At 40.6% G+C, this 72,089-nt stretch overlaps 3 protein-coding genes across 3 annotated transcripts in view; all 3 read left to right on the top strand.

The window, feature by feature from the left end:
• Positions 1-18,158: 18,158 nt before the first annotated feature.
• Serpinb2 (serpin family B member 2) lies at positions 18,159-27,135 on the top strand. Its single transcript, XM_026407492.2, has 7 exons — positions 18,159-18,326; positions 21,395-21,514; positions 23,052-23,180; positions 23,684-23,801; positions 25,243-25,385; positions 26,247-26,411; positions 26,725-27,135. Exons 1-7 carry the CDS (start codon positions 18,159-18,161, stop codon positions 27,133-27,135), a joined length of 1,254 nt encoding a protein of 417 aa, XP_026263277.2.
• A 5,820-nt stretch (positions 27,136-32,955) lies between these two features.
• On the top strand, positions 32,956-50,407 carry Serpinb10 (serpin family B member 10). Its single transcript, XM_026407486.2, has 8 exons — positions 32,956-32,989; positions 35,209-35,385; positions 39,065-39,130; positions 39,572-39,709; positions 41,299-41,416; positions 45,016-45,158; positions 48,309-48,464; positions 50,003-50,407. Exons 2-8 carry the CDS (start codon positions 35,218-35,220, stop codon positions 50,405-50,407), a joined length of 1,194 nt encoding a protein of 397 aa, XP_026263271.2. The 5' UTR covers positions 32,956-32,989; positions 35,209-35,217.
• Positions 50,408-71,578: 21,171 nt separating this feature from the next.
• The window catches only part of Serpinb8 (serpin family B member 8), a 17,325-nt gene continuing 16,814 nt past the window's right edge, over positions 71,579-72,089 (top strand). The window contains exon 1 of the mRNA XM_026407479.2: positions 71,579-71,755. The gene's annotated coding sequence lies outside the window, so the exon portion shown is untranslated. The remainder of the gene's footprint in view (positions 71,756-72,089) is intronic.

Here is a 72,089-nt window from a genome sequence, read left to right as displayed (position 1 = left end):
CACAGAGCATTACATAGCTTCAGCTGTCAATAAAGCAAAAGTCAATATTGTTTCTATTGGGAAATCCAGGTTTATTCAAAGTTTTATTATTTGAAGGACCGTAACTAGATATGATGACCATGTTATTAATTATATCAGCATGCAAAATTTCCCCCTGTATGTAAAATGCTTAACCATATGAGAAGTAAAGATAAGTGTTAGCTTTCATTTCTACACATAGGAAGTTTCATAATCTGTGATAAAAGCATGAAGTAATAAACAGAAATGTGCTGGAGTGGGCCAATGCTATGGCAAGCTAGGAAACAAGAGAAAACTGTGTGAAGAATCACCAGAGGCAAACAGCAACACAGAACATCAAAAGACCCCCTTGCCACTCAAGTACATAGGAAAGAGTTTCAGGAAAATGTCCTTTGTCATCAATTTCACTCTTTGAAAGACAAAATAAGATGCATCAAGGCTTCCTCAGATAGAAATTGTTGCTTGAGCAAAAATTTTGTTTCACTTTTTATATCTTATATTTGTGTATTTTTGATATCAGTTGCATCTATAATTCTATCATTTTGCACTGTGTCCATAGGGACTATAATGCATATCTGTTTTCTCTTTCATTTCTTGATATGGAATAATCTGAAGGAAACAAAACCACAAAAAATATGACGCTGTGAATGTTTTCTTCATAATGCTCCATATGAACGAATTGCCCTTCCAATGATGAAACTTCACACCACGTTCATTTGTGCTGGGTCTGCAATTCCAAAAAATGGTGCAAGAATATGTGCTGGATTGGGTTGCCACATGACATGGCAGGAGCGTGATCTGCTGCCATGACAAATAGGCAGGAAGTGGAGTATGCGTGTGGAGTGGTCTTCCTGTCTTTCCTCATAATTGGAAAAATATCATGTTAGGGAGGAGTGTTGGGTCAGCAGTTCTGAACTGATGTGGCAATGACTAGATGTCCTGCTGTTCCTTCCTGGAAGCAGGAGTGGAGGCAGGTCACAGGGAAGGTGCTGGGTGCCTACAGCTTATGTCTGGAGCACAGATCTTATGGGTAAAAAAAGTGGGACCCAGGAACATTAAGCCTGAACCTTCTGGACCACCTGGAAATCCCAAAATAATATTGGGGTGATTGAGTGGTGAAGAAGCAAATGGGTCAGCTCTGCTTAGCCTGGTGTTTGATGAGGGCCCAGGTCTTGCCATAGAAATCAGATCAGGGTTTAAGTCAATTCTATCAAGAAATTGGATTCCACTACCCAACCCGTCATTAGGCTAAAATTGATGAATCCCTTACTCTGTGTTAGGCACTAGACTGGGAGCTGGGAGGCAGCAGTAAACAGCTTCTGAATGTGGCATTTGTCTTCTATTCTCCCTCTCTTCCTACATTCCTCTAAACTCAAGAATCACTTTGGCCACATGCTTTAGGTTCAGTTCTCTCAAAAGCAGACCCTATGCCAAGGATTCATGTGACTCATTAAAAAGTGCCCCCAGGAGAAACCAGGAAGGGCATAAGGAGAATAGAAGATTGAACAGGAGGCAGAATGTGATGGAGAAGAAGCTAAAGAAGTGTGTAATTTCAGGTGAAGTTCAGACATGGATCCTCCAGCTCTGAAGGGTAATATACTTCTGAGTTGGCACCAAACCAGAACAAAGGAAATGGGCTTTTGTACCTTCACACCATCAACCATTGTCTATGAGCTCACAGTGGCAGATGGACTATTCACAGGCACCTCTAGCTTCTGTTACTGGAGGCTTTACTCAAGCACCCAGTGGAAAGTGTGTGAGTGCTATGGATTCAAGCCATCAGCTGCAAAGCAGACAGAAGCTGGGGGATGAGCATGTCGGCAAGGCACCAAGAGGGTCCACTACCAGCTTCCAGTGTGGGAGGTTGTGTGGCAGGATAAAAAGAAGAGTGGCATACCCAGAACCAACTACTCGACATGTGCTCCTCAGACTGGCAGCAGCTGGTTGATAGTGACCCATCGTGTAGGAGTTTGCTAGAAACACACAATCTCAGACCTCACCAAAGACCTTGTTTTTCAGAATCTGCCTATTACGATTTCCTGGAGGTTTGCATGCACATTAATTTTTAAGAAGTTAGCCCATGAGATGTTTGATAGGAAAAAAAAAGATTTGTTGACCTGCTACACTGGCAGGAAGAATGAACATGCAAACAAGAGGTACAGCTGGATGGACTTGGGAGGTGTCAGTGCAGACCCCTTGGCCCAGCGGGTGGAACTAAAGAAAGAACACATTACCTCCTGAAAGCAAGGTGCGCCCACTTCCCTTCACAGGGCTATCAGCCTGGGTTTACAGATCTCATATTCCAAGATTCTGCAGTGTCCATTAGTTCACGGGGCACTGAAGTCTTTTGGGGTAGAGAGTGGTGGGTGAGGGGTCTGGAGAGAGAGAGAGAGACTGTGGAGGAAGGTACCGGGCATAGGCATAGAAGAAGAAAATATCATTAAGGCAAGATTCAGAGTTGACCCTACAATTTGAGCTTGAGAAACATCATGAAAAGTCACAGGTAAATCATTTGATTCAGATATGCATCATAAGAAGTCATGACACAACTCATATATGAACGGAAACCTCTGGGGTAAGATACATTGGTTACCAAGAGGTCCCCAACTGTACAAAAATGTCTTCTACAATGTTGAAAATTCCAGACATTAGTCACGACATGGCCAGTCAGTGAGCAGGAATATCATTATCTTGTGAGGACTGCTGTGAGGAATTTTTATAACCATCTGATTAAAGATGACAGATTGAACACACTCATCAAACTCTGGGTTCCTCCTAAAATTACACAAGAGCATAATGAAATTTTCTTATTCTTATCACTCTATTTTACAACATTATCTCAGGAAGAGAAAGGGAATTGAAGAGAGTATAACACTTAACTTTCCGGATGCTGAAAATTAGATCCATTATGATGAGAGGTGATGGACTTATCGGAACTAAGAAGGTTGAAGCTTAGAAAGTGAGCTATGGCAAAGACGAGATTCAACCTAATTTCCTTATAGAACGTCTCTAAAGTTGAAGAATCTGGACTTGGCAGTTTAGGAATGGAGGATGGAGAACAAGTAGAAATTAGAAAGGTTGGTGGTCTGTTGGGGAAGCAGCTGGACTCTCAGGTTCCCTCCAATGCTGCACACCAGTCAGCATCCTTCCCCCACCCCACCAAGAAGGCAGGTGACTAAAGGATGATTCCTTGGAAAGAGTAAGACAGAGTAAACCAGGGATGCCACAATGAAAAAGCAGGGGGAAGTAGAAGTTTAAGTTCTGATTTTATAAACCCTGTAGGGCCCTAGAAATTTAACAGCTATTATCATTCAGGGAAAAGATCATAAGCCTCTTTGCAGGTGTTTCAGAGGTTTTAGCCAGAGGTTGGATTGCAGTCACCTCCAAGAACCAGCCCAGCTAGGTCATTCTTCATTCAGCACTTTTCACCCCTCCTCCTTGGCTCTCTTCCAAAAAGAACTTGCAAATGGCTTTCTGGTGTTCTGTTCTAAAATGTGGGTCCACTGACAAGTGTCCACAGACACTGACAGCACACATCTAAGATGCAAGAAGGACATGGAAATAGTTTTCCAGTAAGAGATGCTCCTACCAGCAGCTACACAAAGGGGCTGGGAAATGAAAGGCAGAAGGAAGCGTGGAAAGATTAGTTACTGCAGAATAAACCTGGACACGTGAGACATAGGACATTAGAATAAACCCGTAGGCGGATTCCTTTTTGTTTCTGAAGAACTGTTTCAGGGTCTCTATTTCTCTACAGCTTCTCAGAAATAAACTGTGTGAATGAGTATTCACATATCCTAATAAACATTTCACGGAAAAGGAAATCCTCATCACTATACAGTGTGGAAGGATGTTAGATCTTTTCAGTAGTCAGGGAAAGACAAATTATGAGAAATCATTTTATATGTACTAGATTCTTAAAAACTAAGAAATTTGACAGTATCAAGTGCTGACAAGGTATATATTAGGGATGTCTTTCTATATTGTTGGTGGGAATATATATTTGAAAAACCACATCTGAAAATGAAAGTTAGAAACAACCTAAGTAGGGCTGGGGATGTGGCTCAAGCGGTAGCGCGCTCGCCTGGCATGCGTGCGGCCCGGGTTCGATCCTCAGCACCACATACAAACAAAGATGTTGTGTCTGCCAAGTACTAGAAAATAAATATTAAAATTCTCTCTTTCTCTCTCTCCCTCTCTCTTTAAAGGAAAAAAAAGAAACAACCTAAGTATACATAGACAGGAGCATGGGCAAATGCATTGTGATACTTTAGTTCATCCAATAGAATATCAGTGAAGATATGAACTATGGGCTGGGGTAGTGGCTCAGCAGTAGAGCACATGCATAGCACATGGGAGGCGCTGGGTTGGATCCTCAGCACCACATAAAATAAATAAATAAAATAAAGGTATTGTGTCCAATTAAAACTAAAAAAATGGATATTAACTATACCTATAAGAAATAACTCAGCTGAATCTTAGTAGAAACATTAGAAAATGCAATGATCAAGATCCAGAACACTACATAACTGTAATACACAGTTTACACAGGATTGGGATGTAGTTCAGCGGTAGAGTGCTTGCCTGGCATGCCTGGTCCTGGGTTCAATCAAAATAATGAACAAACAAAAATTGGTTGTTTCGTGTATAGCCTGGAGAAAATTCTGCATTTTTTTGTGCATATGTTAATTTTCCCTGAAGGAGGAGCCAGCAAACTACAGCATGTAATCCCTCTCCTGTTTTTTGTAAAATTGTATTGGACTTAGCCACACTGACTTTTTGATATCTGCCTGCCAACCTACTACAGGGCAGAGTAGAGGAAGGGTGACAGAGACCTTATGGCTGCAAAGGCTAAGAGCATTTCATAATCTTGTCCAAGCACAGTTAAAAGCAAGTTCACTGGCCTTCCCACGTATACCCAACACCTGTTCTGTCTCTCAGAAATGATTGACTGCTACGTCTTTTCCACTTACAACTCTGTCTTAATTGTAGTCTTTTCTCTTTGTAGATGAGGTATTTTGAGAAACCAGTTAAAGAGTTACCCCTCCTTTCTGGCAGTTCCCTCATCAAGAGGAAGCTCTTCCATAGTGGTGATGGGATGTTGAACAATGATTTGGCTGAGGCAGCAAATTCAGGGGAAGATTCAGCTTAGCACATGTTTGGAGGCCTGCCACTTGTTAATTCCATTGCTAGGATCTGGGAAAATCAGGAGTATGGTTCTTTCTGTTCTTGAGGTTCTAACCATTCCTTGAGCAACGACAGAAACAGAAGCATCCCTTTCTAAACTGGAAAGAGCATCAGAGGTATTGTCAGTGAAAACAGTGTTGGCCTCAAGCAGGTGGATTTAATTTGATCCTTCACCATTCATTACTAATGAGCCAAATCCTTTGACTATCTGTTTTCTCAGCTGTAAAACATTCATTTATCTTACTCAAATAATTGTTGGGAAGATTAAATAAGATAATGCACATTGGAGTCTTTAATAAATTATAGGGGTCCATTACAATGGAAAGAATGGAAATTCAAAGAATTGAAGTGACCTCCCTGAGACTGCATATGGTTATTACCAGATGTCAGGGTAACACTCTAGTGGAAGTAACTACCAGAAATATGTTTATAATTTTAACAAGTAATAATAGCAAGTGCTTACTATGATTAAATATTCTAATTAACACTGCACCTACATTGTTTAATTTATAACAATAATGCTTCAGTTTTACATATGTAGGGTAAGACTCTTTTCAAATCTGTCCGACTCTATTATTTTATCCAGAGCTTCTGGAACTCATGATCATTGTTATATTTTAAAAATCTATATCAAAATTTTGGAAATCCAGTATGCATGCTTATCTTTCTGTTATCAATATGATAAGAAGAAAGAGGATCTTACTTCAGTATTATGATGCCATCTTAGAAATTGGGCAATGCTATTTCAATTTAAGTCACAGGCACAGGGGAAGGGACCATGACATTTCATTACAAAAATGTGATGACCAGAGGTTCTTCATTGATGCTGAAGTCTTCTGGGAAAAAAAAATTATTTAAATGGGTTTTATTGCACTTACATCAAGGACAATAGGAATTCATTTTGGGGTCAGTGTGGTAAGGCATCCATGACTCAAAGAGATGGTCACAAAGAGATGGTCACAAAGAATGTACAGACGTGAGCACTGGGGAAATCTACATCCGATCTGAAGTTAATTTTTGATTACTCCCCATTTCCCCCCTCATTTGGGGGTTCTTAACACTGCTTGAAGATAGGTGGGACTAATAAATATGTAGTAATTTCTGATGAGTCAAAGAGACATTGAACACAAAGTCACTGCTGCAAAAATGTTGAACTATCATATCAGTAAAGTGCCTTGCCTGCTTGTGAAAAGAGGGAGCAGCACTTTCACAAGGCAATAGGCATATGGGTGTGGATAGTGAAATCACCCAGAAATAGGGTGGAAACAGGGTTCCAAGATGCTGAGAGCAAATATCCCCGAGAAATAATTCACATTGGGGATATTCATTCCTTTGATTCAGACTTCAAGTAAACAAGAGCTTTGAAGGGAGAGATTAAGTATCCAGAACCAGCTAAAAAGAAAAAAAGAAAAAGTTGTCACAAGTCCTGACCTGATTGGAATCCGAGATGTTCTGATCTTGGCACGGTCTCATTAGCTAGTCACTTCAATGCCAAGCCAATAAATCATCTGCACTATTTCTTTCTTTGAGGCGAATGATCTTACAAATCCTATGTAATCTATTACCTGGAACCTGATGTTTAGCAGCATTTTAAACTTGCTTTTCCCATAAAATATTTATTTGCTTCCGTTTGTAGCCACATGTTCAATACAGAACTTAGAAAATTAAGGCACATGGAAGAGCCTTCCTCCCTGTGACAGCTCCTAGGAGCCTTTGACCCTTGCCGTCAACATCTCTGCCTCCTTCCTCAGGACTTGCTCTCTGCTTAGACTGCTTGGAGTCCCCGGCTGCGGCCTGAGGCCCTCATGCCCATTGCAGCAAGCCACAGTTAAGACTTTTGTTCCTTTGAGGAGGAAGTCCTACCCCAGAACCAGCCCCTGATGCTCCCCAAGCCTTCCGGACTCAAGATCTCAACATTCCTCTCACAGCTAGTTTATGGGATCCATCCTTAATTGCTTCATGTCCTGAGAAGAGATTCCTCTATCCTCATAGCAAAGGGGATGAGCAGGAAGGCCATGCTGTGAGACTCTCTCAGTAGTGTGAGGGAGCATCAAAACTGGGATACAAAAATTTGTTTTCAGTTTAGTTCAAAATAAATTAAGCAGGTGTGCCCAGTGAGCATGTGGTGTGTTTAAGTATTTGGGCATAAAACATGAAATATGGGGACTGGGATTGTAGCTCAGTGGCAGAGCGCTTGCCTCACACGTATGAGACACTGGGTTCCATCCTCAGCACCACATAAAAATAAATAAAATAAAGATTAAAAAAACATGAAATATACAGCTCCTTATAGAAGAAACGAAGAAATAAACAGGTAAAAGTAAAACTTAAGGGCTGGGTCTGTAGCTCAATGGCAGAGCGCTTACCTAGTATGTGTGAGGTACTGGTTTGATCCTCAGCACCACATAAAAAAATAAATTAATAAATAAATATATTTTAAAAACTTGGATACATTTTTCTAAGTATATTAATATAAGTAAAAATAATAGTGATCATTAAGGCTAACAATTTTTGAGTGTCTCCTATGTACCAGATATTATGATATAAACTTTAGATTATCTGGAATATTTAATGAAATTGGAGAAAGGCCAGCTCACAGCTTGCCTTGGACTCAAATGAACCCAATTTAGCCTTCATCTTGTATTTAATGATGACATATTAAAGGATACTAATATGTCAGAGCTGTGTTAGATTTGCACTGTGAATAAATCGAATTTACGCACTAAGGGCCAACACTCTAGAGATCTGTAGACTATGCCAAAGATGATGAAGACTAGGGCCAGGGAAATAATGTTAGACACAAAATAGGAGTACACTGACTCAAAACATATTTGAAATAAAAAGCAGTGGGACTTGATAAATAAAGAGTAGATATAAAAATGGATTAAAAATTGTGAAGGTTGTTGCTTCAATTTTAGTTCATCATTTCATTTCATTTTTCAGTACTGGGTTGAACCCAGGAAATGCTTTACACTAAACTATAGCCTCAGCCTCCACCTTTTTTATTTTGATTTTTGAGGCCCAGGCTGTCTTTGAACTTGTGTTCCTCCTGTCTCCACCTATCAAGTAAGTCACTTTGATTTTAGCCTAGGTGACTCATTGATGGATGGGAAGCACATAAGGAGAAATAGGCCTGGGAAAAGGCTGGGACATAATGTATCCAGCCTGGGACAGTGGGAACTAATAAGTCAGAGCTGGGATAGTAAGTGGAGACTCCTTGGAGGAGTTTCAAGATGGCGGGCGAGGTCAAGACCGGGGGTAGAGCAGCAGAGTGTCTGCAGAGCCTTTCCTTTCTTCCTCCATCACACTCATCTTCCTGCCTGTGTACTTAGTGCACGGTGACTAATCAATAGGGGAAGAGCTGAGTAATCATTTATTCTCCCTCCGCCTTTTTACTCAAGACTAAATAAGGCTGTAGTGAGTGCAAGGAGATGCAAATTCTCTGGTCCAACCCTAAGATAAAATGCATGACTGCCTCACAATTCATTAAAATTTCTCTTTGACATTTCCTTCCTAGAAATCAAGGGATTCCCCCAGTGAGTCTATAGAGGACCAAAACCAAAATCTGTGTGAGTGTCATGTTTGTATTTCAGAAGCAAATATTGAATAGTCAGGTCTTTTATCTACCCCCTTAATAAAAAGAGAGGAAGAAAGCCACAAAGGGTCAAAAAAAAAATAATTGACATCTGTATTTGGACTGTATCCTGGCCTTATTTGATTATGTATTTATCTTCTGAGTATGTTTTAGGAAAGTCAACATCAAAAGTGCTGCTTTTAACATGAAATGTGCTACTTTTTCTAAGCATGATGGAAGGAACTAGAACCATGCTAGATGGAACAGAGATTAAATTAGGACTTGTTAATTAACTGATATAAATTATTCGCTTATCCATAAACAATCCACAAAGACAATGGAGTGAGGCATGCCGTTAGGACAATCTGAGTCTCACACCATATCGTCAGACCCTTAAGGAAACACGTGGTGGTAAGCACCCAGTTCCACGTGGTGTAGTGAATGAGTGATCCATACGGTGTGCTAAGGCTGCTCTGGAAATGGCGGTCTCTCTTGGCATGTTTTGGATCTGACAAGTCAGGAACTTTATTGGCTTTCTTCAAATAGCTGAGTCATATGAATACTGGATCTTTGTTCCCACAGCTTACCACAGCTTCTGTGTTGGAGTTATCACTTGGTAACAGGATAAATAACTCCCTAATGAAGCTTGTTTCTCACACTCATGGGTGACCTAGGGCTATGTCTATCTTAAAACCGATGAGACGTGCTTTCTGATTTTGGGATGTTCCCTCTCTGTGGCCTGGGCTCACCGGCATTCAAAGCCTTGTCATTCTTTTTCTTATCCTCTTCACACGCCCCGAAACTCCTTTCCTGACCATTTCTCCCCCACCCAAGCCCTCACTGGAGGAATTTAGATTCACGAAACATTTCTCCCAGAGCCATGAGCATGCTAAGTTTCACTGGTAATGTAAAAGTAGATGTTTCTGCTCTGATCAAGATATTTTAAGGAGAGGATGTTTTAGCCAAGACAATCCCAAATTCACAGCATAGATGCAACTGCTTAGCCTATTCCAGCTTCCAGCAAGAGCTTCTTAAATTTCCAGAACGAACCATGCTATAGAAATACTAAAGCTAATTAGTATTGATGATCTCTGTTCTAAATTAACAGCATTTCTATATATTTAACTGAAAGTCATCAATAAAATAAGGTTATTGTATGGAATTTATATACTTCTTTTTTTGTGGTACTGGGGATTGAACCCAGCAGTGCTTTACCACCGAGATACATCCCCAACCTTTTTTATTTTGAGAAAGGGTCTTGATAAATTGCCCAGGCTGGCCTTGAACTTGGGATCCTCCTACTTCAAGTGTCCTGAGTCACTGGGATCACAGGCATGTGCTACCACACCTGGTTTATGCACTTCCTTTTTGACTGGTAAATGTATCCTATTTGGATTTCAAAACATGACACTTTGATAATATATTATCAAAATATACCTTGATAATGCATTTCTGATTTTAAAAAGTAATGCATATCCATTAGGGAATGTGTGGGGACACTCCCCCCCCCTTAGTACTGGGGATTGAATCAAGGGGCACTCTACCTCTCAGCTATGTCCTCAGTTCTTTTTATTTATTTTTAAAATTTTAACACAAGTTCTCAGTAATTTGTCCAGCCTGCCCTTAAATTTGCATCCTCCTGCCTCAGCTTCCCAAGCTGTAGGATTCAGGTGTACGCCTCTGTGGCCAGCGCAATGTCTATAAAATCACCACCCAGAGATAAACACTGCTTACATTTTGATGTATTTCTCTCACGTCATATTTATGCTTCTGTTTTATTTACATAGCTGAGGTCATACTGCAAATATAATTTTATACCCTTTCATCTCTTAACATTATCTCATTCACTTTTTCCTAGGAAACGGGAAATAAAGACAAGGGACTGTGTTGCTGAGGTCATGCTGCAAAAGTAATGTTATACCCTTTCTTCTCTTATCATTATCTCAGCAGTTTTTTTCCTAGTTAATTAATTGGAAAGTAAAGACAAGAGACTTCCTGTGTCACTAGTCTCAGTTTCCCTAAAAGTGATCTGACCTACAATGTGGCAGGTAGTCCACATTACTTGGGGAAACTTAATCTTATTTATTTATAATGGTACATAAAATTTCATGCAACAGCCCTTTTGGCTGACTCTGCTCCTTCTCCTAGTGACCTACTAGCTAGCTGGGTCGCTCCTCTGATCTCCTAGTAAGTCTCCCGCCCTTGGAATTCTTCCTCTTCCAGATAGTTTTGAAAATGCCGCTTTGTACCAGGCACTTCCCTTCTCCATCATGTCCAGTGGTCTGTCTTTAGATTAGATCTCAACACAGCTGGAGTCAGAGGCTCCTCTGTAAGATCTGACTCTTTTTCTCTCTATCCCTCCCCTACTTCACACTTAGCTCCAGATAGACCTCAAGAAGTTATTCAATCATTTATGGTTCCCATTTGAGTCATTTCCGTACCTTTTCCTTTCTTTTTTTCTTCATATATCTCCATCGTTCCCTGCAGTCCCTAAAAACATTTTTAATCCTTCCTTCCCTCTCTCCTAAGGTAACAGTCAATTTGGCTCTGAATTCTATATTGTCTTTTACAACTTCCTCTAGTTGTTTAATGTGTGAAATTCTTGCCGTCTTATTCTAAGCTTGTGAAATTGCTCCAATTTAGGCAGGAAGACAACTCCCAAACATGATCACCAAGAGCCATTCGGTTATCTGGCTAACAAATGGTGCACTTACCATAGAAAGGACAGTGCTGAATGATACCATACGGGTTCCTTACAAAGCCCTGTGTCATTGAGGAATGACCTGTCTGCAAATGACAGAGGACCCAGAGTGCCTGACAATGCTTAACCAATAGAGACGTATTATTTATCATCTCACATAACAGGAAGAACAGAAACTGGTGGGTAATTTCCGGCATTGGCTTAGGAGCTCTCTGATGGCAGGGCTCTGGTTGCACATCTCTGAAAATTTCTTGGCCTTCCTCCATGATTGTAACATGGCTGTAGTATCTTCTGGGGTCACATTTTCACACAACCATGCTCGAAATCACGTAGGAGGGGATGGTGTAGGATGTGGAAGTTATTGCATGCTCCCTTCTTATCAGGAGGAAAAACTTCCCCTGATTTCCCCAGCAAAAGTCTCCCGTAACTTATTGCCCAGAACTGGGTTTATCAGTCTGTCCTGTAGGATCAAGTCTTCTCTGAATAATGCCAGAACAGAACCAGATAGATGGATTGAGAATGAGATTGCTTTTGTGTAGACCATCAACCCGTACCTTCTCTATAGAAGTGATTAGGAAATTAAAGTTTAGAGAGGCTGATAAATACGTGTGAGATTATCTGACTAGTAAGTGGCAAAACAGGATTTAAACCAGACATTTTGAGCCTCTCAGAATCCCAGTCCTTACTCACCACATGGAACAGCCTCTCCAGAGGGTCTTAGCATCTTACTCAATTCACTAAAACACATTTAGGAAGAACCCAGTGGATGCTTACTTCACATTGTTCTTGCTACTGAAGGGGAGCCAAGGGTATTACCTAGTTAGGGATAGAGGCCTAACGCAGATGAAGCAGCTGGGGACTAATGACTGGTGCCATACTTCAAGGGGAACGAGCTCACTGAGGGTGTGAGAGTCAGCGGAGACTTCCCGGGAGCCCTGGGGTACAGAGAACCGCACAGATTTGGATGAGTGGGGAGAAGGAAGGCACTTCCTTTGAGAATAGCTTGAGGGAGAGGAAAAAGAGGGGAAGCGGCACCACTGAAGAGTGATTGGAGCAAAGGGTTGCTAAGTGCTGGCAGCTTCCAGCACCTGGTTAAAGAGCAGTTGAACACCTTGTCACACAGACATGAGGACAGGTTGAGAAGGGAAGCAGACCACCAAGCAGTCGCATCTGTCCAGCTCTCTGCAGGAGAGAACTGAGTACGGAGGGATGATAAATCTTGCAAAAGGGTCAGTAGCTTCCTAAAAGTTTCCTTTGGCCTAACGGAGCAATGTAAGAACTGGAAAGATCTTCCAGAAATTACAAAAACAAATGAGACACATGGGCTGTCACACACCTGGATCCTGGCTACTCCGGCACTGAGGTGACAGGATTGTGAGTTCAAGGCCAGCCCTGAATACCTAGGGGTCTCAAAATGAAAAAGTAGCTGGGAATACAGTTCAGTGGTAGAGCACCCCTGGGTTTCATCCCTAGTGCTGAAAAGCAAAAAACAAAACACCCACAAATAATTTGGTTCTTGGCTGCCAGGGAGATTTTGAAGAACATGCCTATCCTCTCCTGCTGTTCTTCCAATAATAGAAAGGGTTTGAATTAAGTCATCCCACTCCTGTGTGATCAGAGACTTACTTAAGTGTAATTTCCGGTGCTGTGGACCAAAGCCAAGCTGAGATGCTCACGCAGGTCTCAAACCCAGTCTTGGCCTCAGGGACACCCCAGTGTCATACGGCTCTCCAGCACAGGCAGGAGCTTGCCATGCCAGCTGAGGAGCTCAGTGACAATACTGCCCTTCTACCCTGTCCACCAAAGCAAAGCCCAGGGAAGACAGGCTTTCTTACGAGGGGTTGCTGACTCTAGCAAGATGAACATTTTCAGATTCACAATTATATTTACTTATATGTCGTTTTCTAAATCTATTTTTATTCCAAAATTCCTTTTGTTGGATCTAAATATCTGGTGGTTTTCTTAATCAAGTTTTTAAGATCATAATTTCCAACCAGCATGTCCGATTTATCCAGAATTATAAATCAACATGAATGGTGAATTGTCTCTGTTCACAACAGGATAAGATCTATGATCTAATTAAGGGAAAGTTCTTTGGGTGTGGCTTGTAACAGGAGATTAGGTTAAACCCCAGAAATATTTAGAATATTATATCTTGAGAAATGTAAGAGTAACATTTCTAAGAAGAAAAAAAAATTGTGGCTTTCTCTTCCTTTTCTTATCCAAATTGTCATTTGGTTCTGCCTAGACTCAAAAGAAAAAATTGTGTTGTGTCTATTTCAAAGAGCTCACGGATCACGGTTTTCCAAAGGTGGAAGGAGAGCCGTGGGATTTGATACTCAAGGAACAAGTAGAGAACAGAAGGACTTGAAGCTGGAGGTTGGGGGTTTAAGCCAATTTTGACAGGTTCCTGTAGATATTGCTAAATTCTGACATTTCTGAATGATGTCATACCCCCAGATAGTTTCTTCAACTATCTTTTATAAAAAGCATATCTATTATAATAAGGTCTGAGTAAAATGTTGAATCACACAAAGGATTCAAATTAAAGAGAGAGAGAGAGAAAAAAAAGTTGTGTGGGAGGGGCAGAGCCTTATAAAACCAGTCATTACCATGTCTAAACTGTGACAACTCTCCAAGGAGCATTTCCAGTCAGACAGCAGCTTCGAGAACAAGGTATTTCAGCTCTTTCCATGACCATCTCTGTGGGATACACGATTTAATTTTTTTCTCTTCATATAACAGGCATTATTTATGTATTGAGAATTCAGATGTAGGATGTTTCTACAGGGTTAGTTAAAAAATGTAGTGCTATTTTATTGATTAGTTGTTTGTTTAACTAAAAATATGTTAGTTTAAGATTTGAATTAAATTATAATAGCACTTGATTTTGAATCTCAGAAGCCATCAAATGCCTTTGTACCATTAACTAAACCAAAATGAGCCTTTATTCAAGTTGTGATGTCATGTTATTGCACAGGTTAGAATATGTATATTCTGCACTGGCTATTATGTCGTTACTGAATATGATGGACATAGCTGCATACATTAAAATATTTTCATTTAAGCAATGAAAATATTTTTAAATAAATAAAAGGAAAAGAGAGTTCTGTTTTCTTCTAAAATTAACTGTCAGAAGCTACAGAAATAAGGCAGGGATTTGAGCTGGTTCCATCCAACATCAGAGTATGTTTACTGAATTTAGTTCAATAATGGACCAATTTTGTGAAAGAAGAAATCAGCTGAACGCGTTGATGGACTGACTAACTAGGTAATTTTATACCCACAAACAGATAGTTATTCATCATGAAAATTATCAACCTACAGAAATTGCTTTTAATTTGTGGGCAGAATAAGTGGTAATTTTTGATGGGCTGTTTCCTCCTATTATTTTTTTCTTAGTTTTCTTTTTCTTTTTTGGGGTGGTCAATGTCAAAATATTCGCATTAGAAAGTCACACAAAAAATTGTTTAAAGTGCTGCAGCAAATTGCAGTCTGACATCCAGGGTCCGTGAGCAGAGGGACTGTGGCAGTGTGCCTGTGGCACCTCCCAGATTCTTTATCATCTCAGCCGAGTTTCAGTGGCACAGTTGACAACCTGCATTTCAGGAACCAACACAAACATCAGGAAGTCCAGCCCTGCGTATGAATTCCATTCACTTGCCTCAGTGGTAATATTAAATAAACACTGATGGGAGCATGTATTTGGAGGTTAATGTGGTGAGACTTATTACACTGTCAAGCGATTCACAAGAGGCTACCTGTTCTGGGAAGCTCTGGAACTGACACCACTCCTTGATTTCCATTTTGCATTAATTGTCTTGGTAATTCCCATCATATTAAGCATAAGGTGTGGGCTTGTCTGAGAGTCAGAAACCCGATATGCAAACGCCATCCTAGATTTCTAAATTGTGAGTCTCTCTTATTTGAGAAATTTGTAAAGAAATCACTAGATTTGTAATCAGAAAGCTGAGCCAGCCTTGCACTGGACCAAGTAACCAATGTGCAATCTACATTGTTACATTTTCATTAATTTAACAGGAATTCCTAAGCTTTATTGGGCAAGTAATTGTGTGAATTAAACAACAACAACAACAACAACAACAAAAAGTTGCTGAAGAAATTAGGTAACTGCAACATAGACATAAAATATTATTATTAATTTTAATTTTATTTTATTTTGCAGTCCTGGGGTTTGAACTCAGGGGTGCTTTGCCACTGAGTTACATCCCTAAACTTTTTATTTATTTATTTTTAAATTTTGAGACAGGGTCTCATTAAATTTCTCAGTCTGGGTTTCAACTTGTAATCCTCTTCTCTTAGCCTCCCAAATAGCTGGAATTGTAATTATATGCCATTGCACCTGGCATCAAATATTATTTCTATGTTAAATATGATAAATTGAACCTAGTTTAGAAATAGAATTCAGAAGAATTTTTAGAGAAGTAGATGAATCTGGGACAATTTAATTCTATTCTTGTTAACATTTTGTTCTTTATCAATTTATCTTAAATCCTAACTTAGAATTAATAGCCCTTTTTGATAGTTTGTCTCAACACTTAAATTTTACTAATGTCAAAATGACTAACTAAGCACATTATTACAAAGAACTACTATTCTGGTTCTAATCTCTTATTTGAATTTTCACATGGAAACAGAGAAATATATTTTATTATGTTTTTAAGGCCCAGCTTGTTTCCAAAAGATGTTGGGGATAATATATTTAGAAAAATCTCTACATGAGTCTAGTTGTAAAATGTTTTAATCAGTAGAAGGAAGAACAAACAAACTACTGAGCCATTCAAGTCAAACTAGGTGATGAAGCAAGAGAAAAGAATTAGTGGTTTTTTTAAACGTGATAAACTTTCTAGGAGCTTTCTAAATTTTCTACTTTCCTCTTTTTATTTCCTCTTTCCAACATTTCTCAAGCTATAACTTGCCCAACTCTGATGAATTATAGTGGAGCTACACATCAGCAAGTGAGGGTCACCAGGAAGGGTGGCCTTCTGGGCGCAACCTGGACTTGGAGCCCTGCTCCGCTACAGACTAGCTGTGTGACCTTACCTGAGTTACTTAACCTCTATGAGCATCAGCATGCAATCCAGGCACTCGGGGGGTGATTACCTCATACGGATACTATAAAGGTTGAATGAGGAGACGAGAGGAGAGGACAAGTTTTTATTTAATTTGCTCTTTTGTCTTGACAAACTAGAACTGAATCATATTTCAAATGAGAAACTTTGATGCAAATTTCAATCACTTTCTTAAAAAAGAGGGACTTATCCACCAAAGTTTTACACAAGACACACATGGATTAGAGAGACAAGGGATGACTGGTCCTGGTGGGAGCCCTGGCAGGTAGGGGGACAGCTGCAGGAATGGCTCATCCCAGGGGGCTGCCCAGCCCCTCTCAGTTCTGGGAAGTCATCGTCACAAGAAAGTTTCCCCAGAGAGGATGAATGTCAGAGTCCTTGATGTGTTTATGGATTTGGGTAATTATAGGGTGTGGTATAAACTATGATGAAAGAAAGATAACTAGAAAGATGATTGTCCCTCTGCACGAAATCCCAGATGTACGAAACACACACACACACACACACACACACACACACACACACACACACACCTTGGGAGTTTCCAAGCATTCACTTGCACACAGAACCTTAGGTCATGGAGGTGTGTCTGTGATTTATTTTGAGGTGACAATAAATGGAGTGTATGTGTGTGTTTCGTACATCTGGGATTATCCCTGCATTCCTGCCCAGGTGGCTTTCCTGGCAGTGGGGGACCAACAAAAGAGAGCCCTTCTTGTATTTCCAATTATGAATTCCCTAGCACAGGAAGTGCTTTTAAGGCAAAGCTGTGGTTATGTGCAGTGTCGCACGCATGTGCGGGGAGTGGAGGAGGCATTTGTAGGACCTGGGTGACAGTACTGACTCTCAAACATAAGCCACTTCTAGGAATGGAAACTTGAAAGAGCATTGTACATCTCAACTGGAGCCAACAGGAATATGTGTGCACGTGGCATATGTTTGAATATGTATGACTTTTCCCACGTGTGTGTGCCACGTGGTTATGCACGTGAGTGAAGTGTAGCATGACCCTGGAGGCCACCTATCTGGCTGCAATTCCTACTCCTGCCCTTTATAGGTTTGAATGGCAAAGGTCACTTAATCTCCACATTTCCTTTGTTAAAAGAAATAGCCTTGCCTTATTGCCTTCCTTATAGGATCTCAGTGAGGATGACAAGATTAGTGCAGATAAAGTATTCAGAACACACCTGTTGGACAATAAGAACTAAATGAATGCTTTTGTTACTGCTGTTATTATCAATATTTGTATATGGTAACAGGAAGCATCACTGCTCATCATAAAATGGTTCATTGTATCTCAGAATTGCAACATAATTCACAGGATCTGGTGAAAAGTGAGACTGCAGGCCAGGTTAAAGCATTTCCAAGATGGACAAGGACAGCTTGGCACCATCATGGGCCCTTTGTGGCTGCACAGGTCACATGACCTTGAAGTTTTCCCTGTCCTCCCTCAAGTTAGTCCATGGAGGAAGGACAGAGTGGGAAACCCTACCCTAAGCAGGGAACATCTGCCAACCTCACCCAAAATGCTGCACCGTCTTTTAGATCGTTTTTCCCATCTTTATTTTCCTTCTAGATTGAAACAATGGAAGACCTTTATGTGGCAAACACCATCTTTGCCCTCAATTTCTTCAAGCATCTGGCAAAAGTGAGTCCCACCCAGAATGTCTTCTTCTCTCCATGGAGCATCTCCTCCACCATGGCCATGGTCTACCTGGGTTCCAGGGGCAACACTGAAGACCAGATAGCCAAGGTGAGTTGGCACTGAAGCTTCACATTAGGCCTGAGGGATCCTGAACTGAATTGTACAGTTCTTCTTATTTTAAGCTCAGGTCATCAACCCTAAGAAGACAGAGATCGGGTGTGCTAACAAATCACCAGCTTTTACAACACAGATTCCTTAGACTTAAATGTACAAAGCCACCAGGAAACCCCTCAAGTGTAGATAGCAGAAGGCATATCAGAGTTTATTAGCTTTCAAGGCTGAAAATGTTAAGTGACATCTTTCATTTTAATCTCCACCCTCATACTATTCAAAGTGAGTGTTTTGCACACATTCTCTCACTTGGTTTTAAGATAAATATCATTTTATAGATGACAGCATTGGCAGTGTGAATGAAGAACCTCTCCCAAGGTCGCCCACAGTATTCTAACCCCCAGTTCAGGCTCCTTCCCTTTGCTCTCCCACCGTGGAGCAGCTGTTCCCCTTTCCTATGAAGAATTCCTCATGGCTTTAGGAGAGGCACAAAGAGAAAAGAAATGCACCAGGATAGTGGTCACCACACTCACAGAGACACAGAGGTAGACGTGGCTTCAGAGGACCTCATCATATCATCCAGCCTGGGAGCTCATGTCCACACCATGGGGCTTGGCATCGTGTAAGACCAGTCTTCAAATTCAAGGTGGACAAGTGTGCAACAGCATTACTAGAGACTCTCTGTCAAGGCCTCTGCTTTCCTTCCCTGGTGAAAGGACACAGATCCAGGCAGGGGACACTTTCTGGGGTGGCTGAGGCCTTAGTTTGCTGAAGTGCTTCAATTGCACATGGCCATAGACTTAAGGGATCCATTCAACACTTTAAAGTTCTCATGATCCTGTTTTTCCTAGACCAGTGAGCGATCTGGACGTGGTCATCATGTAATTAAAATTCCTTTGTGCTCACATCCATGCTGACATTAAAATCAAATTGCTTTAAGTACACGCAGGCATTGTGCTTTCAGTCACACCAAAATGCCACCGGCTGGTTTCTGGGTTCCCATGAGAAATGTACCTGAGAATAAATGCATCCCTTTCAGGAACACGGTGACCCATTTAGGGTAGAGCACGTTGGCCAATCCCACTGCAGGAGGAGAGGAAAGGACTTATCACTGTGCTGGTTGCAGTTTAAACATCAAGACTTATGACAAAAACCTTGCTCAACTCGATACCAGCAGGATTTGGCAACATCCCTTCCCCTTTATCTTCTTTCTCCTGGAAAAATAAAGAGAGTGAACTGCATTGAAAACCTTTAAAGACATCAGGGGTTTATGTTTTTGAATGTAAAGGAATCAGAAGCAACACATTTGAGGGCAAATGCTAAGTAGATGTTCCAGGTTGTTAAAGTAAAAAAACTTGGTTTGGATACTAAAGGAAAAATGAATGCAATGGTCACTCTGGCCTCAAGACACTTTTTCTATATATCAAGGTGCTTTCAGAACTTGGGACTGTGCAAAGATTTTATATAATCTTCTTATAACTTGGTTGCATGTGCAGATTTTCAAATTCTAATGCTTATTTACTTTCTAAATTATAAAAAATAATAAATAAACCATGCAGTTCCTTGCTTGGACGAGGAAGACATGGGTGTCAGGGACAGGCCCATAAGTGTCTGAGTCCTGGCCTTGTCACTTACTGCATGTGTGCAGGCATGGAAACCCTTGGAGCTGCAGTTTTTTTCTTATATAAAATGGGAATGAAAATGCGTAACTTGTAAGACTGCTGAAAAGATTAGAGAGAACATGTGGACACCTAACAGCAGCAGTTGTAACAATAGTTCACACTGGTTTCTGCCGTAGCCAGAGAGCTCTCTATGAACGTCTTCAAAATTCTATGAAGTAGTTGCTGTGATTATCACACTCATTTTGCAGATGAGGAAATTAGGGTAAGGAGAAACCTTCCCGTTGGGGACACTTGCAGCTGGAAGAGGTGGCAGAGCTGCAATGAAGGAAACTCCTAGAGAGCAGAGGTCCATGTGAAATCAGGGTGCCAGTGAGGAATGTCTTTGTAGCTCTTAGGGTGAGGTCATGGACCAAGGTTCTGTGCAGGCCAAGCTGCATCTGTGGGTCTCAGGGTGGCCCAGGGTCACCCCACATCCCCACTTCTGCAGGGACATTGCCTGAGTGACTTTGCAGCGAATAAGGGTCAACTGTCCTGGAAGGGAGGGAACGAGAGAAGCCATTGTAGGAAACATCCTTCCCTTGTGTAGGGACAGAGTGGGACCACTTCTTTTCAGAGAGGGTGGCAGGACCTATGACATATGCTGGGGGGGGGGCATTTTTAAGGTCCCTCAAGTGCTAACTTTGCCCTCCAGTCCAGGAATTCACCAGCTGGCCAGGCATGGCTGCCTCTCCTCATCAGCCAAGCCACAGTCATGAGTCCATTTACAGGATCAGCTTCTTACCATGGGTCCCACAGGAACTGCAGCAGGTCTTGGGGCCGGGACCCTGTGGGTGCTGAGACTGACAAGCTGGACAAGTGACAGTGCTGTGGGGAGGGGAGGTTGCTTCTTAGAGGCTGGTCTCTACCCGCCAGCTTCACTGTGTGATCTCAACTACTTACACTATAGATCCATCTTGTGGTCAGATCCTTGTCATCTGTCCCCCCGCAGGGACTATAATTTCTCTGTGTACATATGATGTATGTTAATATTTTGGATGATCCCTGTTTACTATCGAGGATCTGCTTTTATGCTTCAGCTTCTTTTGACTCTTAGTTTTTGACAGATAAGAGAGAGAATGATATGAGAGAGAGAAAAAGTTCTGAGTTAGTTGTATTATTTTCTTTAAAATACTGGCATTTTTTCAAGACAATTTATGGGCTGGGTGATAATTTAGGTAAGTTAGGGAATGGGTTATAAATCACCTCATCTTCCAAAATGACCAGTGTGTGAATGAATACAGCCGCCTCAGGTGGTTTCCTGTAAGGGAAATTAAATTGCGGACCCTTCCGTGTCACATAGAAAGGGTGTCTGGTGGCTCCCCCACACACACACACAAGGCAGGGAGCCAGAGATACTTGAGTCCAGCAGGAGACCGTCACCATTCTCCCTGTTTCTGATTGCAGGTGCTTCAGTTTGACAAAGTTGGAAACTACAGCATGGCGTCAGGGGCCCCGCAGAATCTCACCGGTTGTGACTTCATGCAGCAGATACAGAAGGGAAATTATCCTGATGCCATTTTGCAGGTAACTGACTCATTTCTTTTGAATTCTATTTCTCTTTTTTTTCTCAAAATCACAGTGTTAGGCTGGGAAGGATCCTAGGACAGTTTCCTCCAGCCACAGAGAGAAAAGGAAGACTCAGAGTCATGACGTAAATTTCCCAAGATCAACGAATAACCCAGGGCAGAGCCAGGGCAGAATCCACACTCATGACTTTAGGCCAAGGTAGTTTCTCAATTCTACCATAACCCTCTGCCATTAGATATTTATTTAAAAACTATTCTTTACTATAGACACCTAGAATACATATGCATGGGTGGAAATTTCCAGAGGAGAGAGGGTGTGGGGGTGTGACAAATAATTGAGCAATGGTGAAGGCCATGCCCAGTTAGCGTGTGAGAGGCTACTGACTCTCAGAGATCTATATGTCTGTCTGTCTATCTATCTGTCTATCATCTCTTCTCAATACTCCATTTCCTTAAAGGTCATTAGCTGTCTGGCTACACTCTAGGAACTGGGTAGAGATGTGCTCCTGTTGGTAACCAGCTTCCATGCTTATGCTCACGAGACAGATTATGGGGAGGTGTCTCATAGCTTCCTTCCTGAACATGGTGATGCTCCACCCATCCATCCATCACACAGGACATTGTGGGCTAGAGGAGGTGGAGAAGGTGCCTATAACCTGGAGCTTACGCTGAGTGTCCTGTAATACCTGGAAGTCCATCTGGGGGGCTCCTTCTCTGCTTCATCTCCGCTGCTGCTGTGACTGAGCCCCGTGTCTGTCACAGTGCTTACAAGCTTTCTGATTGTAGGTGCTTACAAGTTTTGGGTTGTGCACTGGAATTCCCCTTCACTTTTGTGGTTTTCTAAAACCCAGATTTTCCACTGTGTAGGTCACCCTGTAAACGGGTACCTATAGAAGCCAAGTGAACCGTGTTAGATCACTACTAAGGTAACAGGTCCCCCCTAGCTTTATCGACAGCTTCACAATTAACAAACGTGACAAATAAAAATTGTATACATTCTAGTTATGCTGGGGTGTGATTTGATCTCCCTGTACATTGTGAGATGATTATCACAGTCAAATTTACCCACCACCACAACTAGTTACCATGTGTGTATGGGGGGAGTGAGAACATTTAAAATATACTCTCTTCACAAACTGCAAGGAAACAACATGGTATTTTTAAACTATAATCAGCATGCCATACTGTAAATACTCAGAACTTATTCATCTTATAAATATAATAAAAATTCCTTACAGGACCTGAAGTTTAGAAACTCAAAAGAAATCTACTTTTCTTGGAGGTTATTGGAGACTCCTGGTTGAATCCAATCTATAAAAAGGGTAAACTTTGAAACAAATTAAATTTTATCTCATTGGCTTTAAGGAGCCACATCTTATCAAAACCACTTCCTCAGAGATTACTCTAAAGGACCAAAAAGATATATGCATGATTACGTGTTTTATTACTATGTTAAGAAAAGCTACCATTGCTTAAGAAATATCTTGCTTGCTAGTCCTCTGTTATAAAAAGAAAATCCCTGTCTTCTGTTTAAGGCACAGGTGAGGGACAAAGTCCACTCATCCTTCCACTCCATCAGCTCAGACATCAACGCAACCACAGGGGATTACTTATTGGAAAGTGTCAGTAAGCTGTTTGGCGAGAAGTCTGCAAGATTCAAGGAAGTAAGTGAAGCCTTTGACTGAGATGGCTGGGGTCCCGAACCAGCAGCAGGGGCTCTGTCCAGGGGCCTGTCTACAATTCATGAAGAGTCAGGATTCCATGCAGCCTCCTTGAGGCTGGCCTCATATCTCCCAGTCCGTCCTGTTTCCTCTGTCAGTTTTCCCCCTCCTATCACCAATGTCCCTGTTTCAGAGTGCTAATCAGGAAGATGAAACCAACTTTTTCCAGGGTCACTGTTCCCCACATGAAACCTCTCTGCTTTTGTTTATTGTCTATTGTGTGAATAATGCAAGAGAGTAGATAGAGTTTGTGCTGGAATGTGAGGAGGGGGTTAAGGAGAACTTGTAATCTGTACTATGTCCTCCTTCAGCACCACTCCTGCGAAATTCCATCCCAACTCCTCCCCCAGCCTCCCAGGCTTGACAGGAAACCCATGATTTAAAATCACACCCTGGTTTGTTCATGATATATTCCATGTAACCTTTGGCATTTTCTTGCATTAAAGGAATACATGCAACTCTGTAAGAAATATTACTCAACAGAACCCCAGGCAGTAGACTTCCTGGAATGTGCAGAAGAAGCCAGAAAAAAGATTAATTCCTGGGTCAAGGCTCAGACGAAAGGTAACGCACTGAAATATTTTCTTCTTTCCACGTTGGTCTTTTAAAATCATCCTTGAACTTATGCTTCACTCCCTGAAAAATTGTCCAACTTAAATGATTTTGGTTAAATAAGTTTATTCATGTTTAGCTCAATGATGTTTTAAGAGGAAAAGATGAGGCCCAATAATCGAAGACATGTCCAGTACTTAAATATTCTGCTTTTAGATATTATCAGAGAATAATATCTAAAAATTTCAAATAGGAAATATTAGAATTGAAATAATTGTGGCTCTGTGCTCACTGTGCACAGAAGCAAAGATATAAAGACTTGCCCCTAAGCTTAGTATGAGCTATGAAGAACACTGGCCACAGAGCAGGGAAGAGTCATGAAATTCTTTTCGCTCTTCCTTCTTTCACTATGCAAAGCCAGTTCATTGTCAAATTTTTTGGTTTTCTTGGTCACCTGTAGCATTTTAACTCCAGTCCATGATTCTTCTCATAGTCATCTCCTTCCCTTTGCATTTTTCACAAGGACTCAAACTTAATTAAATCATTCATTCTTTATTATTAAATGAATTTGTTAAGTCAATAAATATTTATGTATCACATATTATATGCCAGGCAGACAGTGCACGTAGATGAGGATAAAAATGGTCAACCAAGCCATCGTAGACCTATAGTCTAACACAGCAGTCATGAGTTTAAATGGCACAATGCCTTTGAGTGGTGAGGAGACTTCAAAACAGGTGCTCACTGAAAAGAGACTGCTCCTTATGCCATGTTTTTAAAGATCAAGCCAGAGGCCGTCGTTTCTAAGAACCCTCTCTGGCTCACTCCTTTGCAGCCTTCTCAACATTATCAGAGGACTTTTCATTTTTAGCCCAGTTAGAGCATGTGCTACAGACTATTTCACAATGGATTTTGAATATCTCTTCCAGCCCTCGAGCCTCTTCGAGATGCTTCTGCCTTCTCATCCCTTACATCAGTACTCCTCCTACTTTATGTCCATCACAACTTAAAAACATGTTTTGGAAAACCCGTTCAACTTTCAGATCCAAAGACTCTCTTGAGCAGGTCTAAAGGGACTCAATGGCAAGCTGTAGGTGACCACTGTTACATTCATTGGAGCCCCTTTCACTTCCTTCTGGGTTCAATAACTGTCAGAAAACCATGAAACATTGAGCAAACAGTATAAAGAGAAGTGAAAATCTCCTTTCCAAATGTGACAGTAATTTTGTACCTGAAATGCATTATTCTTTCATTTTTCTCTTGGATTTCACAAATTCTCTGAACTTCATGTAAATTTAGAGGAAAAAAAAACTAAGCATAAAGATCAACATCTCCCCAGAGTTTGACAAATGGGGATACCCCATGTGACAGACACTTGACAGTTCCAAGAAATCCTCTTCTGTGTTGAAGGCTCTCGATTACAAACCCTAACCCCACGTTATATTTCCCGTAGGCAGAATCCCAAACCTGTTACCTGAAGGCTCTGTAGATGTGGAGACCAGGATGGTCCTGGTGAATGCAGTCTACTTCAAAGGAAAGTGGAAAATTCCATTTGAGAAGAAACTCAACGGGCCTTATCCTTTCCGCGTGAACACGGTACGAGACATCAGGATGCACGTTTCTAATCACATACTTTAGGGCTTTAGATAAGACAAAGATGGAAAAATCAGAGACAACTCATTGATTCTCCTCCATAGCAAGCTGGTTACAACTCATGTGTGTCAGACACTGACTTTTCCAAGTTACTGAGCTTCATTCAATAATTTCTTAGGAGGCGATATCAGTAGTGGTGAGGACCAGGGATTTTCCAGTCACACGTGCTGGAAAGAGTCAAATGCTGGCTCTCCCACTTACCAGCTATGACCTCACTGATCTTTTATGTACCTAGTTTTAACCTATAAAACTAGGATAACATAATATCAATTTTAAAGGTTGTTGTAAGTATTTAATGAGACTTTACAGAGTGGTAGGTAAAACGAACAGTAATTCTTTTTTCTTTTTCTTTTGGTACTGGGGATTGAACCACCAGGGACTTTAATACGGAGCTATATCTTCAGCTCTTTTTATTTTATTTCGATTATTTTGAGACAGGGTCTCACTAAATTGCTTAGTGCTTCACTAAGTTGCTGAGGCTGGCCTAAAACTTGCAATCCTCTTGCCTCAGCCTCCTGAGTCACTGGGATTACAGATGTGCACCACCATGTTCAGCAAACAGTACTTTATTAGTATTATTAGGTATTCTTGTTATGATTGTTATTGTTGTTTACCTTACTGAATAAAAACTTATCCTGAAAAAGCTAATCAGAATACCCACTGTAAGTGTATGCAAATAATTTAAGTTTTTTTTTTTTAAAACTACATTTCTTCGACACTAGAGGAGGGTACATTCTTTTTTAGGTTTGTTTGTAAATGGAATTTTAGGATTCGCCTTCACACTTCACTTTTGAATACTTTCAGACTCAGCAGGTACCTGTACAGATGATGCACTTGCACGAGAAGCTGAACATTGGATACATAGCGGACCTGAAGGCTCAGATTCTAGAACTCCCGTATGATGGGGATGTCAGCATGTTCCTGTTGCTTCCAGATGAAGTCGCCAATGAGTCCACCGGCCTAGAGTTGGTGAGGCAGTACAGCATCAACCATGCTGAAACTTCTGAGGCTGAACCTACATTTTGTGAGATTAAAAAGTAGAAAATCTACACATAAAAATGATTTGCAGTTTCTCCCAGAGATAGGTGAATCAGTTGATAGTCCACGTGGCATGTCTCAAAATTTCACTCAGAGCCTTCATCATATGTTATACATGTTACTTTCTTGAAGAATTTTGACCAATCTCTTAAATTTTTACATTCCCCACAAGGTGGGAAAGTCACAGATTTTAACATTAGACTTACTCAGCGGGTCTTTTTGTTTGTTTTGTTGTGTTTTGCAGCTGGAAAGTGAAATAACTTACGACACACTCAACAAGTGGACCAGCAAAGACACAATGGCTGAAGATGACGTGGAGGTCTTCATTCCTCAGTTCAAACTGGAAGAGCGCTACAAGCTCAAGCCCATTCTGAGAAGCATGGGCATGGAGGATGCCTTCAACAAGGGCCAGGCCAATTTCTCAGGAATGTCCGAGGGGAATGACCTGTACCTTTCTGAGGTGTTCCATCAAGCCACCGTGGATGTCAATGAGGAGGGCACTGAAGCAGCAGCTGGCACTGGGGCCATTGTGACGGGGAGGACTGGCCACGGTGGCCCACAGTTTGTGGCAGATCATCCTTTCCTTTTCTTTATCATGCACAAAATAACCAAGAGCATCCTATTTTTTGGCAGATTCTCCTCACCTTCAAATTGAAAAATTCTGTTTCTGCACAGGGTTTTGTAGCCTGAGCTATCTGCTTCAGAATTGCTATGTCAAATGCCAAAAATTTAGAGACTTTTTCTTAATATTTCTGTTCTCCTGAACAACTTCTGCTGCACACTGAATACAAACTCAGAAATCATTACACAACTGTCAATCATAACATGACAACTCTATTCATCATTTGAGCTCCTAAAATGAGATGATATACATTTAGTTCTTCCCTGTTGTTAGTTTATATCATAGCAGTAGCTTTTTCTGTTATTTATTATTTTATATAATAGTGTTTTTTTTAATTATTATTCACTGTCTATTTAATGTAATTGATAAAGTTACAGAAGCAAGGGGTCAGTCTAAAGAAATGCATTCACTTGTTTTTATAATGAAGGATAAGTATGTGTCCCTACCATGTTCTTCCATAAAAATATCTGGAAGAAATCATTGAACAAAAAGCAGATGTTTGTTATGCACATTTCTAGCATTATGTATCACATATGTGTGTGCAGCTCATGTAAGATTACAAACATGCAATAAATCAACATGTTTATGCTCAGCTATTCATTTGTTGTCCTTCCATTAGGTCTTCAGATCATAAGACCTTGCATACCTTGCATGTCACTCAGCATTCCATTACTGTGACAAAATACTTGTTGGTTACAACTCAGTAATCAACTTTAAAAGGGAAAGGTTTATTTGAGCTCACAGGTTCACAAGTTCTAGTCCATGGCCAGTGGCCATGTTGCTTTTGGCCTGTGGTAAGGCAGTGCCTTAGGGCAGAGAGCATGTGGTGAAGTAAAGGTGCTCAGTTCAAGCCAGGGCATGTAGCTCAATGGTAGAGCACATGTCTAGTACACACAAAGCCCTGGGTTCCATCCCCAGCACTACAAAACAAACAAAAATGTTGCATAGTCAGGGTGCCAAAGAGAAAGAAGAAAACAGCATCCCATAATACCGTTTGAGCACACCCCTCAATCACCTAAAACCTCCCACTAGGCTCCATCTTTTAAAGGCTTCCACTGCCAAGGTGGTTTCCAGTAGCACTAAGCCGAGGACCAAGCCTTTAATACATGGGCCTTTGGGGAACATTCCAGATCTAAACTATAGCACCTCCATGCCCAGGAGTTGAGCATCATGACTCCTTTGCAGGAACCCTGAAGGCATAGGCACGATAAAGGAGCCGAGAGCATAACCACCCATCTTGCAGAGAAACCCAGCGTTGAGGGTGAGGGAGATGGGGTCCTGTGAAACATGCTTTAGAGCTTCTCACATCAGCAAAAAGCAGAGCAAGGGTGACAAACAGTCTGGGTGAAAGTCCTTTGGTGGCACCAGTGTCTAATCTCAGTGACACTAGGGACAACCACCAGGTCCAAGGCTCCAGACACAGAATCAAGGTCACAGTCATTGAGCTGAGAGTTGAGAGCAGAGGAGATGGACTGGGTGTAAGAGCAGGAGGGAGACACAAGGGACTCCTTCTGAAGGCGCTTCTCTGGAGCAGCACTGAATGCTGCTGAGGTCAAGGGCAGAGAAGAACATAATTCAAAACCTAAGAACTAAGCAAATCACAGGTTTGGGGGCATCTGACTGGCGGCAGAGCCTGGCTGCAGAAGTGGGCTGGATCCTGGAAGTGTATTCCAGGCTCCCCTCCCTGTGATGTTGACCCTTAGGAAGGAGACTTGGGACTTTGATGATCTGCATTCAAATCCCAGTTCTAACTTTCGAGGACTCTAACTGTGGGTCAAGTATGGTGCAATTTTTTGCTTTGGTTTTCTTTTACTGTAACATTTTTCATGCAGTTGCTATGAACTCGTAATTAATTAAGTGCGTACATATTATGTGATTAAAATAGAAATGACATATGTAGTGTTTAATAAATGTTAAATGCACATTTAATAAATAACAATCATGATAATTGTTGCCTTTATGAGTATGTGTAGCTTGTCAGATACATCCACAGAATTCCAGAAAGCTGTTCAATAATTTTTTTTTTTTTTTGGTTCTGGGGATTCAACCAAGGGGTCCCACTAAGTTGGTTAGGGCTTTGCTAAGTTGCTGAGGCTGGCTTTGAACCTGGCTTTGAACCTCCTGCCTTATGTCCCAAGTTGCTCAATTAATTTTTAAAGCTTGAATTGTATATTTTTAAAAATTTAGGGGTTATATATATGATATATATATATATATATATATATATATATATATATATATATATATATATGTGTGTGTGTGTGTGTGTGTGTGTGTGTGTGTGTGTAATTTGGGGAAGTAGTGGGGATTGAACTCAGGGATGCTCTACAACCGAGATACATCCCCAGCCCTTATTATTATTATTATTAGTATTATTTATTTTGAGACAAGGTCTTGCTAAGTTGCTGAGGCTGACCTCTAACTTGTGATCCTCTTGTCTCAGCTTCCCATGTCATTGGAATTACAGGAGTGTGCCACTGTATCTGGCTTCTCCTAAATATTTTTTTATCCATTTTTCTATGTATTTTAAAAATTCATTCAGCAAAGTGGTAGATGGTTGCTTTCCAAATAGTTTTGGTGAGTGTTAAAAGATCTTTCACTAGCACTATTGAGGACAGAATCCAAGCACAGGATTCGAGGTTCAAAGCTCTCGAGCACTTTGGGATATGATGTCATCATCTTTTTGCTCTCGAGATACTGATGGGAAAGTTTATATCAAGGTAGTTCTTGCACTTTGTACTTCTCATAATGTTCTTTATGGTTCTTGTTTTCCTTTCTATATTTTTAGTGTTTAGTTGCATTAAGATTTATCGTTTTTAACTGAAGTAGTATTGCCTTGCTTTTTAAGTTGCCCTGTTCATCTCACTAGCAGATTTTGCATCTATAGACCTGACTCTTGCTCCAGTACTCAGAAGCCTTCAGCCATGGCTATGGACTCAATGCTTGCACCCCCAATGCTCAAAATTCATATATTGAAACTCTAATCCCCCTAAACACGATGATGTATGAAAAAAGGAGCCTTTGGCAGGTGATTAGAGTTAGGCTAGGGCATTAGGGCGAAGTCCTGTGATGCCTCTGATGCCCTCACAGGGAGATGAATGGATCAGAGCCTTTTCCCTGCCCTGTGAGGATATACAAGAAAGGCAGCCACCTGCAGCCAGTGGGAGGGCCTCCGCCTGCATCAGCAATGCTGACACTGTGAACAGGCTTCCAGCCTTTACAGCTAAATAAATAAGAATAAATTTATTTGGCAAGAAGACTGCTGGAGTTCCTTATGTGACACTGATGTATGGATGTGGATTCTACCTGATCAGTCAAGAAACTGTTCCCATCTTCTTAAAGTCACAGATTAAGTGTAGAAGTGGACAGACAGGCAGGACACCACACCGAAGATAGCAGGATACAGTTTTATTTGGCTGCAGCCAGGTTCAGAGGGTCTAGCTTTCACTGTAATCAATCAATCCCCCGAGCCTTGAGTTCAGGCAGTTTCAGAAGTTCATACCCAGCATGTAAGCAGAGGGACTCAGAAGTTCACAGTCTGCAGAAGTTCACACAAAAAGCAGTTTTGTTTTTTTGTTTTTTGGTTTTTGTTTTTTACTCCTCTGGGTGAGTTTTAACCCTTCAAGGACAGCGCCTGAGAAGGGGAGAGCTTCTTCTCCCCTTTCTTCCCTCCCCTGCCAGCTGTTACCAGGGGACCCAATTAGTAACCTCTGCTCTTATCTTTGAAATGCAAACATCTCTGTGAAGCTTGGGCCCAGGCCAGAGGCTAGTTAAGAGAATCTGTGTTTCTTATCACACTCTGCATCTGCAGATGCTTCCCTTGAAAACCTTTACCAATTGTAAAGTATATATGTATATTATACACACACACACACACACACACACACACACACTAGATAGTTCATAGAAGTTTATGAAAAAAATAGTAAAGCGGTGTTCGGCACCTGGAGTGCTGATCTCTTTCAGGTCCGTGGCCAAATTGATTGATTGTAAGAAAGACCAACAGGAAATAAGAAGTTTAACTTTACTGGACTCTTTTGTAGAAACTCTTTTGCTGATAGTCCTAAGATCAGTTATGGTGAAGATTTTTGGAGAAGCTTAATTAAGATTTTCTGTGGAGGAGAGGGTGCCACTACATAAGTTTTACCCGTTTCCTGCCAAACCTTGTCTAGAATCCTTTCTCACTCACCTCTTGATTAAACCACTATTTATAGAAATACTGCTTATATCAAGAAGATCACGCATGTGTGAGAACACGACCCCATGGGAGAACAGATGCCCTGGTTAAGCTGTCCAGCCAGCGGTATGCAGTTATAGCAACCTTGGCAGACCAAGACAGCCGTCAACAGCTCCAGGCCACTGCCTACTCTGGCTCTCCTCTTCTCCCACAGAATGATCGGATGCACCTGGAGCTCTTTTCTCTTTCTAACGTTTTTTGAATACCTTATAAATCCACACTGTCCAATGCATGGATACCATAAAAACGCTCTGCCCAATCTCTCCTTGCCCCCTATTTCTCATTCACTTGGTTCTCTCTCTCTCCCTACCAGCCACAGACGGCAATGCCGCCGATACAGCTCAACAGAGGATCTGATCGCCCCTTTCTCTTTTTCCGTCCCCTAACAGGCCACGAGATAACACGTGAACATGACCCAGGCAGTATTTCTATAAATAGGGATATCTAGAGTCAAGAGTGGGGAAAGAATCTAGAACGGGTTTGGGGAAAACGTGAGTAAAACTTAGTCCGTGACTTTAAGGAGAGGAAGAGTTTCTTGGCTGAGTAGGCAGAATCCACAGAGATGCCCTGAGTGTCACCCCAGGACTCCAGCCATCTCCTGGCTGAGCAGCCATGGGGCTCAGGCCACTCTTCTGAGCTGCTGTGGTCAAAGCAAACCGCCCTTCCATCTGGAGCCTCCAGAGGACACTTCCAGCTAAGAGTAGCCCTGGGGCCACCCATGCATGCTCATATCTGCCCGCCCTGAGCCAAGCAGACATCCTGAATTTCCTGCCACAGGTTTCCTCCCCCTGAGTAACATTCCACCGTGGGCTCCACGCCAACTTTCAAATAGCAAACTTGGAGCCCTTTACCAGAAGGTGTGCGTGCTCCTGTGAAGAGAAAAAGGAAAGAGCATCTTAAACAGAGAGCGGCCTCCGCTCCCTTGCTCCTCTGGATCTCTCCTCCTGTTCCTGTCCTCTCCTGCTTCTCTCCTCACAATTCCTCCTGCACATGCGCATGAAACAAGGGTCCTGTTTGTTTTTCCCTTGTAATAAATACACACACCCCATCACTGTGACCACAGCACTGATACAACCCTGCTGTTGCTGCTGGTGGGGGGCACTGACACCCCACTCACTGGTGTCACCCTTGGGTTCCACATCAACGCCTCAAATACAGAGAAATTTCCCAAGTGCCCACCACATACTGTTCTAAGAACAACTTTAACAGATTGACCAGGGAACAATTTGTGATTGAGAGTTTCTCTTTCATTACTCATAGCAATTCCAGTAATCTGAAGGCTTCTGTTTTCATTTTTATTTTCTAAGTCTACCAGGGGAAACCATGTTAACTGTCCTTATTTGGCAGGCGACGCAGGGGATTAAGCAAGAAATTCTGCCAGGACTCAGGCCTCTACATGCAGACCACATGGAAAATGTGGGTAATTAAATAATGCAGGCAAGGTCTCAACTGTCTCTTTGTCCTTTTATTTAAACTTCCTGCTAAGATAAGTCCCAAAGAAAGAGCGAATCAAAGGGTGGGGCTCCGAAGAAGGAGGTGCAACAAGTTTTTTAAAAAAATTTTCTTCAGTTAAAAGTTCCCTAATTCTTCAGCCACAATCTCTTACTAAAGGAACAACTTGCCCATTCTGCTCTGGCAGAAGAAAATAAGGTACTGTAAATATTTCTGTGATTAAAAATGTTTATATGTGTTTTCCTTCTTTGTCATAGAGCTTAGATAACTAAGGATCAAGACTATCTTGCCCCTCTTTTAAAAAGTCCAGAAATAATTAATTAGGCTCCATCCCCTAAGATTTTTTTCTGTACAAGTCAAAGAGTCTTAAACTTGGGCCGGTTCAGTTTCTCTTCCTGTTAGTCCTCCTTTATCCCCAATCTCTCTTACCTTTAAAATCTTAAATGCAATAAGCTGCATTGGTTAAAAAAAACATTGGGGGTTTGGGGGCTGCAGTTTTGGCTCTGTGTTAGTTAACTGTGCATCCTCAGCCAGCTCATTAGCCTCTTTGGTCACGAGTTTCTTAGTGAATAAATGGAAATATATTAGGAACTTTAAGGTTCTTTCTAACTCTGATATGTTAGAAGTCTGTCTATCTATGATGAGACATTTTTATGAATGACACTATTTTCTTACTGTCTTATTTTTCTTCAACATGCGTGTGTGTGTGTGCGCACACGCATATGCATGTCGTCAATTTATAGCTCCTGAAGACTATTAAAGAACTATTCGTTTTGAAAATGATTTCTGGTAAAATCTAATCACGAAATCATGCACCTTTCAGAAAGTGCTTTTGACTGTCGAATTAGATGTTTGGCTTATTATTTCCTAAGTTTCTTAAAAGAAGCATGGGGTTGTTGTCCTTGTATGTTCCGGATTAGCCTTGATACGTGATTGAGGTTATTAGTATGGATAAAGATAATTGGACATAAACTTTTCACAAGTAGTTGGCTCTTTCTTTAGAGAGCCTTATTGTTGTCAGGAATTTGTTGGAGGTGAATTACTAGAAAAAACCATAAATTGTAGGTAGAATCGTAAAAATCCCAGGCCCTAAAATATTACTTTCTCTCCCCTTCATGGCGAATGTTGTTGTTTGGCCACAAAGCCAAATGTTTTCCATGTTAATGTAATTCATGAATTTTAAAAAGATAAAGCTTACTCTCTTGGCAGTAACCAAACCTCATTTGAATGAATATACTCTTAAAGGAAGTAGAGAAGTAATTTCTAAGTTGCCATTTTGTTTGTCAAGAAAAAGTAAGGCAAGTTTCCAACATTTTAGGAGGGTGTAGAAATACAACAAATCTAGAGGGTGTGTATGTGTGTGGGTTTCTTTTAGAATCATATTCTTTTGGCCTGTGATCATCAGGAGCCTTGGGAATAGCTGGAAGCCACACCTAGGACATGATTTAGAGGCTGGGAAGCTGTTTGGTTAAGTGAAAGCCTTTCTGGGAGGGATCAACAGTGTCATTGTTAACTCCAGGTCACAAAACCAAAACTCTAATAAACCTCACCTTTGATTCCATTACTTGGCCATAGAGAAGTCTGGCTAGTTCTTGTTCTAGTTTCTCAGAGAGCCAGGAAACTGTCAGGGCAGGACCAAATTCCACACATCACTGATGCAAGTGGGCATTCCTAGACCTAGGAATCTGAGTTATTTTCAGAGAAATTATTTGTTCATAAATTGACAGTAGATTGAACTTTGCTATGTCTTTGATAGAGATTGCTTTAAATTTTTAATTTTAATTTAAGCTTAAAATATCAGGGTTATTGAGGTGAAATTTTGTAGTTAAAAGTTAAGAAAAAGAGGAGTCCCATGTTCAAGGAGAGTAGTGAGAAGAAAGGCAAGTTAGTCTTACTTTCTCACTTCTCTAAGCATTTTTCACTTAATTGTGCCTGATTTCCAGTTTCAGTAAATAAAACATGGCTAAAAGCCCAAACACTGAACATTGCATTTATAAGTACCTGTTTTGTGCAAGATCCTGGACAAGGTGCTGTTGGATGTACAAGGCTGTATATGAAGAAGATTTTATTCCCATGGTAGTTGGAAAGATCAGTTATAAATACATGAACACCAGTGGTGCTGCTATAAATGTCAATCAATCAAGTGGGAAAAAACTATGCTCTGGGACTTAGCTGTGAATTGATCAGAATCAGTTAATAATGATGCATGTTAGCACCAAAATTCAAGGCAAGTCTCTGGACTTCATTGTTTTAATATATGAAATAATAATCTGGATTAGAATTTCACTAAAATTCATTCAGCTCTAGTGAATATAGGTCTATACATACATATATGGAAGAATATACTTATAAAGGTAAAATAAATGAGAAGGATTTAACATTAGAATGTTCTCTATCTTTTGCTTTATTTTTCTTAGGGTTTCTCAATGGACTCTCTAGCAACATCCATCAACCAGTTTGCCCTGGAATTTAGCAAAAAGCTAGCTGAATCTGCTGAGGGTAAAAATATCTTCTTCTCTCCCTGGGGCATCTCAACCTCATTGGCCATGGTGTATTCGGGCACCAGAGGTTCCACTGAAGCCCAGATGGCCCAGGTGAGTGGGGAAGGTCAACGGTCCCCTGCTGCCCTTAAATTACATGCTTTCTTTGTATTTTCACTTTTCTTCTGAAAACCCAATAACCCTCATTTTATAACACTATTGTCCAAATTAAGAGATACACTTTAAAAAAAAAAAATCTTAGAACACAAAATGAAGCCCAGTGAAGGAAATCATTTTGAAAATTATTGCTAGAAAAACCATTAAAAAAAGATCTGTGTCCTTTGGCAAAATGAAATGGAGAAATGATGAGGTTATCAATTTTAGTTCAACACAAAACCAATTTCATTTTGATGACTAAAAGGATTTAAGAAATAATGAGTCAAACTTTAGATAATAGAACTATTCAGCATGCGTTTACTCTCAGAAGAGTTTTCTACACACACACACACACACACACACTAGAAGGATCCTTCTGTACCTCATGCCTTGTTGGCTGTTTCTTTAATTACTGGTTGTCTAGATGAATTTAAAGAGCCCAACAACAATATTAAAGTAAGAAAACAATATTAATGTACAAAAAAAGATTGTTTTACTGTAAGCATCTGTAGAGCATATGCATGTATGTATATACATATGTCCAGCCATGGATAGCAAAATAGCTGTACATGTGTGCATACAATCATATATATATGAATAAACACATAAATAAATATGAATATGTCATTATAAATTGTTAATAAATAAATGTATTTTTTTACTAAAAATTAAAAAATAAGTTCAGCCTTAAATATTACAATAATCAAAAGGACAAATGATAGAATTCTTCTCAAAATGGTTTTCTCTGTGCCCACTGTGGAAGTGGGTACAGCCAGTCCTGTGTTCTGTGTACCCGACCTAGGATCCCCCTGACTCTTGTAGCTCACAAGATATTGTGTGGTTTGAAAACAACCACAACAACAACAGGAGCACCTTGGCTCACCTCTAGGTAATGACTGGTTTCCTGGTTAGAAAGGATTAAGTGACAGGCTTTTTCTCAAGTGAATTCCAACTTGGGGACATTTCATGTAAGTACATCTCTTTGTGCTACTTGTCCTTGCTTTAGATATTAATAGCCTCATTTGCAAATGAGCCTGATTAATTGGCCCTGCACATTTTTTTCTAAGGTAGGTGCTCCTTGTTCTGTTACTGTGTGTCAGTGTGATCCTCCATAAGATACTCTTTATTTCTTACTCTGAGCTGGGCCCAGGATGTGGGCAATGGAATTATCTTTTGCCTTCTGTTCTCTATTGTATAATTTGGGGGAAACAGGGATGGCCATATCCTTCCTGTTAACTTTCAAAGGAAATGCTGGGGTGAATGCAAAATTTATGTCTATGTATCTTAAGATGTGTTAGACAATGAGAAATGAAGCATTTATCTAGAAAAAATAACTAAAATCCCTGAATTTTTAAGATAATTTTGGCAATGATGGCTTTTGCTTACATTATTGAAGTAGTGGTCTCAATTTAACACCTAGCCTGCTTTCTTTTTCTATTTTTGTATTTTAGTTGTCTATCCATTATACGTGTTGACGATCTATTGTACGTATTATACATTAGATATTAGACATATTGTGATAATTTTATACATGTCAACAATGTGTGATGGGCAAATCAGCATAATTAGTATTTTCTTTTCCTTAAGCATTTATTATTTCTTTCTGTTGGAAAGCTTGGAACTACTGTCTTCTAGTTATTTTTAAAATGTGTAATAAATTTCTGTGAACCAGCATCCCTGGACTATGCTTCAAAACACTAAAATTTCTACTTCCATTCTAACCAGGTGTTGGCAGTTATGCAACCTCCCCACTCTCCCACCCCCATCTAAGCCTCTAGTCACCCTCGTTCTGCTAAGGACAGAGCAAAAACCAACTCCATCTCAGTTTCTCCCACTGACTCTCACAATTTGTATCACTTGTGACAACACCAGGTGCGTGGGGTCTTCCCCCACACACCAAGCAGTCAGTATGGCAGCGAAGGCCAGCTGCATGTGGTCTTGTTTAATTCAATTCCTACACTGTACCTGGAGACAGTGTCAGATCCCACAGGTTGAAGGCTTGGTCCCCAAGACTGCCTCCTCCACCCCAATTCAGATGCCAGCCCTGGCTGCTGCCCTACACTTCTGACCATCCGGCTATGACTCTGCATCCCCACACCTCCTCCTTGGGGTTCTCTTAATTTGCCAGAGTGGCTCTCAGAACTCAAAGACATACATTTATTGGTTTATCGCCAAGGATATTACAAAGGGTACAGGGCAAGATGTGGCGCCAGGGCACAAGGCTTCCACACCTGGCCCAGTTCCCCACCCTCCAGGAACCTCCACGTGGTCAGCTGTCAGAAGTCTCCCACCCCTGTCTTGTCTTTGGGTTTGGAGTGGAACCTTCACCGTGCAGGCATGGCCGAGGTGTGGACAGCTTGTAGAAATGCTATTGGACAAGGAGTGTGAGCCGCTGCTCGTGGATGGAGGGGAGCCCAGCCAGGCTGGCTGCTGAGATTCCTCTCTGACCCCCTGGGCAGCATTCCTTCTGTAGGGACAGGGGACCCCTTTGATTGGGGTCAGGATCTGCTAGGCAAGGTAGACCAGAGAACTTCTTTATGGACAGCTCAAAGAGAGGTGAAGGGAGGTTAGAGTGTGTTTTTGGTTTCTGTGATTCATCTGCAGGAAGAGGAGTTCTGGTTTCTGTGGCCTGTCTGGGGGAGAAAAGGCAGCGGGTGAAAGGAGGGCAGGGGAAGGTCAGTGGGAGAGAACTTCTCTTTCTGAGGCAGCTTCTGAAGCCAAAAGTGCCCCAGCAGTATTTTAGTCACTTGGAAATTACATGGACTGTGGCAGCAGTGAGCCGGGAACGGCGGACAAAAGCAGAATAAATCTATTGTAATATCACATCTAATCTCCCTTCTCTGACACTGACCTTGTTAGCTAACTTGCTCATATGAGTGCCTCACTTATTTCACTTACAATGTTCCACATCGCTGTCCGTGTTGTTGCAATGAATTTTTGCTTTCTTTTATGGCTGAATAATATTCCATTGTGTATATAGAATATTGCATGTGCACAATGTAATATTTCCCATTCAGGTGTTGGTGGGAACCTTTTCAGACTCCATACCTTGACACCTAGACTTATATTCGAAACAACCATAGATACAAGTGACACATGAAAAAGGAGAGAATTTCTTTTCTTGTTTTTTTTTTTTTTTTTTTTTTTGGTACTGGGGATTAAACTCAGAGGCGCTTTATCACTGAGCCACATCCCCAGCCCTTTTTTTATTTTGAGACAGGATCTCATCAAGTGGCTTAGTGCCTCACTAAGTTGCTGAGGCTGCCCTGAAACTTGCAATCCTCCTTCCTCAGCCTCCCAAGCCACTGGAATTACAGGTGTGCACCATGGTGCCCAGCTTAAAATGAGATGATTTTACCTCAGGCTATTCCCAACATCATCCCAAAGTTCCTATACAAACATTAAAATTAAAAGACTAGTAACATAAATTAGATTTTTAACAATTTAGTTAAAAGCAGCTCTTGACTTATTATATTAGTTTAATTAGTACATTAGTAAAGTTAAATGAGGGCCTCCTTGTTTAACCAATTATATGTTCTGCATTTATAAGAATGACAGGCTCATATTTACAAATGTTTATTCCATATGATTATTCATATGCAAATTGTACTTACTTTTCTTTTTATTGGTATTACAGGTTCTCCAATTTAACAGACACCAGGACAGCAAATCTTGTCCTGAAAGTGAAAAAAAAAGGAAAATGGTATTTATTATCTTTTACTATCCATTTAACAGTTGCGGGGAAAGAACTTTTAGAACATGTATTTTAGTAGTTGATTTAAACAACCTTTCATGGGTAACCTTTCTTAGAAACTTGTTAAAATTATAGAAATTCTCTTCAGGACAGAAAATATTCTAGTTTTCAGAAGAGTCTCTTGTCTCATCTCATTTTTAAATTTCTCTTGAAAATTCTCTACTTTTGAACTTGCTCTTGCCTTTGCAAAATGAATGTTCAGAAAGGAATAAATATGCTTCATCGATAATAAAGTGTTTGCTGTGATAAAGTTGAAGAAGACATTTGGGTCTATGTTAGAATGAATTTCAGCTTTTGTTTGCAATACACCAAATCATTTTAATTTGCTATAGGTTGAACACATATATGTAGCTCTGGTTCAACATCTTTTAAACTCTCTTTCTTTTAAAGGAATTCACATCCAGCAAGGCTGAAGGAATATGCTCTGACTTCCAGACACTTTCTGCAGAAGTCGTCAAATCCAGCCATTCCTATATACTTAAAACAGCCAACAGAATATATGGGCATAAGTCATATCCATTTAACAATGTAAGTGCAAACGGCTTATTTTAAGCTAATGGGAAAGAAAGAGCCATGTGAATCCAGTTAGACCACTAATTCCAAAGAGGCATCAGGAGTAAAAAGTTCCACATTTCTCTAGAGATCCCAGGGACAATCTTAATGTGGTCAGTACTTTCTGGTAAACCATTATCTAGACCAAGCACTTAGCATCTAGTTGTAAAGGAAACTAATAATGGGTCTCAAACCAGGTGTCGTGATCAGGGTTTTATAAGGTGAAAAGGGAGTGTAGCCTAAGACGTGAGAGTAGGGAGTGATTTTCACATCCGGACTTTAGAGAGACACTGGGGATATGGAACATGCAACAATGCCAACTTACCCCTTCGATAATGATTGAATCTGCATCCGTCTATACTGCCTTGTCCTGTGAACTCAGAGTGTGGCAGGCAGTCATGTGCCTCTCTCGGTCTGTCCCTCACTTCCATTGGCATAGATCAGAAAGGAACAGGAGGACCCAGACATTGAACCCAAAGGGCAAGGAAGTTAGAGAGGGCAGCAATCAGGTAAAATAAAGCTATTTTGTGGTTTCCAGCAGTGCTATCCCTGTCCATATCGGGGGAATTCTGGGGAGTTCAGGACTTGCTATTTGGTATTACAAAGGGCACAAAACCAGCCAAATGGGGTCTTACAGACAGTTTCACTAATGGAAGGCTTATGAGCTCCTGTTTGATTCTGAAGTAGGTGAGATGACTGAGCTCAGTGGGCACTTGGGAAACAAGGGGACATGGACATAGAAACATCTTTTTACGTGTCCACAGCTCTGAGTTAAGACAGGGAGTGGTGCTTCCTGAAGAGTCAGGTTTTCTTTGTGCTAGATTAAAAATTCTGCAAAACTTGGCCTTTATAATCTCAAACCATTTCCCATAAACAATTAACTTGCTATTTTTATTCCTTCAAGCCCTCCATGAAGGAATACCACAACTACATACAGTAATGAATTATGCTCCCAAGGCAGGGGGACCCATAGTGACAACCTCGGTGACAGCCCATTGTGCTGACTGCCACCAGATGAAAGGACAAGGCCTGGCCTGTTTCCTTGGAATGCTGGGTGAAAGCTTTAACCACCTTACAAATCAGCTTTAACAGCAGAAGATATTTTCCATCCTAGTTCCCAGGACTTTAGAGTTCACTGAAGGCAGATGCCAGACCAGGGAGCTAACTGTTATTGTGTCCCTGACACAGAAAGCCAAGCTCAACTCCCAGTACCCTTGGCCAAGGGGGTCACTCCTGAGATTTATAGCCTCCTCCCTTTCCATCTTATCCTCATGTCCCAGTATGAATAAAAATGGACCCAAAGAAGTTGTAGAAGACCCAGCACAGAGGGAGACTGACCTTCCTTCCACACCTGGAGTTTTGCATGACTAGTGGGTTTAAAGAGGGATGTGTTGAGATTTAGACCAAAACTGAGAGTGAGGAAAGAGAGATGGGAGGGATGGGGTAGAGTTTGCCATTGTTCATCTCTGTGGTTTTATTTATTTATTTTTTTAATAATGTAAATAGATTTGATTTCTCAATTTTGGGCAAAGTCTACAAAAGAAGATTTTACCTATGTCTTTCAGAAATATTTAGAAGATATGAAAATGTATTTTGATGCAGAACCACAGTCTGTTAACTTTGTGGATGCTTCTGATCAAGTCAGAAAGGAGATCAACTCTTGGGTGGAAAGCAGGACTGAAGGTACCCTGTCACCAAGGGGCTGGGTGCAGGGTTCTCCCAGCATCGCTGCATAATTGAATTTGTGCCTTGTGTAACTGTCTGTATCTCTCTTTTTTAACATCTATTTTTTAGTTGTAGGTGGAGACCCAATATCTTTATTTCATTTTAATATGGATGCTGAGGATTAAACCCAAGGCCTCAGGCATGCTAGTTAAGCGCTCCACCATTGAACCACAACCCCAGCTCCTAAATGGAACTATAGACATAGTGTAAATATTCAAAACTTCTACATGTGCTTATTCCCATACTCTTTAGACTTTCAGCTTTCCCAGTAAGTCCCAACTGAAACCCAGAATCCCAATCACTACTCTATCCAGTAGACAAGAGAAGGATCACAGCCCACTAATTCCAAAGAGGCATCTGGGTTTTAGAAGCAGGAAAGTGCAAAGAAGGAAATGTGAAATGCTGCTGTAGTTGTGGCTTTGACATAAATAATAACTACTAACAAATAACAAAAATGGGGCATTAAATATGCTACATTATCTTAAATAGTTTTCAAAATAAGGTGGTGTGTTAGAGTATGGGCCGAGAGGTGTATGTTCTGTGTTCTGGAGGCAAGATGTCCAGGTGCAGTTGGCCAGCCCCCCTCTGAAGGCACCAGCAAGGCACTTTCTCATGGTCTCCTGGCTTTGCTGGTTGCTAGCAATCCTTGGCATCCCTGGTGTGCCCATGCATCACTGCAGCCTGTGCCTCTGTGAGAACATGGCTCTGTGTGTGTGTGTGTGTGTGTGTGTGTGTGTGTGTGTCTGTCTGTCTGGCTGTCTGTCTATATGTCTCTCTCTTTTTCTCTTCTTTCTGGTACTGGAGATTGACCCTAAGCATGTCCTACCACTGAGCTACATCCCCGACACTTTCTTTTGTTTTCTATTTTGAGGCAGGGTCTCCCTAAGTTGCCCAGCCTTTTCTCAAGCTGTGGATCCCCTGCCTAGGCCTCACTAGCAGTTGGGATCACAGGTGTGTGCTACCAGTACTGGCTCTGTGTGTCTTTTGTGACTCTATCTTCAAATGGTGTTCTCCTCTCTTTACATCTGTGTATCAATTTCCATCTATTTATAAGGATACCAGCCATTGGATTGGGGCTTACCCTAATCCAGGAGGATTTCTTCTTAATTTGATTAAATGTGCAAAGACTATTTCCAAATAAGGCCACATTCTTAGGTACCAAGGGATAAAACTTGACTGGCTCCTTGGCAGGGGTAAGGAAGTCAAAATTAAACCTACAACAGTGTGATATTATTGCAAAAAATGCATAACTGAATATTATCTTGAGGAAACAAACAAACCCAAACTTGAGAATTCTGGGACATTTTACAAACATGGCAAGTATTTTTCAAAGAGTACCAAGGTCATGGAACAATGAATGAATGAGGACTTGTTACAGATTAAAGGGGATGAAGAAATCACAATCAAATGTAATGCAAGATCTTGATTGACTTATGGCCCAGAAATTAAAGGATTTTATAAACAGTTGATGGAATTTGAATATGACCTGTTAATAGTACTCTAGTGATAGGAACTTCCTATCATTGTGTCATTGGTAGAAATAAAATGCTATTTTTTAGGAATATTTTGCAGTCATCATTTTTACCAATGTGGCACATACCAGGATGTAACAATTCCACTTTTTAGTTACTTATTTTTAGAAGATAAGAAAAAAATTAATTTTTTGTGTAAGAGTAAACTCAACACCTGGACGTACTTTATTAGTTTTGATTTTCAGTTAATTCTCCTTGCTTACCGCATTACCTGCAAATAATAATTTTGTCTGTTCTTTTTATACAATCATATCTTATTTAGTTTTCTTACTTTATGACATGAGTTACCATTTTGATAAAAATATTAAATAATGGTACTCAAAACAGACTATGAATACTACTAGTATTTTTTTGGTAAGTATAATTATGAAAGTGTTTTGGAGAAAAAATATTCTTTTTCCTATTAAGAAAGTACTCATTCTTTTTAATGTACAATGACATAACTTAAAAATTATAAATAGTTGATGAAAATAGATCAAAAGTATTTTTATATCCATCAAGATGATTTTTCTCCTATCACCCATGAGAACAATGGCCTCAGTTTGTTTAGGCTGCTATGATAAAATCCATTGCCTGGGAAATGTGTGGATTGTAGAAATCATTTCTTACAGTTCTGGAGGCTGGTAGGTTCAGAATCAAGACACCTGGGTCTGTTGGGAGCTTATTCTTTCCTTCTAAGAGGACACCTTCCTGCTGTGTCCTCCTGTGTAGAAGGACTCACAGGAATCCTAATATGTCCTGAGGGTAGAGCCCCCATGACCTAATTACTCCCTGGGACCCCATCTCCACACTGTCGGGGTAAGTATTAAGTTCCAACATATGAGTTTCGGAGGAGCACAAATATTCACACCACAACAATAATGCATTATACTAATAGATTTCTTGATATATGTTTCTTACCTTCTGACATAATCTATACTTATTTTCTAAATTCAACATGATTTTTTTTTGTTTATATTCATAAGAGAAATTGGTTTATAGGTGGCAATTTTGTGCTTCCTTGGTTGTGTCTTCATACTGGGGATGTGCTAGCTTGATATAAGTAATCAGAGGGCTTTTCATTTTTATGCTCTGAAACTGTAATAGAGCTCTATCAATAATTTGAAAGTTTAAAAGAATCCATCTTTTTACATGCATGCCTGGGATGTATTTCCTGTTTTTAAAGGAGGTTTTCAAATCTCTAAGAAGTAGCCACTTGATTGTTCTGATGTTTATGAGGCTTTTTTTTTTTGTGTGTGTGTGTGTGTGTGTGTCCCTTCCCCTTGGTTTTCTACTAATTCTTGCATTTTCTGTTAATATGAAAATTCATCCATATCACCTTTTTAAATGAAGTACTATAAGCTATATTTTAAAAATCGATTTCATGTCTATACTTGGACTGTTGAGAAGATTTTTGAATAGTTTCTGTTTCTGGGGGAAGCTGAATCAGGTTCTATCTCCATTTATCAAACATGTTGACTTTATAATGCACCTCTAAACCTGATCTTATGCATTTTTAAGAAGGTGCTTTAGTGGAGAGTTTGGACAGAATGTATCAGGGGCTGCCTATCAAAGATCACTTTAAACAATGGCTAGATCAATATAATATGCACAATTGCAGAAAGCAATATTTTAGGGGCAGAGGGAGACACTGTCACAATCTTTCAGATTTAATCAGAGAAGTTCACAGTGTGTGACTACAAACAGACGTAAGAGAGATGAAGCATTTCTGTCTTCTCAAAATAGAGGTACAAAGCAACTTGTATCAGAGGGAATTTTTATAATTGAAATGCAAATTTATTCCTAATGTGAAATAATACTTATTGGCCACTCAGCATATTAATTCTTCAGTGTTTCCCTGGTTTCTCATAGCTACTCTAAACAGAAATAGGACTTAAATTCCTGAATGGACCTGTTTCTGGAAGATCTGAAATAAGAACTTTTAAAGAAAATTTTATGAGTCTAGAAAGATGGAAGTCTGGTTTTATAACTAAAATAGACACATTTCTACTAGGCCATTTGAAATCTGTCCTTTTACTCTTGCAGGAAAAATTCTGAATCTCCTACCGGATGACTCTGTGGACTCCCTGACCAGGATGGTCCTGGTGAACGCCCTTTACTTTAAAGGAATCTGGGAACATCAATTCCAAGTGCAAAATACCACAGAAAAGCCTTTCAGAATAAACAAGGTGAGAATCTGAACTTGTGAAAGATCAGCTTGAATTGTCACGTGGCTTTGTAACATGACCCTATTTTAAATTTGCTCTTCTTTCTGACTATATATTCCTCTAAACTAGGACTCTTACTAGGGAAGGGATGGCTGGGCAAAGCTCTTAGTTCTCTCCCACACAGAAATTCCCCTGTCACTGTTTTTCTCTGACCATGAACATATTTTATCATTTGGTCTTATGAGCTGGGTAGGTTTTATAGTTATTTCTCAGTTGAGAAATACAAGGTGGCCAAGGGACTGGAGGCATGAATGAGTGGGAAGGAGTTCAGAACCAGAACCTAAGACCCTTCACTGTAAGTTCTGTTCTTATTCTACTAAACCAATGCTATCTCCTACCCCATTCTTACCCTTCCATAAGTAAAAGCAGTTAAAATGCTAGATCTCATTTCATTAAGGTTTCTTTCTGATAGGCTTGTCCCTATTACAAGCAACAGGAACTCACTTCAGAAAACTGACAAAGTACTTTAGATGCACCACTTTAAAGAAGGAGAGCTTCACTGTGGCTCTTAGTTTCAGTCCATGGTCACTTTTCCTGTCATTTTGGGCCTGTGGTGAGGCAGGACATCATGGAGAGGGTGTGTAATGGATCTTACCACTTAGCAGCTAGAAAAGAAAGAGAGAGAAGCGCCTAGGATGGCAGTACCCCCTTCAAGGGCATGCCCAAGGACCTGAGTTCCTTCCCTAGGCCCTAACTCCAATGGTCCCACCCTCTCCTAAGAGCACCAATGACTGAAGATCAACACATGGTCTTTGGAGGCTATTTAAGATCCAATGATAATAGAAAGGAATGTGGCTGGGTCCTGGGATACGAGTGGAAATAAGAAATCAATGTCAGGATTTTTTTTTCTCAAGTTTTTCAACTCCCTTTCTTCTGTCAGTCTTCTCTCGGGCCAAACTGTAACTTTCTCTGCTTTTTGATCCACAGTAGCCACATGGCTACCTACAGCCTTCTCATTTCTAGAGACCAGGCTGATGCAACCCATCTGAATTTTTAGGAAGGGAACTGCTGGCCAAGGTTGGTTCCAGTTGTGCTGGCCAGGGTGGTCTTATCACACAAACAGCGCTGCTGAGGACCTCCCACTGCAACTGTGTTGATGTGTGTAGCAGGGATCCTCTAAGGATGGGGCAGGCAAAACACACAGCGCAACAGGCTAATGAGAAATGAGCTGAGTAGTTACTTGAGTTGGAATATTTGGTTACATTTTAAACTAGCTCCAACAAAATGGGAATTAGGTTATGTCCCTAAGAGGAAGTGGGCAGTCCAATGGGTGGGGTCTGTAGAGCTGTAGGTAATCTTAGTTGTCTCTCTCTCACCTTCTCCTTCTGCCCTCACCTCTTCTTCCTGCCTCACCCTCATTCTGTTATATTGAAGATGGAGTCTATCTAAGTGACTAGGGAATATAGCTGCTTCATTCTTAGCCTTCTAGTTCCACTCTCCTATTAGAAATGGAAAGTCCTAGCTGTTGGTTCTAACAGCTTGATAACAGGAGGATTCTGGTGGGGGTCAGACTTGTGCTCACCTGGAAACAGGCACAGTATCCTGGGGTGCTCCCCATAAATGGCCCTGGTCACATGGCCATCAGCTTAGCATACGGGTGCTACCTTGGGATTGACCTCAGCTCTATGCAGAATGGATAAATAACATGTGTGTACAACATCTGGATTGCAGAAGGTTTTGTTTTGCAATTGACTTTTATTTTAAAATGCTTTATTTTTAGAGCATTTTTTGAAAATTTAGAAAAAATTTTTTTTCAGAAAGTACCAAGTTCCCATATCAGGCCCTTCAACACACGTCAACTTTGCAGTATTATTAACATCCTGCATGGTACATTTTTTATAACTGGTCAGCTCATCTTGACAGCTTAGTATTAACTCTCTGGAGCTGATAATGTTTCCAGGTTCACTCTTGGTGTTGTATTGTTCTGTCGTTTTGACAAATGAATAATGTCACATAGCCACCACTGTAGAATCGTTCAGAAGAGTTTCACCACTCTATAAATGCCCTGTGGCTCCACCTGCTCGTTCCTTCCACCCAGGCCCTGGCAACCATTGGTCATTTTATTGTTTCCACAGTTTTGACTTCTCTAGCCTTTTTAGGCCAGCTCACTTCACTTAACAATATGTACTTAGGGACCCTGAATATATTTTTACATCTTGATAGATCCTTTTGCTTTATTGCTAAATAATTTTCTATTGTGCAGATGTGTCAGAGTTTGTTTAACCGATCACTTATTGAAGCATGTCTATTTCCTACTAGTTTGGGGTAATAATGAATAACAATGAGATAAACACTTGTGTTCGAGTTTTGTGTGGACACAAGCTTTAAACATATTTGAGTGAAGAGCGAGAAGCACAATTGCTGGATTATAGGAAAAGACAATGTTGATCTTAGTCAGATACTGTCAAATTGTCTTCCAAAGTGGCTGTTCCATTTTACATTCCCACCAGCAATGAATGGAACATATCTTTGTCAGCCTGTGGTATTGTTAGTGTTTGGATTTTTGCCGTTTTAATAGTTGCTTTAACTTTGAGTACTCTAATGAAATATGACTGAGCATTTTTTCATAAGCTAGAATTGCCCATTCATATCTTTTGCCAATGTTTAAAACTGGATTGTTTATTTTATTTTTGTTGAGTTTTAAGAATTATTTGTATATTTTAACACCAGTCCTTTGTTAGATACATTTTGCACATGTTTTCTCTTAGTCTATTGCTTGACTTTCCTTCTTAGTGCATTTCAACTTTTATGATACTTTCTCAAATGTTTGCATGTGAAATATATCTTCTTCAGTTTCTGGATCATTGACAGTTACATAGTTAAAATTATATATTGTTCAAAATATTTTGTAGAATCCACCTTACTATGACTTATAGAGATTTCTGGAATAGTGTTAGAGATGGAACTTTCCTTCCCATTCACCTCTTACCAGTGATACTGTTCAGAATTTCCAAAAAATAAGGTCTGGATAACTTTATTTGGTATTTACCAGAGGATGATCGGTTTCATCAATGTCCTAGACAGCTGGGAACCAATGGTGACCAAGAATTAAGAACTTGGTGGAACATCTCTTCAATGACTTTGCTACCTATTTTTTTTTTATATATATAGACTACAAGCAAACCAGTGCAAATGATGTTTATGAAAGAGAAGCTTCAAGTTTTTCATATTGAAAATCCACAAGCCACAGGCCTCCAACTTGACTACAAGGGCTCTGACCTCAGCCTGCTTGTGCTACTGCCTGATGATGACAGCACACTGAAGCAGGTAAACGTGTCCGTCTCTCCTAGGTGAAGATGGCGCCTGCGTTCACCCTTGTCTTCCAGGGAGAAACTAAGGACTCAGCCTCCCTGCTTCTTAACTCCTGAACAGGAAGGCAATCAGCCAACTTGCCTTGAGCTCTCTGTACTTTACCTAAACAGTATCATTTAAACTTTGCAAAGCTCTATAAAGTCGATATTACTATTACTTGGAGAGGTTAGGGAATCCATAGACACCTCTAACATGGGCTAGTTACACAAAGATCCACATATACAACAGAGATAGATTCTCTTTGCCAGGTACAGAGCTGTGTGGACTGATCATAGGAATCTTTCAGTCTAGGTCTCCTGGTAGAAACTGTGTAATTCAAGATGTGTGTGTGTGTGTGTGTGTGTGTGTGTGTGTTGTTGAGGATGAAGCCCGGGACCTCATCATGCTATGCTAAGCAGGTTCTCTATCCCTGATCTATACCCCCCTACCCAAGATTAATTGTTCTAATCATTTTTGTGTGTGCATGTGTGTGTGTGTGTGTGTGTGGTGTGTTCTACAACTTTTTTTTTTTACATTTTTTTTCCTAAGTAAAAACTTTCATGAAAAAAAACCCTGTATTGGTGCTATTTTCAGATATTATTTAAGCTGTTTATTAACCATATTTCTATTAGGCTGGATGTAATTTTGGCCAGACCATGTTCCTGAGCAGTTGCATGCCTAATAGAATGAACACTGGTGTCTCATGCAGTAGATGGCTTTTCCTTGCACTGGGCCTTTCATCTGTGCCAGACTCTTAGTTGTAAGTTTCCATGGCCCTACCGGTATGTAGAAAAGATTTCCAAATTGTTTCATAAATATGTGAAACTAAAAAGAATGGTAAAAGACCATTGTGGACCAGTACCCATGAGTCTCACAGCCTAAGATAAGTTTCTCTTCTTAGGTGTGCAGGGTCCCAAGCTGAAGATACTGTCATGTTATTAATATACATCATATATAAATATGTCACTAACAGCCAATGAATGCTTGGGTATAGGAAACTCTCAAGATAGCAAGAGTGCGTGCTTTTGAAACAAACATGTCATTAAAAAATTCAAACATATACATATATAAACACACATGCATATGTACATATACATTCATATGTACACATTCATTTATTTATTATTTTAAAATTCAGAATATAAAGAGGATAAAATTACCCTCATATTTAATATTAAAAAAACTATTCCTAAGAGTTAGGAGCTTTCATTTTTAAATTTTTCTTTTATGGCATAGTTTATGGTTATTGGGTTTATATTATTGTGATTTTTAGAGTATAGAAATTTTATTTTGCCCCAGAGTTTGGTTTCAAAGAATTCTCTCCCATGTTGACCTACAAAACAAAAGGTTCTGCAGGTCCACTCCACAAGGCTATCATTACACAACCAAAAGGATTTACAGCTGTGTGCGTTTGTTACCCTGGGTGAAGGGAGTGATTGCAATTCATCTGTGGGATCCCTAGGGGTTGCTCTTCACCATTTTCCTCTCCTGACTTCGTTGGTTCTGATCCGCAGCTGGAAAAGGTGGTCACCTCTGAGAAGCTGAAAGAGTGGACCAGTGAAGACATGATGGAATTGTGTGAAGTGCAGCTGCATCTGCCCAAGTTCAAGCTGGAGGAGAGTTATGATCTCAAGTCCACTCTGAGCAGCATGGGGATGACAGATGCCTTTAGCCAGAGCAAAGCAGATTTCTCAGGAATGTCTTCAGAGAGAAACCTGTTTCTGTCCAATGTTTTCCACAAGGCTTTTGTGGAAATAAATGAACAAGGGTCAGAGGCTGCAGCTGGCACCGGGAGTGAGGTGGCTTTTCGAAGAGGATTCCCCTCCATTGAATTCAATGCAGACCACCCATTCCTCTTCTTCATCAGGCACAACAAAACCAATAGCATTCTCTTTTACGGAAGATTCTGTTCCCCCTAAACCCTGTGTCTCTCACCTAATAAGACTATCTTATGGTGTGAAAAATGCACCATATGATAGAAAACACAGTTATCATGAAAATAAGTGGTCTACACCTCTTTTCACTTTTAAATAATGATCTTGTCATTTCTGTATAGCTAGAGATAATGAAGCTTTTTATTTTTACCACACAAGCAGCAGTTGGTTTTAATGTGACTTTGATTTACCTTGCAGATATGCTATGTTATTCCATCTAATAATTCACAGTTCTTGAGCTACCTGATCATTGTATTAATGTCAATTACATTTCACATTCATTGATTAGTGTAGAAAATATTTATAAATGCAACATAATATTGAAAAATAAGACATTTTCAAGAATATCATTTGTTGACTCTTAAAATCCAACATAAAATTAGCTCTCCCTGTCTGCTATTTAAAAAAAAAATACTTATATGGACATTAATGAGAAATCTAGTGAAATGCAAGTGAAATCCATGATTTAGTTAGTAGCAGTGTACCAATCTTGATGTCTTAGCTTTGATAAATGTACCTTGATAATATAAGATGTTAAGCATTAGGGGAAATTGTATTGGGGGTGTATGGGAATCCTATTATTTTTGCAATTTTTATATGAATCTAAAATTATTCAAAAATAAAAAATTGTTTAAAATAATTATGTGTAAAAAGTCAGTCACATTTGAGCCTTAATTTTAAAATTATAATAAGCTAGAAGAGTAAATTTTTCATTTATATAAATAGGTGTTAAGTTATTTATAACATCATATTTTAATAAAACTAAAATTTCCATAAAATTGGCTGTGATTTTACAATTTATTTTATGCCTTATTATCTTCTAATACAAATTTGTTTATTGGTGGTCTCATAAATTGTTGTTCTAATTTTAGAGACCAATTTTTGCCATTCAGATTTGCTTTTTTTTTTTCTATTTCTCTAATAAAATGTAAAACTCTATCTCATGAAAAGCATACCTATTAGTATAAAATCTATTTCCTGAATGGAATCTTGGTCCTGTGTTATAGGATACAAGAATAGTTCTATGCTTTAGCAAAAAAAAAAAAAAAAAAAAAAAAAAAAAGATACAAACTTGTATCATACTTTTATGAAACATTTTGCTTCTATCCATAATGTCCCACATTTACTAGCAGTGAAAGCAATCCCCTGTGTTTGTGTTCCAATAAATTAAAAGTTGTTAAATGTTATACATCACTGTGAACTAGTAAGTAGTGAGTCATATGTGTTTGCATATCAAGTCAGATCAAAGGAAGACCTGCCTACCACTACTCTCAGAGGTTGACAATCAGAAAATAACAAAAGCAACATATTTTAAACAAACAGCAATAACAGGAAAATGTTGATCTTAGAAACTTCAGTAAGATTCACTCAGGCAGTCGTTAAATCAAAAAGTGTTCATTGATCAGCTTGGAAACAGAAACAGAATCTGCTGGTTCCCTGTGAGCAAGGAGCTCCCACACTTTAATGTGGGGAAAAGTGGAAGTTAGTGAAAAGAATGTTTGTAAAATAAATTGTAATATTCTTGGAGGGGTGTGTGTGTGTGTGTGTGTGTGTGTATGTGTGTGTGTGTGTTGTTTAAACGAAGAAGCTTTAAATAGCGGGATTTGCTGTTACACGTTCTTCTCCTTCAGTGCAAATGTTGATAGCCTGTCTTTTTAGAAGAATCAGGGACCTTCAGGATCAGCAGATAATTATCCCTACAAACCTCATTTCTTACCACGCAAAACCAGCGTCGGAGAGGAGTCTCAGTTCTCTCGGAGCATTATTTATTTATTTTGGAGGACTTCTTTTAGAGGTGGTATGCCCATTGAAGTACAATATAGACGTGTGCACATGTACACATGTTAATGCACAGAAAGTCCTCTGGCGGAGAAAGGAAACGACCCCACTCTTTAATTTCTATAACTTGGCATTGCTCGATTTCTGTTATATTGGCACACATCGCTCTTTTATTTCTGTAATATAATGTCTGAGAAATGTCCTCTGAGCTGGGCTTGGAGTGGAATGGAAAAGGCACCAGAGCAGAATTACAAACTGCAAGGAAAAGTGCAAGGAGTGACGTCACCAGAAGGGCGGAGTAGAAGCCCTAGCTCAGCTCCCCCGCCTGTGATCGATCGGAACCGCCCCGGGAAAACCAATCACAACTACCTAGTGGCAAAATCACCAGCTGGTGTAACCCTGAATTTAAAATAAAGGCTGTGAAGGAAAACGCGCACCTCTGACCGTAATCCACCCCTTCGAGCTGACCCAGAGGCAGAAGTCCCCCAGCCCCGGGGCACCCTGTCGCAGTTTCTAGACTGGGAAAAGTGAGATCCTTGAGGGTCCTCGCCTTAGTTCATCCGAAGCGCGGTTAGTGCTGGTAGGACTGGCCAGTCCAGTCAACGACAAAATGTGGAGTGGGGCTGCTGACTCCTGAGGTCCCCTAGGAAAACACAAAATTTGAGAGGCTTCGTAATAACCAGCCACACTGCAAGAGGCACTCCACTGCCGGCCTTCCCACAACCTGGGTGAGCCCTTAAGGTCCTCTTCAGGCCCATTTAATTGGAGCATCCAAAGTTAAAATAGGTGCAAGCCCTGCAGCAACCTGGTCTTGGGGCGCCATCTCGTGTCATAAAAGAGGCATTAACTCTGAGTTAAGGGAATCCTACATTCTGCACAAAACCACTAGACAGACCTAACTTTAAAAACACAGACACACACCAGGCTGGACGGTGAAGATTGAAACAAACAAACAAAAAACCCCAACTTCTTCAACAACGCAAAGCCATAAAGGGGCATACAAATATTCTCACCAGATGAAGACAGAAGACCTTACAGACCAAGAACTCAAAATGACTAGAGGAAACTCAGCAAACTCCAGGACACAGAAAAGCAATTCAAAAATTTATCAAAGAAATTTATCAAAGAGATTAAAATAATTTAATATGAAACAGGAATTCTGGAGCTGAAAATTTAGAGAGAATGAACTGACTTTAACAATATAGGATATTTGGGACAACTTTGAAAGAGTCTAGGGGTCTTTTGGAGGTCAAAAGGGACTTGAAAACAACAAAAGGGTGAAATGTTTATTTTATGAAATAACAGCAGGAAAAAGTCTAAACCTCAAGAGAGATCAAGTATCTAGGTACCATGTGCTAGTCATCTTTGCATCACTTTAACAAGATAATTAACTTACAAAGAAAAGGGGTTTATTTTGGCTTGTAGTTTTGGACCTGTGGTGGCACAGCATGGCAGAAAATGTGTCAGAGGAAAAAAAAACTGCTCCCTTCATGGCTGGGAAGTGAAAGAGGAAGAAGAAAGGTTCGGGGTCCCTCTGTACCTTCAAAGGCACATCCTCAGTGACTTGAAGACTCTTCACTAGGCCCCACCTTAAGTTTCAATCACCTCCCAACAGTGCCAGTCTAGAATCAACCTTTAACACATGGCCTTTGGGGACATTCCAGGTCCAAACTACAACATGCAGGAAGATTAAAGTACACCAAAACAGCTTCAACACAAATAGCACTACCCCTTAAAAATTACTATCGAACTATTAAAAGTAAGAGAAAAGAAGAGGTTCTCAAGGCAATGGTAGGGGGATAAAAAAGCAAATAATACATACAGGAAGCCCAATGCACTTTACACCAGACCTCTCAGTGGAGACTGAGAAGACAGTGGATGATATATTCAGAGTGCTGAAGATCAAAAACTGCCAACCAAGAAGGCTGTCCTTCAGAAATTAAGTGGGGAATTTCTCACAAGATCTGGCCTGCAAAAGATGCTAGAATAGTACTCTAACATATAAAAAGCAAAGAGCGGAAGGTATAAAATACACTAGTAAAGATAAGTACACAAATAAATTCAGAATACTCCAATGTGACAACCATAGAATGTAATCCAGTTATAGCCTTAACATGAAGGCTAAAAGAACTATTTAAAAAGATTGTAACTATGAGAAATTTTTAAAGGCTAGGTAATATAAAAGATGGGAATTGTGGCATTAAAATTTAAAGTGTGAGTGTATGGGTGAACCTAAGTTGTTGATTTTTTTTTCTTTTGTTTGTAGTCAAAAATAACTGTTTAGAATAACTTGTATTTATAAGATGTAGTTTGCAAGCCCCATGGTAGTCACAAAGGAAAAACTTATAACGGATACACTAAAAATAAAGAGCAAGGAATCAAAACATGCAACTACATAAAATCCCTTAACTACAAAAAAAGACAGTAAGAAAGGAGGAACCAATCAAGAAAACTAGAATACAAAAGCATCAAAATACCACTAGCAAGTCCTTACTTATTACACTGATTGCCTTAAATATAAACAGGCAGACTAAAATTTCCAGTTAAAAGATGGTAGAGTCAATGAATGAATCAAAACAAAACCAAGACTTAAAAATGTGCTGCCCACAAGGAACTCACATCACCTGTAGGGGCATGTGTAGACTAAAAGTGTAGGGAGTGGAAAAAACGTTCCAAGTACACGGAAACCAAGAGTGGGCCGGGGTGGCTATACTTATATAAACGTACCTTAACTCAAAAACTGTCAAAGTAGATAAAGAAGGACACAGTGCAATGAATTTTCCACTTTTATACCTCTGGGTAACCTCTCCCCACTTCCAGCACGATTGCCCCCAGACGGCAGGCAGCGTTTCCACCCTCATTTGCCATAGAAAACTCCGGGGGTGGTGACTTCTGCCTCTTCCTTCCAGCACTCCGGGAAGCTGCGCCCGGGAAAAGCACTGCGGGTAGGACCCGCCCTTCTCAGTGTCACGCCCCGCGCTGCTCCGCGTCTCCATCCCCGCAGCGCACCCCCACTCCGGCCAGACAGCGGCGCCAAGAACTTGGGGTGTGCGTGTGGCTTAGAGAGCTGCTCCCACACGTGCGCTTCGGGTTCCAGAGACAGCACCGGGAAAAGCGCTGCGGCGCACAGGAACACCCAGGGCACCTTTGCTGGCTCCCCGGGGCTCCCCTTCTGCACGGTGTCACCAGCTGGTGCTCAGAGGGAAAGGGCATGACCGCGAAAAGGGCGCTCAGCTAGGGTGAGGGTGTAGAGGTGGAATAAGTGTCCCAGCTCGGAGCAGGAAGAGGGTGCTGACTGTGAGCGCCCGCCGCCACCGGTAGTAGAAGTGGCCCGGACTGTGGGTGACGACCAGCAGCACCTGACCCAGTACTAGCGCACCTCGCATCCCAGGAGGAGGTGTTCTTGGGGAAGAAGAGCGTTGAAAATGCCTGAGGGGAGAGAAGGAGTTGGAGTTATGGGTCCCAGGAGGGCTCCCTCAGCACCTGGTGAAAGGAGGAGGCCGGATTCACAGCCCCCTCCCCCTCCCCCCCCTCCTCCTCCTCTTCCTCCCCCCATTCCTGCACCCGCTGGGGATCCTGCAGCAAGGCCACACCATCTGGAAACTGGAACCATTAGGCATGTTAAGTGTTTTGTTTATGATACTCATGACCTGGATAACAGGGCATGTCAATCAATGAGAAAAGTACGTATTGCCTGAGATTGCAGGAAAATTCCCGGGAATGAGACCAAGGATACAATGGAGACATGCCATGAGGTGGGTTTCAATGTATCTCAGGAGACAAACAATGGTGTTATTCCTCAAGCCTAAGCAATGAGAAATATTTCTCCCATGGTTAACAATTTACACTAGCCCCACCAACCCCCTTCTAAAGCCACAACCTGTACAATAGTCTAACTACAGAAAAACAATTGCTGTGCCAACAGTACAAGAACCACTGTATGTAGCTTATGGTATCCCCTAAGGACAAGAGTCTAATAAAAATACATTCCCCAACCAATAGACCCTCCTTTGCTTTACGCAGAAACTTATGATGAAAATGGAAAACACACAGTTAATATAAATGACAAATGAGTTGAGGTGAAAATCCTGCCCTTTAGTTAAAGATTACAAAGACATAAGAATTGGTGTGCTTTGACCAAGGATCAAGGAAGTTCTTTAAGAAAACAGTTGAATAGGTCATATGAAAAAAGAAAATTACCTTGGAAATTAAAATAGAATAATGTAAAATGTAAATAATGTAAATATGTAAATAATGTAAAATGTAAAATTATCATAGATATATTTTAGAGGCACTTCAGAGTTCAGGCTTTTAAATAATAGACTTTCACTACTTTAAGTGTGTTTTACTGGGATTTTAGTTTAGAAATAAGAAAGCTTACCAATAATCATAAGTATGCTTTAAAGTTAAAGGTTAATGAAATAATCATAGGTATGCTTTAAAGTTAGAAGTGAATAATAGGTCAGGAGTCATGTAGTCTAGTTGCTTCGCCTAGCACCTAGTGATTGAGGTGAAAATGTAAAAGCTTAATCATGATTGTCTAAGGTCATAGAAAAATATTTTGAACAATGTACTCAATATCTTAGGTAATCAATGTATGTCAGAAAAGATTGTAACTCTTGAAAATTATGTAAATCAAAAAAGTTTCAGGCTTTGAAGGTATCCATTAACTACCTGAAAAAACACCTGTAAAAAAAAAAAGTATAAAAATAAAGATCTCTCCAGAGGCAGCATGAGATGTCTTCCAGAGATTGCTCATAACTTGCAACCTGTCACCCAGACTCTTCTTCTTTCTCTGAAGCCACTCCTCCTTCAGGACCACCCTGGACTCTCACTCCCGTGGCCAGAGCTGGACCTCGGAGGCTTCCTCCTCCTCCTCCTCCTCCTCCTCCTCCTCCTCCTCCTCCTCCTCCTCCTCCTCCTTTTTCCTCCTACCTTTCTTATAACTTACTTTTGGAAAACAGGAGTTACAGAAAGTAGCTAGGAAAATTAAGGGGCAGACATTGGCATTTCTGCCTCTGGGATCTAATTATGCTGATGACAAAAGCAGGATTTCAAACTGTCTGACCTTTTGTGTTTCCAGCCCAGTGACTTCCCCTGCCCTCTTAGGTACCAGAGGTTCCTTGTCAGTGAGACACTCAGCAGCCAAGGGGTCCTCTCTCCAACACTATAAAAAACATTCAACTACTTTGTGTAATTCTGTGGTTTAGTTTTTCATATTGAACTGTTTTAAAATTATAAATACATGCAATCCCATGCAACAAACTAACCAATCCAAAGACAACTTATTTTCTAATTCTGCCTCCAAGAAGTAAAGTTACTAGTCATGTGTGTATTCTTCCACACTTTCTCTGTGCTTATAAAACAGGTATTCAGATGGTTTATTTTTCTTTTTACAAAATTGGATCATATTAGAAACATTATTATTTATTCTTTTTCACTTCAATATTAAAAGCATGCAATATAAGGTTGAGAGCTCCACAAAGAAACATTTAATGTTTCATGTGTATGTTTACACTCAATGAGCAAAAGCATCATTTATGACTATTAACAGAGAAAAGTATAATACTTGAAAGCCTTTATTTATGCAATATTGTTTTAAAATCCAAAATTTCAAATTTGTCCTACCATCATGGACACTCTATCAGAAGCAAATGGCACCTTTGCTTTGAATCTTTTGAAAAATCTGGGTGAAAACAACTTGAAAAACATACTTTTTTCCTCCCATGAGCATGACCTCTGCCTTGGCAATGATCTTCATGGGGACAAAAAGAAACATCACTGCCCAGATGTTCCGGGTACTTAAAGTTATTTCAGGACAAGAAGATCTACTGTAAATATATCAACTGAGATGGACTTAACTTTTCAAATCCCAAAGAAACTGCCCTTAAGACACAGCTAGTGTCACAGGGATGCGGATGGGGGGTTGGCAGGATGGAGTATGGGTCCGTCCTGGCTCCTCAGGGGCCAGGCCCACTCATGTGGGTGCTGCAGCAGCTGGACGGGGAAGTTCAAGAAGCTTTCACACATATGCTGGTCCTTGGTGCTGGCTGACAGCTGGGGCCTCAGTTCTAAAGGAACAAAGATGCCCTTCCATTCCTCTAGGACCCTGTCACCTGGTCTTTCTGGGGTCAGCTTAGACTTCTTCACACTGTTTGAGGACTTTTGAAGACTAAGCCTAAAAACGTGTCACTTCTCCTGCATTCTTTTGCTCAGGACAAATTATAGGACCAGTCCAGATCTAAAGGGAGGAGCTAGAAACTTCATGTTGTGATGTTAGGAGCTGCATGGGTATGCAGAGATGAGACTTAGAGTTGGCAGCCACGTTCACAGGGCAATCACCACAAATAGTAAGCACTAGAATCCAGGGGGACCTCTGGTTTCCTCCAGGAAGTGATTATAGGAAGGCCTCAGAAGAGTTCTTGGTACAGCAGCTGTTAAAGTTTGGACATGTCCCCTTCAAAATTTAGGTGGTGTCATGGTGACAGTATTAGCAGTGCATTCTTTAACAGGTGGTTGGGCCATGAAAGCTTCTCTCTCATGTATGGAATTAATGTGCTTCATGTAGTATTCAGTTAGTTTGCCCTTCTGCCCTACAACACGTGAAGACTCAGTGTTCTTCCCTTGTGGACCATGCACCCCTCCCCCAAACTACTGAAACGGACAGCACCTGGATCTTGGACTTCTGGATCTGTGACCATTAAATTTATGTTCTCTATAAATTACCCAGTCTCGGGTATCTTGTATAGTCATACAAGACAGACCCAGATGGTGGTTTTTAAGACACGCCTCACCTTTAATTAGATGAGTCAGTTTTTAAACAGTATTTACAAGGTGTAAAGCTCTTAGTGTTGAGTTCTGCATTGTACCCATTTCTTGAAGTCAGGGAACACTAAAAATATGTATTTTATTCTGTTTTGTAAAATTTATTTTTTACTTCAGGCACTTTCTTTGAGTAAGGTCAGAGGTGAAGGTGGGGGTATTTACCCAGGTTTCCAGTTGCTTCTCATGAAATGAACAGAACTGACAGCAACTGCTTAGAACTGCCAGCAGGCACTTTGGAGAAAAGTCTTGTGACTTCCTCCAGTAAGTCACACTTGTTTTTCAGTAGGGAACTGAAGACAGTGATGTGGTGAGAAGTGGTAGAAAGAATGTGGGCTGTGAATTTAGACCTTGGGTCTGCACTCAGCTCTCCAAAGCTCAGAAAGCCTCTGTTCCTGTTTTCTCATGTGTAAAATGGGCCTTGCAGCAAATACTGTACGGGGTTTTGTGAAGCTTGAGGGAGATGCTATTTACATTAGAACTAACAAAGAGCCTAGCAAAATTGGATAAGGTCAGTCCAAACCAAGTGGTAGTGAGAATAAATATTTCTGGTCATTGTGGTGCTTTGTATCTTGTGATACTTGCATAGCTTTTTAGACATGAAGCTATTTTGATTGGTTTTTCAGGGAACGAACATCTTTCTGGGTTTATTTTGGGTGATTACAAGGCTGTATTTGGTGGCAATGCTTTCATGACCTCTTTCATTTTTATAAAGCAAAACTACCCAAATAATTTCTTGTATGTAAATGCAAATTAAGCAGAAAAAACAAGAGTCCTGGGGCTGGGGTCATTGCTTCTGTGGTAGAGTGCTCACCTAGCAAGTGCAAGGCCCTGAGTTTCTATTTCAGTGACTTAAAATATGTTTATAAGTTGGAAAGATCCTGGAGGGGTGCAGTAAGTCACCAGTATACAAGTAGTCAGCTTGCTTTTGCATCATTTTCTTAGACTGGGAAATTTTTTAAATTTCCGAGGCATTGAAAAACAAACAGAGTCAGCAAAATTGGCAAAACATGAGTTGTGAGAGGATGGAATAAAATGATGTATACAGATCACTCAGTATAGTCCTGGAAACATACTAGAACTTAATAAAGTTCCAGGAAACGATAATTTTGATGGTGATTCATCAAGGACTCCAGTGAGGGGCAGCCATTAATCCTTCCCCAGGCTACACAAAGAACATGGAGGCATGAGCAGACAAGAAGGTCCTACAGCAGGTAAAATCTCAGATGTTGTGTTTGAAACTACTGGGTCATATTTCCTCTCTGGTACTATATTGAAACAGAAGTGTAAAATCCTATAACTTAAAAGTGAATGCTGAAAAGGGGCATTAAATAATTTCGCTTTAAGCAATTGAAGAGAGAGTGAACCATTCCATAATTCATGATCAACAAATTGCTTATTTTAATCCATTTAATTTCCACTAAATTGTCTGCTTTTATATGGAATGTTATAAATCTGCAGTGTATTGGTATGTATTAATATCATTATAATTTCATAGACTATGTTAACTGAATATCTTTTGAACTTTTTTCCGGAGTTAATGGTAATCTAAGACATTCGGAAGGGTACATTTGACCCTATGTGTCAATGTAATTAATTAAAATTTAAATACAATTCAATGTTTAAGCTCCTCAGGTTTCACTAGCTGTACTTCAGGTGCTCAGTGGCCCTTGTTAGCAGCGCCATTTTGGACACTGCAGATTTATAACATTCCCATCACCACAGGAATTTATGATGCAGAAGGTGAGTAAAGCAGTACATATTTTCCCTATAATTTATAGAAAAAAGACTCTAAATTTTTAGTCTGTTTTAAAAATACAGCCAGCCACAGTATATGCAATGTTAAATCTCACTCAACATATTCACTGATTTCCAAGAGTGACATTTTGTGGTTATCACATCTCAAAGTATTTTTAACTGTTTTTAATAATTCATGTTACACATATAGGGCACAATTTTTCATATCTCTGGTTGTATACAAAGTATATTCACAACATTTGTGTCTTCATACATCTACGTAGGGTAATGATGTTCATCTCATTCCACCATCTTTTTTACCCCTTTTCCTCCTCCTTTCCAGTCCCTCTCCCTGCTAAGAGTTGTTTTGTGGCATAATATATCGTCTATTTTAGAGAAGGATCCATGTGCTGCTGAGAAGAAAGTGTATTCCTTCTTTGAAGGATGAAATATTCTATATATGTCAGGTAATCTAAGTAATTGACTGTATTATTGAGTTCTATGGTTTCTTTGTTCAGCTTTTATTTGGACGATCTATTCAGTGGTGAAGAGGTGTGTTAAAATCACCCAGAATTATTGTGTTGTGATCTATTTGACTCTTGAACTTGAGAAGAGTTTGTTTGATAAACATAGACACTCCATTGTTTGGGGCATATAAATTTATTATTGTTATGTCTTGTTGATGTATGGTTCCCTTAAGCAGTATGAAATATCCTTCTTTATCCCTTTTGATTAAATTTGGCTTGAAATCTAGTTTATTTGATATGAGAATAGAAATCTCTGCTTGCTTCTGCAATCCATGTGAGTGGTATGATCTTTCCCAACCTTTCACCTTTAGTCTGTAGATGTCTTTTCCTATGAGATGAGTCTCTTGGAGGCAGCATATTGTTGGGCCTTTTTTTAAAACAAACAATCTTCCAGTCTATGTATTTTGATTAGTGAGTTTAGGCCTTAACATTCAGGGTTATTATTGAGACATGACTTGTATTCCCAGCACTTTTTGATATTTAATTTGACTTGGTTTCTCCTTTGATTAGTTTTTCCTTTAGTGCAATACCTTCCTTTGCTGATTTTTATTGTTGTTTTTCATTTCCTCTTCATGGAATATTTTGCCGAGGATGTTCTGTAATGTAGGCTTTTGAGTTGCAAATTCTTTTAACTTTTGTTTATCAAGGAAGGTTTTTATTTCATCATCAAATCTAAAGCTTAATTTTGCTGGATATAAGTTTCTTGGTTGGCATACATTTTCTTTTAGAGATTGATATATGTTGTTTCAGAATCTTCTAGCTTTTAGGGTCTGGGTTGAAAAATCTGCACATAATCTAATTGGTTTCCCCCTATATGTAATCTGATTCCTTTTTCTTGTGGCTTTTAATATTCTCTCCTTATTCTAAATGTTAGGTATTTTCATTATAATGTGTGTTGGCATGGATCTGTTGTAATTTTGTACACTTGGCATCCTGTGAGCCTCTTGAATTTGGTTTTACAATTCATCCTTCATGTTTGGAAAATTTTCTGATATTTCATTGAATAGATTACTCATTCCTTTGGTTTGGAACTCTATTCCTTCCTCTAACCCAACACTTCTTAAATTTGGTCTTTTTATGCTATCCCATATTTCTTGAATGTTCTGCTTATGGTTTCTTATCATTGTCACTGTGGTCTACATTCTTTTTAAGATTATATATTTTGTCTTCATTGTCTGAGGGCCTGTCTTCCAAGGGGTCTAATCTGTTGGTGATGCTTTCAATTGAACTTTTAATTTTATTTGTTGTTTCTTTCATTTCAAGGATTTATTTTTTTGGACCTCTATCTCCCTGTTGAAGTAATCATTTGCTTCCTGTATTTGTTTAAGTAGCTCTTTGTCAAAATGATCTTTTGCTGCCTGTATTTTCTCTCTTATATCATCCTTTAACTCAGAGAACATTTTAATTATGACATCCTGAACTCCTTCTCTGTCGTTTCTTCTGCTGTGCTGGCCATGATTCTAATAATGTGGTATCTTGATTTGTTTGGGGCACTTTCTTCCCTTGTCTTTTCATATTGCTTGTGTGTCTTCCCTTTTAGTTCTGTGGATCCTAGGGTTTACCATTTTTACCCTGTAGGCTTAGTGCCTCTGTAAGGATCCAATACCTCTACTTTGAGGTGAAGGACAATGTTATCAAATCACAATATAAACAATATACACCTTAAAAACAAATGTTTGCCAATAAGACATTTACAGTTTGGTTACAATGTATAGAAATGATGAATTCAATTATTATCTACAATATACTCTGTAGGTTTGTAAAAGGGTTTACAGTTTCTGATGGTGGACAAAGAACTGGGGGTAAGGAGTAGGATGATATGCTGAGGAGGTAGGAGGTGAGAATATAGAGTTGTTATATCTTAGGGAATGTGAAAGAAAAATCTAAAGAACAAGATTAGTAGCAGAAAAGGGAGAGGAAGTAATTTCGGGTAGTGAATAAAGTGGGAAGTCAGTAGAGTACATAAACCAAACACACACACACACACACACACACACACACACACACACACACATATATATATATATATATAAATTAAGAAAAATTTTTTAAAATAGTAGAAATTATTGGGAACAAAAGGAAAAAAGAAGAAAGAAAAAAAGAATATACAACACAACTCTAATATACTATTCTGATGTCCCAGTCCTCAAAATCCTAATTCATGCAAAGTACTTGGTTTCACATATGTTGGGGATGTGAGGGCAGGAGAATAGAGAGGGAGAGGAGAAAAAAAGAAATCTTGAAGGAAGAAATAGGATTGTTTTGGTTGGAATTCAGTATCTTTCCTGTTTCTCTTCTCACCTAATAGGTGGGGTCATCTGTTGTTAGCTGGTATCTCCACCCTGAGGATGGTGAAGGTAACCAGGGTGACACTGTGCTGGGGTAGTGGCTGCTGGGGAGAGGGGGGAGTTAGAAACTGGGTACCTGGGAGTTCCAACTGGGAGTTGCTCCCACTAAAGATGGTGATAAAAATGACCCAAGATGGAGGCGCCTGCTTTCAGCGGTGGGGTGTCGGGTTGGGTGGGGGGATCCAAGCAATAGTGTTGGACAATAGGTTCAACGTGTAGCTGTCTCTGACTTCAGAGACTGTGAGGTTCCCTGGTGCAGGCAGGCTACTGCGCATAGGGGACTATCTCTGCTGCTGCAGAGTCCCAAGATGGCAGTACCAGGGGAGCCCCACTTTGGTAGATGGGGGGTCCATAGGGGAGTGTCAGCGGAGTTCCTGTTCTTAGGAAGCTGCTGGGTTTTCTGCATGAGAGTGGCAACAGTGATTTGTGCTTGGGTGGGTGGCCTAGAGTTCTCTGCGGCTGCCGATGGTCCTGTTGAGGTACCTTCTAGTTCTGCATGGGCGAGTAGTTGGGAGATGTACTCTGACGCTGAGGCCTGGAGCCCTGCACAGGCACGGTGCCGTGAGTCCTGTGTGGAAGCAGGAATGTCGCTCCCAGAGAAGCGGTATTCTCACTACTTGAGTCCCATGTCATTGAGCGACACAGAATGCTGCCTCCCTCTGGACCACCATCTTGGATCCCCCCTTAACTGTTTTTGATAACAAAAAAACAAGTAGAATAACATCTCCCACAAGAATGATACATTTGTTACAACGGATGAGACTTGATTGATGCATCATCACCCATAATCTAGATTTTTTTTATTAAAATACACTCTTTTTGTATGTTCCGTGGGGTTGGACAAATGTATGATAGCATGTATCAAGCATTATCGAATCAGACAGTATATTTTCATGCCCTAAAAATCCTCTTTTCTCCTACCTGTTCCTCCTTGCTCATCCCCAACACCTGGCAATTAGTGATCTTTTTACTGTCTTTTTGGTTTTGCCTTTTCAGAATGTCATACAATTGGAATGGTACAGTTCATACCCTTTCCAGTTGATTCTTCCATTTGGTAATATGCATTTGTGTTTCTTTCATATCTTTCATAGCTTGTTAGTTCACATCTTTTTAGTGTTGAAATTATATTCCTTTATTGGGAAGTACCACAATTTACTTATACATTTGTTTATTGAAGGACATCTTGGGCGTTTCCACTTTGGGCACATATAAATAAAACTGTTATAACCATTTGTGTGCAGATTTTTTTTTCAATTCCATTGGGTAATTACAATAAATATGATTATTGTATCATGTGGCAAGGGTATTTTTAGTTTTATAAGAAACTGCCAGCCTGTCTTTCAAAGTGGCCACAGCCTTTTGTATCCCACTAACAACGAGTGGCCACTCCCACTGCTCCATATTTTCACTAGCATTATCAGTGGATAAAGAAAAGTTTTCTTTAAAACTTTTAATAAAAAAAAGTGATAAAGTGAGTTTTCACTTTCATTTAGTTCAAAGTGTTTTTTAAAATGCCTTTTTGGGATTTCTTCTAGGGAAGGTCTTTTGTATCCCACTAACAACGAGTGGCCACTCCCACTGCGCCATATTTTCACTAGCATTATCAGTGGATAAAGAAAAGTTTTCTTTAAAACTTTTAATAAAAAAAAGTGATAAAGTGAGTTTTCACTTTCATTTAGTTCAAAGTGTTTTTTAAAATGCCTTTTTGGGATTTCTTCTAGGGAAGGTCATCTAAGAAACAGCTGTACTTGTCCAAGGTCATGCACAAGTCCTTTGTAGAGGTGACTAAGGAAGGTACAGAGGCTGCAGCGGCCACAGACATCATCCTTTGCCTGTTCCCAGCAGTCACCCCTAGTTTTCCTTCCTTTTCTTTATCCAGTACAGCAACAGCAATGGTATTTTCTTCTGTGGCGATTCTCCTCTCCACAGGAACTGATAATACACATTGGATGCATCCTTTCTCTTTTCTCTTACTGACCTGCTCTTTCTCTAACACCTCACAATGTACCTGCAGCTCAGTATATAACTTTATCAGTGCAGAGGTGATTGATCATATAATAGAGGTCCAGTTTTGAGATCCACATTTAGAACCTCCACATGAGTGTGTGTGTGTGTGTGTGTGTGTGTGTTCACATGTAAATGTTTTCTAGGGTCTGACATTTTTGTTTTGTTTTGTTTTTGTGATGTTGGGGATTGATTGCAGGGCTATGTGCATGCTAGGCGAGTGCTCTACCACTGAGCTATATACCCACCCCTAGGGTCTGAAATTATCATTCTCCAAGAATCTTGCAGGCATTTCGGCAGAGGTGGCACTGATCACTCAGCCCAACATTTCTTCTTGGGTCTAAGTGTTGTTCCCAATCCTTGACTCCCATGCACATGCATTTCACTTGTCAAAGTGACAAAATTACTTCCTACCTTTATTTTTTGTAAGGTGCCCACCTCCCCCACCGCCTGCTGGTCTGTGGTGCTCCTATTCTCCCAGGCACAAGAAGATACCTGTTCCTTCTTTTCTGTAGTAAGTTGCATGGACATTGTGACCCATTTTTAATGAAAAAGAGAATAAATAAAGAGCCAGGAGGAGATGTGGGGAGCAGAGGGGACTCCATTCCCAAGCTTCCTGCCGGTTCTTCAGAAGCCAGCAGAGAGGCTAAGAGAACAGGTAACTCAGACGAGTGAGAACCACATCCAGTTCCCTCATGTTTTTAATCACAGTAGGCATTTGTAGGGACTAGTGGGTCACACACCTACTCAAATGTATAATACCACTTTCTCTGAAAATTTAAACATAGCTGTCAGGAGGCAGAGATAATTAAAACTATTCTATTCACTGTAATGTAGTTTTAGACAGCCTCATGGGCAAACATCAGATGTCTATTTTATTTCAAATATTAACAAAATAAAGCTAAGCTTTCTGTAGCCATTTGTGTTACTTGCTTGAAATGTGACTTGTGTGTTCAGCCACAAGGGGGACCCTGGGTTGGTGGGGTACTGTTCTGAGGGAAGCTCTAGTCCTTGCAGTCAGCAGGTCCCTGGGCCCTATTTTCATTCTGTAGCTGGTTCACTTTTCCCTCAGTAGGCAAGCCAGCAACCTGCTTGCAGGAGGTAATGGGGCTGAGGCCTGTAAGGACATGCTGACTTTATAATATGGGCTGTGGAGAGGACTTACAGGTTGCTGGTTTCAGCACACTTCTCCTCCCCCTCCATTCCCAGCACTTGGACTTGGAGAAAGGACTCAGGGTGGTGGGTAATCAGCTTCTGTGATTCTTCCACTGCAGAGAGAGCCTCTGAGTGCTGCAGCCAGTGGCAGTGGGCTGATGCCCTGCTCCTTGGGGAAGGAGGTCCCCTGCACAGCCTTGCTGAGAGTTCAGTTATGTGCAGGGTGGGAGGGTGTAACGGAGAGCTCTACCCACCCAGGCACACAGGTGGCTTTCTTCCCCTCCTTGGGGACCTTCAGAGCGAATCCGTAGTGAATTACGAAAATGAACGATAGTGTTCAAATGTATTACAGACTCATCATACAGTGAGACCTTAGCCAGGAAAGCCACAACACATAGACAACATGCATACTGCTCTAAGAGGCTCTTTTTTCCCTCAAATTAGCTATTTGTTAAGTTGCTTTGATGAATTATCACACCATATTTTGTTACTATATCGTAAGACCTGGAATCCCATGTGCTGCTTTGACATCTCTGAGCTTCTCAGAGCCCCAAAGACTTAGCTGGGCCATCCCCTGCTCTCATCAGAGGTGTGCACCCCTTGTTCCAAGTGGCAAAGGCTCCTTGCCCAGCTTCCAGCTGCATACCTGGTATCCAGCCTGGCTCACTCTGCAGCCTGCAAAATCATTCAAACAAGCCTACCCCATTCTCCCAGAGGAACCAGATTCACCCTCCCTCTTGTTCCTACAAAGCCCGCTTTCCTCAGTCTCCACTGGTTCATTATGTTCCCGACTGCAACTCGCAAAGGCCCTGCAGTCCTCTTCCCTGGGCTGTGAGTAGATGCCACTAAAATAAACTGCTGCCAGTTTCATCAGTCCAGGGTCCCCATCATGTGTTTGGTTATCTCACATTAGTTAGGGTGGGATATCTCATCTTCACCAGTGAGGTGAATAGGAGATGGCCGAAACAATTAAATTTTCGTTAAAAGAACACCCACCAAATAAGGCTTCCACATCTGTTTGGAAATTGCACTGGAAGACATTTCCATTATGTCATGCTGTTTCAAATAAGTGTGTGTGAGCATACATGTGCAGGCACACACACGTACACACACAGAGATCCTTCTAGGATTTAATCCTAGAAAAGTTGATTTCATTCACTTGTTATTGGGACCTGGATCCAATAAGTTGTTCTGCCGGGAAAGACACTGCAGCGTGGTGGCAAAAGAAAGGACCTTCTCTTCAAGTTTCTTGTTTTCCTGTGATTATTTAGCGTATGCCCAGCAAGGCATATGATTATCTATGGCCACAGTCTCAGGCCATGCTTTCTCCATGAGATGGCCAGTTCTTTGGGTCAAGATGCACACCTCTGGTAACTTGATCCCTACCAGGCATTTTGCATCTCAGACCAGTTCCACCTGCACACACTCTCCGGCAGCTTCTGTAAACTAGCTTTAACCACCAACAAGTTTTGCTGCCAATAGAAGATTGTGTGTCCCTGTAGCAGCCAAGCCTTTAAAGACATCTGAAGTCCAGCTGTGGGGCATTAGGTTGTTTGAAGCTGCTGAGGCTGCTGTAACAAAGTACTATAGACTGCCAGGTGCAGTGGTGCACAGCTATAATCCCAGTGGCTCAGGAGGCTAAGGAAGGAGGATTGTGAGTTCAAAGCCACACTTAGCAAAAGCAGATCACTAAGCAACTCAGTGAGTTGTCTCTAAATAAATTACAAAATAGGGCTGGGGATGTGGCTCAGTGGTCAAGTGCCCCTGGATTCAATCCCCAGTACCCCGTCCTCCATACCATGGACTGGGGTTATTTAAATGTCTTAAATAACAATCATTTATTTCTCCATGTTTTGAGTCTGGGAAGTGCAAGATCAACGTGCCATCAGATTTGGTTTCTGCTGAGGCCTGCTTACTGGCTCACAGGTGGCCACACTGCAACCACTTGGAGTGCTTCAGAAAACAGTGTGGTCTGCTTCCCTCTGGCAAGAAATCCTGATTAAAGAGGCCTGGGGTGCACACTGGGCATGGGGATTTTAAACAGCACAAGTACCAAACCTAATTTAGAGAGGTCAGGAAAACTTCCTACACCTTATTTGAGCTGAATTTTGAAAAGGAAGCAGACCAGATTCCCCCCATAGATATGCAGAAGACATGGAGGGACTACAGATAGTCTGCCATGGCTCCAAAGAAACAGAGGAACAAAGACTATAAGGTGCAAAAGAGAAGAACCTCACTTGTGCAAAGGAGGTGAAGAAAGAAAATGTGGATGGGAGGAACAGGCAGATGATAGAAATGACAGGACTTTTAATCATTTAGTTTATGTGAAAGGGACTCACTCTGGTTTCTGAGAGAGATTAGAAAAAAAAGAGGAGAAATCAGGAGATGAAGCCAAGAAATCAGGCAAGAAGAGTGCTCTGCAGATCCTTCGAGGCCAAAGGCAAGGTTGTAATAAATAAAATGAAGTAAGACCTGGGACAGATTTCTTGTCTGTGTCCACTGGAAGGTGCTTAGAGACTTTATCAGGAGCATTTTCAGAGAAGGCTGGGGTAGAAGCCCAACTGCAGGGAAGTCAAGAGTTCATTTTTAATCAAAGGTGGGGAAAAAAATAACAGTAAATGCACACCTTTTCTTTTTTGAGAAAAACTGACTACTTGATAGTGAATAGATGATGAAAGTAGAAAGGTTGTAAAGAGTTTTGTTTTTGTTTTTAGTATGGGAGATATTGACCATATTTGAGAAAAGGATAGAAAGGAGTGGATGAAAGATACCAGAGTGAAGGTAACTAATGGAGCCACAACTGCAAGGAGGTGGATTTTGTTCCTTAGAACAGAGGGGCAGAGAGATTGAAGGTCCAGGTAAGGGACAGCTGGCTAAACCCCCATAGAAGAGTAAAGAGACTTAAAGTGCCAACTGTTTTGGCTTAAGGCCTTCCTTTTGCTACTACTTGCTGTGCAACCAGGATAATTGATACCTGTGTGCTCTTTGTCCCATTCATGTTCTGCAAAAGATGTGTCAGGGCTGAGCTTCTGAGGAAGGCACCTCTGAAAAGTCGGGGTTTGTGATGTTTTATTCTAATTTTTTTGTACCTGGGATTGATCCCAGGGTGCTTAACCACTGAGCCACATCCTCAGCCCTTTTAAAATATTTTATTTAGAGATAGAGCCTTGCTAAGTTGCTTTGGGCCTTGCTAAATTGTCGAGGCTGGTTTTGAACTTGCAAACCTCTTGCTTCAGCCTCTAAACCCCTGGGATTACCACAGCCACTACACCCAGGGCAGTAGGAGTCCATTATAAACCCAGTGGCAAGGATTGCAATTCAAAATTGTGTCATTCTAAAACTGAGTGTTTATTTCTAATTCCTAGTTAGGCATTCGAATTCTTCTGTGGAAGCAGAGCCATACAGACTTTGGAATCTGGGATACTTTGAACTGTTCATTGTCTTTTTGAACCTCTATCCAGGTACAGAGAAGCGTTTCATAATGAATAGAGCCCTTCATAATGCAAGAGATACATGCTACTTTTTAAAACCTAGAACATTAAGTAGAACTTTTGACCTTGTTATAAGTAGCCTAGCAGATACTCATTACATATATTACATACAATATTTTTTTGGAGGCATGCTTATTATCTAATGAGAGTACTTGAAAAAGGCAATTAATTACACACACACACACACACACACATATATATATATATATATATTTTTTTTTTTCCTCTATCTCTCTTTAAAAGGTATTGTCCCAATGTGCTAAGCTTTTCTGTGATAGTAAGTTCCTTGGAGAATATTTAGCAAATAGTTTTGAAAAACATATAACTGATTGCCTTCCAAGCAACAGGGCATTTTATCTACAAATGAGAAATTCACTGCTTTTTAAAGAGTCTGCAATATCATTTTCAGAACAACTGTTCTGATATTGTTTCCCATGCTTACATCAGTTTATTGCTAAAACTCTCTTATGTGGACACTTAAAAATTTGAAAATGTAAATTTCTAGACTTCCTTTGGACTTTCCCAAAAGAAGATAATTGGTTGGCTTTGGCCTGTTAAAAATCTTAAAAGGACAACATTTTAAAATATTGGTTTGTGAGAACAACTAGCTTTCAAGATGATAGATTTCACCTAGACTTTAACAAAAAAACTTTAATTAGTTAGTGTATAAGTTGAATATTAAGTGTCAAGATCTAGAAAGAACAACCAACTCTGCCTTTATTCCACTGAAATAAACTCATTTCCCCAAAAGCTTTTTCCCATGATGGTTACCAATCCAAATTCAGAAATAAGCTGAACTTAATACCAGATCTGCAAATTACTGTATTTCAAAGCATTAAACTAGGTTAACAATAGGCACATACATATTTAATCACATTGCTCTCATAAAATTTTAAAATAATTTTTGTGATACAAAAATGTTTTTTTCTCATTACTTTAAATTTTTGTGTATGTGTTTTATAGTGCTTGTACTAATGTAATGTAAGCACATTATCACATTTAAATGAAGAACCACCAGGGATGTGTCAAACATTGTGTTGATAGGTTTCTGGCCTAAACAATTTGGAATCCACTGACTAGCAAATTGAACTCCTTGTTTTTAAGTTCCAACTTTGAAATTGCTCTTCCATTGGCACACTAAGCACAAATACTGCACGTACTAACCCAGAAAAACAAACCTATCCGCTGCTGGAAGAAGCCTTCCAGACCACCCTCCCAGAACCAGGCGCCCCCACACCGCCCTAAGCCACCGGCGAGGCCTGGAACCCAGGAACCCGGTGGGGCAGGCTCCTCCCAGATCCCCGCACAGGGCTTTCCGGGGCTTTCCGAGGCAGAGATAGCACAGGCCTGAGCAACGTGCAATCTGTTGTGAGTCACGGGCCCGGAAGCCTTGCCCCATCAAGGCGGAGGAGCATCCACAAAGCAGAATCAGTAGACGCAGCAGCTGCAGAGACAGCAAGAATCTCGCAGGTACCGCTGGGGAGGCATTGGGGTCCTCGGGTTTCCCCAGCCCTTCTGCCCTAGAGCCCCGTGGAGCGTGGGAGTGGGGTGGAGGGGGGAAGACCAGGGCGGAGAAAGAGGAGAGCACTAGGAGACCGAAGGCGGGAGGGAACCGGGCAGCGGGGATCAGCCAGGCACCAGCGCGCCCGGGGTCGCACCCCGATGTCCGCGCTGCCCGGGCTCTAACCAGAGCCTGGACGGAGGCCGAGATCCTGGAACCTCTAACCAGAGCCTGGTTGGAGGCCGAGATCCTGGGACGTGGGCGGGAGCGCAGACCCGCGCTGGGTCACCTGCTTGTTTCCCC

This window comes from Urocitellus parryii, chromosome 13, assembly GCF_045843805.1.
Source record: "Urocitellus parryii isolate mUroPar1 chromosome 13, mUroPar1.hap1, whole genome shotgun sequence".
In the NCBI taxonomy this organism is placed as follows: Eukaryota; Metazoa; Chordata; class Mammalia; order Rodentia; family Sciuridae; genus Urocitellus; species Urocitellus parryii.
The sequence above is the reverse complement of the archived record's forward strand: the minus strand, read 5'-3'. Positions and strand labels throughout refer to the sequence as shown.

Excerpts from the sequence above, each read along its gene's own strand:
- Serpinb10 (XM_026407486.2), top strand. The coding sequence starts at position 35,218 with ATGGACTCTCTAGCAACATCCATCAACCAGTTTGCCCTGGAATTTAGC. Across the intron at positions 35,386-39,064 it reads CTGAAGCCCAGATGGCCCAG|GTTCTCCAATTTAACAGACA; the intron begins GTGAGTGGGGAA and ends TTGGTATTACAG. Across the intron at positions 39,131-39,571 it reads GTGAAAAAAAAAGGAAAATG|GAATTCACATCCAGCAAGGC; the intron begins GTATTTATTATC and ends TTTCTTTTAAAG.
- Serpinb2 (XM_026407492.2), top strand. The coding sequence starts at position 18,159 with ATGGAAGACCTTTATGTGGCAAACACCATCTTTGCCCTCAATTTCTTC. Across the intron at positions 23,802-25,242 it reads GGTCAAGGCTCAGACGAAAG|GCAGAATCCCAAACCTGTTA; the intron begins GTAACGCACTGA and ends TATTTCCCGTAG. Across the intron at positions 26,412-26,724 it reads AGTCCACCGGCCTAGAGTTG|CTGGAAAGTGAAATAACTTA; the intron begins GTGAGGCAGTAC and ends TGTGTTTTGCAG.